Source organism: Oncorhynchus nerka, linkage group LG3, assembly GCF_034236695.1.
Source record: "Oncorhynchus nerka isolate Pitt River linkage group LG3, Oner_Uvic_2.0, whole genome shotgun sequence".
In the NCBI taxonomy this organism is placed as follows: domain Eukaryota; kingdom Metazoa; phylum Chordata; class Actinopteri; order Salmoniformes; family Salmonidae; genus Oncorhynchus; species Oncorhynchus nerka.
This window is the reverse complement of record NC_088398.1, coordinates 49,761,275-49,833,363: the sequence shown is the minus strand read 5'-3', so window position 1 is coordinate 49,833,363 and position 72,089 is coordinate 49,761,275. Positions and strand designations below refer to the sequence as shown.

At 41.9% G+C, this 72,089-nt stretch overlaps 1 protein-coding gene across 1 annotated transcript; it reads right to left on the bottom strand.

Annotated features, from left to right (window-relative positions):
- Nucleotides 1-34,588: 34,588 nt before the first annotated feature.
- LOC115110061 (rho-related GTP-binding protein RhoE-like) lies at nt 34,589-45,197 on the bottom strand. The gene is made up of 5 exons (XM_029635401.2): nt 44,726-45,197; nt 44,511-44,598; nt 36,514-36,623; nt 35,879-36,004; nt 34,589-35,735 (listed from the first exon to the last, which is right to left on the bottom strand). Exons 1-5 carry the CDS (start codon nt 44,828-44,830, stop codon nt 35,493-35,495), a joined length of 672 nt encoding a protein of 223 aa, XP_029491261.1. The 5' UTR covers nt 44,831-45,197; the 3' UTR covers nt 34,589-35,492.
- Nucleotides 45,198-72,089: the final 26,892 nt, after the last annotated feature.

The following is a 72,089-nucleotide window of genomic DNA, read 5'->3' as shown; positions in this document are numbered from 1 at the left end:
CACCGTCTTCTCACAATTCACTCGTTGTAGCTAAATTGGTTTCCCGCCCATTGGCCAATAGCTTGCTGCATCAAATAAAGAGTTGTATAGTAGTGTTTTTGTATGACAAACCAGGCCTTTTGTAAGGCAAGGAGTCGTCCGATTTAAGCCCAGTTCCGTCTCCTTTCTGGAGAGATAATACCACTGCACTTGCTGTCTGTATCCCATTACGAGGAGAAAGAAGATTGGGGAGGCTTGAAAAAAGTCAGAGCTGCTTAACTTTCACCACTGGTATTTTGTTCTGTCTGTAGACTTTGGTATTTTGCCTCAGAACTTCCCAGAAAGCTGGTGGTGCATAATTTGAATAATCTTCAGTCCTTCTCGCCATTATAATAAAATCATAATGACAGGTGCGAACGCTGGGCTATTACGGAATGAGCAATATGCTATTTGTGTGTGTGTGTGTGTGAGTGTGAGAGAGAGAGAGAGATCTGTGGATGACAAAAAATAGCCTCCCAGTCTAAGCCCCTGTAAGCCCCCCTCTTATCTTCTCTCCATCCCAGTCAGAGTGGCTGCACATTTTCACCCAATCTATCTAAACTTCCTCTCTCTGCCGCATGGAGAATACCCACCACAGTAACACATCAACAGACACCAGTCCTGTGACTGAGGTGACAGACAAGACAGAGTCAGACACTCTCAGACTGATGTCTGTTGATGTGTTTCTGTTGTGTATCTTCCTCGTCTGCAGAGCTGTTTTACCACATTCCGTGACCGTTGTCTATTGTCAGGGGGAATGCAACCTCTGTACTGAACTCTTCATTGATAACCAAAGGCAGGCCGCAGACAATGTAAAAACTGCTACTGATCGTTGCTAAAGGGCAGGTGATTGGAATAGATAGAAGCAGTTGCCTCATGTTTGACCTGCATTGCCACCCAGGTTGGTCAATGTGGTATGGATCTACCAGCAGGATCATTCATCAATGTCTTGAACAATGACAAGATCAGCCCGATGGGACTCAGCAGCACTTGCTTTATGAAATCCTAGACTACCACACAGTTGGTTAAAATAACTTATTGGCAATTAACAGTAATTTCTATACCACTTTAACAATAGGACATTTGGTCACTTCCAGACTACACAAACAGCATAATGGAGACAGCATTTAAGTTTTCGAGAGATAAGAGTACATTCATAATTTCAAGTGATACAACTCTACAAGAGGATGTAGTATGTATCTTATTGCAGCATAGCCATTTATAATGGCCAAACCTTTGTTACACCCTCTGATTCATTGGCTGTGTAAAAATGGCTTTGGCATTGGCAATTACCAGCAAACACAGAGGTCCCTGTTTCTCTTTGCTTGGGAATGGAGATGTAAGGTGTGATATCCTATGATGACACACATTCAACCGAGAACAAGTCTGTTTGTTCTATAGTTGCTGTGTTCTGCAGTGCATCCAATATGAATCTGAACCCAGGGTCACCTGCTATTTACACACACTGCAAATTAATGCTGCGGCTAGCGAATGAGCTGAGGGAAGGCACTTTAGATAAGATAACAACAAGAAAAGAGACAACGTTATTTTTGAGTTTTAATGGAGTTTTTTCTTATGTGTAGTTATTGTCTATGGCTTTATGGCCTATAGCCTTTGATGTATATTATTACAACGGTAATGTCCAGGTATGTGGTCCCTGGCCCCATAGTGACTTCCCAGACAAGCAGTCTTTCATGGCTAATGCATAGTCCAAACAAATAATGTTCTATTACAAGACCTCCCTGGACCTTGGGGCCTATGTTCTGGATGTGACCTGTAACAGCGGGCCTGTTGAAACGTTCTAATGTCTAGCCTGGCTCTCTCTGTGTGTGTGTGTGTGTGTTCGTTCAAACATGCGTGTGTGTGTGACCCTTAGCATCTGGGCCTGTTGAAACGTTCTAATGTCTAGCCTGGCTCTCTCTGTGTGTGTGTGTGTTCGTTCAAACATGCGTGTGTGTGTGACCCTTAGCATCTGGGCCTGTTGAAACGTTCTAATGTCTAGCCTGGCTCTCTCTGTGTGTGTGTGTGTTCGTTCAAACATGCGTGTGTGTGTGACCCTTAGCATCTGGGCCTGTTGAAACATTCTAAAGGCTACCCTCTTAGAAAAAGGGTCCTACATTGAACCAAAGGGGGTTCTACCTGGAACCAAAAAGGGTTCTACCTGGAACCAAAAAGGGTTCTACCTGGAACCAAAAAGCGTTCTTCAAAGGATTCTCCTATGGGGACAGCCGAAGAACCCTTTTTAGATTCTAGATAGAAAACAAGGGGCTAAGAGTGTAGCCTATAGGTCTCAGTGGGGGACTTCCCCTGTGTCCACGCAGCAGGAATGTCTTCAGTATACTGGAAATTGACATGTTTTGGTTTTTAACCAACCAAACCTTCATTTAGGACATGGGGACAGGGGCCTCCGCTCTTCTTTAACTGATGAGATGGACGCAATGGGGCATTTGAATTGTCTTTCTCTCTGGGGAAGCAGCTGGGTGATGTTTAGCAGCTGTGCTTTATATGCAGTGATTAATCTGGTCCGTTCCAGGCAAATGAAGGGCAAATGGTTTCGCCCCAGAGGTGATCTGTAGATTAATGTGTGGCCGTGTTGACTGCACCACGTGGACTCGTGTGCAGAATGTATACACAAGTGTGTATTCACATATACAGAACAGAGACACAGAGACACACACATCAAAGTCATGTTCAACAGTGTTAGTCTTTGTCCATGTCCAACAGTGAAATCAGACTTACAATTCAGTCTTTATTCGCCCACAAGCAAAATACTGTACAGGCTAAGTGAGACAACAGATGTCAGAACTCTTATTTATCTCTCATGGAATGGAATGTGGAGAGAGTAGGCTATAATCTTCATACGGTGAAGAATGGATCCTCCAGCTGATGATAAGACAATGTAAAGAGATATGGCAGAGTTTTCCAATAGCGCTCCTGTATTAGTACAGTAACAAAGACAACTGCAGCACAGCGATTCCCAAACTCAGTCCTGGGGACCCTCACTGCATTGTTTTGCTCTATACTATCTAGTTATGCTGCTACAACAGCGTTTGCCCTAGCACTAAACAGCTGATTCAACAATCAACTCATCAAGCGTTGATTATTTTAGTAAGCTGTATGGAGCTAGGGCAAAAAACAAAATGTGCACCCCTTGGGGTCTGCCCAGGACATAGTTTGGCAAACGCCGCTGTAGCAGAACTAGATAGTATAGTGTAAAACAATGCAGTGTTTTCAGAGTAGGTTGGATCGCCCTTAGGCATCCTTCTTAGCACTGCCTCCACCTGCTTAATGAACTGAGTCATGTTTTGAACACAAACACCTCCTATCAGCAGCTCTGTGAATATCAATGGGCTGTGTTTGAACAGCACAACTTAGGGACCACACTAGGCCTCTCTGTGACAATGGTCCCTGTCTTATCATAACGTTTGCCTGCCTTACAGCTGAGTCTCGTCACACCTGGGGATGTATGCCCTGAAGATCTCTAACTGGGTGTGGTTTTCTTTGGGCAGGGATGGTTTATCATGATTACATAGACAGACACCCATTCACACCTGTTCGCTTGATAGTTGCGTTGATTGAGGTGTCAACAGTGACACTCAAAAGTCAAACAGCTGCTTCTCTGACCCCGTATATTTAAATAACACTACTAAAAGTGGATCTAAATCGACATATCGCATGTCTCAAGTACATTTACTTCAATAACTATTCGATCATCCCATCTGAAATAAGCTTGTATGGACTAACACAATGTCTATTAGGGTCTCTAAATGTAGTACAGTATCTGGTATAGATAGCTCTCTGTTGGTGGTAACCTAGGAACATACAGTAACAGCTCACAGATCTAGCCGTTGGTTGTGGTGGAGCTCCCTGGAGCACATGCTGGAGGAATATGCATCCAAGAATAGCACCTTAACCCAGTTAGCCTGCAGGCCATCTGGAACGCATGTGGATCATGATGCATCCTCATTGGGTCACCGGCCTGGAGGGGGAAGCCCTCTAATAAGACCAACTCTATGGCATTATCTTTTTGATTTCTCTCTCACACAATATATCTGTCCTAATTGTGTGTCTCTCTCTCTCTGTTTCTCATCTACTTCTCTCATTCCAGTTATAGCAACACAGAGAGAGAAAGAGTAGTGAAAACAAAAAACAACATTTTAAATGTTAAGTACTCATTGGTCTGGAAATTTACATGAGCATCACAATGCCTACTCCACCCATGGTCTACCAAGGTTTCCCAGCACACAGCATTGAACTGTGGACAATATAGGAATAAGGTGGAGTCATGCTACACAGGCTCTGACATCCACCCCATGTGGCAGGGGCTACAGTCCATTACAGATTACAAAGGAAGACCCAGACATGATCTGTTCCAGACGAACTCAATGCATTTTATGCACGCTCGACAATAACAACACCATACTGTGCGTGAGTGCTGGGTGATCCAGAGGATTGGGTGATCTCGCTCTCCGAGGCCGACGTGAGTAAGGTCTTTAGTCAGGTCAACACTCGCAAGGTCGCGGGAACGGACGGTATTACAGGCCGTGTACTCAGAGCATGAGCAGATCATCTGGCAGGCATTTTCACTGTAATTTTCAACTCCTCCTTGTCCCAGTCGGTAATCCCCACATGTTTTAAGATGACCACCATCATTCCTGTTCCCAAGGAACATTCCTCTAAGGCTTCATGCCACAATGACTACCTCCCTTTAGCACTCACATCTGCAACCATGAAATGCCTTGAAAGGCTGGTTATGGCACACATCATCTCAGACACCCTAGACCCATTCCAATTTGCATACCACCCCAACAGATCCATAGATGATGCAATAGCAATTGCGATCCACACTGCCCTCACCCACCTAGATAAGATAAATACCTATGTGAGAATGCTTTATATTGACTACAGGTCAGCATTCAACACCATTGTCCCCTCCACTCTTGTCACCAAGCTTAGGACCCTGGAACTGAACACCTCCCTCTGCAACTATATCCTGGACTTCCTGAAGGGCCAACCCCAGGTGGTGAGGAAGGCAACATCCCCTCTGCCACGTTGACCCACAACACAGGGGCCCCACAGGGGTGTGTGCTTAGTCCCCTCCTGTACTCCCTGTTCACCCACGACTCTAACACCATCATCAACTTTGGTGACGAACCGACGGTGGTAGGCCTGATCACCGGCAATGATGAGACTGCCTACAGGGAGGAGGTCAGTGACCTGGCTGTGTGGTGCCGGGACAACAACCTCTCCCTCAACATCAATCAGACCAAGGAGCTGATCGTGGACTACAGAAAACGGGGTGGCGAGCACACCTCAGTCCACATCAAAAGGGCTGCAGTGGAGCAGTTTGAGAGCTTTGAGTTCCTCATGTCCAAATCACTAAGGACTTAAAATGGTCTACTCACACATCCACAGTCATGAAGAAGACGTGACAGAGCCTCTTACCTCTCAGGAAGTTGAAAAGGTTTGGCATGGGACCTAAAATCCTCAAAAAATTCTACAGCTGCAGCATTGGTATGGCAAACACCACCGCCTTCGATCACATGGCGCTACAGAGGATGCTAAACAGCTAACAGAATGGCTACACAGACTATCTGAGTTGACCATTTAAATATAAATTATATTTGTCCACTGTCTCTATGCACAGTCACAGGACTCTTCACACTCACACACACTGACACTCCAACACACACATTTATACTGACTCTACACACACAGGAGCACACTCATGTACAAGCCTGCCTGTCCAAACAATGTTTCTCCCCCCCTGGCTGGACCATCGACACCACCTTCACTCAAGCTACTCCTGTACTGAACGCCATCATCATCCAGCTGTGGAAGACCATCTCCCATGAACTGACAGCTCCCTGAATTTGTTTTTGTTTGTTTTTCTAAAGCGATTTTGAGATTCTGTTTGCAAAGCACTATATGAAATAAAGTGATTATTATTATAGGATAATGTGTTAATAGAACATGACGGGGGATACATACGATCCTTGCATGGTATAATCTGTCAAACGGTTCTATAGAACATGAACTCCTCAACCCAGGATTTTTTTTTAAAATTAGTCTGCAAGACATGAAAATAATGTTGTCATTCCCTTTACAAAATGAGAATCGCAGATCTGTAGTCTCTAGCTGTCTCGGTGTCCTGTCTTCCATCTTCTCTCTGGTAAATAGCCGTCTACTGTATGAATGACAGCTGCCTTTCAACTCCCCTGTTTCACTCAAAGGCCTTATGGGTACCAGCTGAGTCCCTGCCCTCCCAGTATGATCACAAGTCAATCCCTCCATTCTGCCCAAGGCCCTCTGCTACTGGAATCTCACTGGAGACCAGTAAATAATGGTGGATTTCCATTTGAAGTCGATGATATAAAGATCCAACACAGTCTTTGATCTGTGATCCCCTCGCCCCAGTCCAGCTAGAATCCTAGATTTATATTAATAAAGGCTTGGTGGGACATCCATCATATTGAAAATGTTGGTGGAGACATGCATCCCCGCTGTTGTCCAATATTGTGCATAGTGGCTGTTTAATGAAGTATAGATGCTTTGGGGAATCTTTCAGGGAGAAGGAATAGCGTATTGTCTTGGGGTGGGAATGGGATTAGGACCACATTCTTTTAGGACATGTGAATGGATTCTTTTAAAATGGCCATACAGAGCCCAGTGAATGGAGAAGAAATTCCAGGAAAGAATAATGAAAAAGAATCTCCCAATGAAACACCTGGATGTTCAAGATATTAAAGCACGCTAGAAATGATTAAAATGCATCAAGCAAAAACATTGTAAAGTGAATAAGGACTTTGCATTTCACATTATTGCATTGATGGTAACATATTAATGCCTACCTCTTCACCATTTTTTATCTTTATGTCCTGAATAAAAAAAAACACAAATATGAATGCAACTTGTAACAGATTTTATTGAGCCACAGTTAACATAAGGACATTCATTTGTCCCTAATCTATGGATTACACATGACTGGGAATACAGATATGCATCTGTTTGTCACAGATACCATAAAAACATAGGTAGTGGCACGAATTAGAAAACCAGTCAGCATCTGTTGTGAGCACCATTTGCCTCATGCAGCACGACACACCTCCTTCACATTGAGTTGATCAGGCTGTTGATTGTGTCCTGTGGAATGTTGTCCCACTCCTCTTCAATGGCTGTGCAAAGTTGTTGGATATTGGAGGGAACTGGAACACACTGTCGTACACGTCGATTCAGAACATCCCAAACCCGCTCAATGGGTGACATGTCTGTTTAGTATGCAGGCCATGGAAGAACTGGGCCACAACAAATTGCAATTTGTAGCACATCATACGTTTTGCAAATTGGTAACATATTGTACGAATTGCAATTCTTAACATATCATACTAAATGGATGATGGACATCCTCAAATTAATACATATCATGCTAATTGGAGAGTCCTGGATTTAACTTTACCACGTTACGTCTACCCCTGTATCCAGGTTCATCTCTCAGGATGCTCCACTGCAGGCTAAATTGGGCTGCAGGCTCCTCTGCCTCTGTCTGGGAAACTGGAGTTTAATCAGACTGCACCCGCAGAGATGCTACAAATCTAAACGCACAGACAGAAACATATACACACCCCTGTGTAAAAGGGGAACAATGTTTGCCGTATTAGAGGTGATATGTAAACAGAAATAAGGGATGTTTATGCCATATTTAAATGTGAAGGATTACATTTCCTTTCATCCCTTATGAGCAAACCCACTCACATATTCTGCATATTACCACCATGACACATTGTTATAAACATTTGAATGTGGAATCTTTTTTTGACAAATGGGGTGGTTGAACAGTTAACTCAATAGCAGGTAATCATTCTTAGAAAATGTCATTCTCCATTTCTCCATATCTGGTGGTTTGACGGGTCCTCACAGGATGTGAGTTAGAGGTCAGGCTCGTTTAAAGGCAATCTGCTTTGTATGAAGGTTGTAGTGGAAAGTGGGAATAGTACTGGAGAAACTCTCCTGACCCGGTCAAGTCCTTAGACAGGACAGCGCGGCATATCCCATATTCTCCAGGGCTAGGTGGGTCCTCTGGCCCTAGACTCACTCTGGCAGATAGAGGAGCTCTGGTCTGGAGCCCAGTCAAGTCATGTCATATAATGTCCTGCATTATGCAGACAAAGCAGTTATGTAAGGTAATGTAAGATATGGAGTGAGATAATGGAGTGAGATAATGAGTCCAGTGCAGCTGTGAGGGCCTGAAGGGTATTGTAAACCGTGAAGAACTCTGAGGAATACACACAGAATACACACAGATTCACTGAGTCAGCAGATACCACTAGTTGAGCTAGCCAAGTCTGTCCAGAGGTTAAAGAGAAGGCAAGAGAGATGTGTTTACACACAGCCACAAAGTATTCATGTTTTAGTGTATGACAGCAGTACTGCTGGCTTTTTTTAAATGTCATTTTCTTTGAAATGTTCACTCAAAGTACTTTACTTTTAATGAAGACTGTCAGGGAATCATAACAGACTCCTAATGGTTTCGCTAAAAAGAGTGAGGAGGGGGGAAAAGAGAGGAAAGAAAAGCAAAGAAACATTCAAAGAGGGGAAATTGGTTATTTCTATATTTCAAAACAAGCTGTGGACAGAAAGAGAACATTTTTCTTGGAGCAGCATCACTCAACTGAAAATAATATCTGTAATCGGTCTTTTTAGTGTGTTGAAAATTGCAGCCTGTATGAGTACTGTATGTGTGTTGATCTGGAAACAATCTTTTCAACTTTTAACTAAATGCAAATTATTACAGTAGTATTTCATTACTAAATTCTTAATTAGTGTAAAGGTCCCAATGGCTAAAATTAAAGATTCAACTTTTTACTCCTAGGAAAAATTACTTTTCTCGTTTTCATAAAAATTGAAATATAGAAGGTTTCCAAAGATCAAAGACAGCAGACACAAATCAGCATTTCCTGAGGCCAAAAGGTTACTAATATCCCCTGAGAGGTGGACATTAATATTTCAAGGTTCACAACGCTCTCACTACCTGATGCTCTGTAGTGTATGCTTCCTGTATTTTGCCTGGAAGACCAATGGCACACTCTAATTTCCCATGAGCCTTAGCAGCCCTCAGACAGACTCCTGTCTTGCTCTCGGCCAATCCTCTACACATGATCCAGAGGATGCCTCAGAGAGGTTCACAAAGATCACACACACACACACACACACACACGCACATGCACACATGCACACGCACATGCACACGCACACGCACACACACACACGCACACACACACACTGACGGAGGAACATGACTAATTGGCTTATAATGTAACTGCAGTTAATGTGTTCCCTCTTCCTTTGAATAATTAAAGGAATATGCAGATAAGAGCCAAACTGATTATGGAGATTTCTTCTTCTGGTCTGTTGGTCACAAATTAACCTTATTTAGATAATGGCACACTATACACACATGCTGATAACTTCATTGGGCATACATCAACTAACGCAGTCTGAGGAATGTGACATGGCTGCACATTTTTTGTAACCAGATAAGGCCCTAGGGAGCTAAAATTATTATGTTACTCAAGCAATGATATGAATCAAACCTTAGATTGAATTTGGGTTTAATTATGCTGACTATTGTCCATGTCAATACTTCCATTCTACACACGTTAGATTGAACATGGCCTCGCTAGAGATGTTGCTCATAAGACAGATTAACCTGTTTGTACCATGGAGGAAAGCCGTAATCGTCATTTGACAGAGTGGTGGTGAGCGATGTCATTACAGTAGTCCTGATGGAAAAAGCCCATTGTCTTGTCTTGCTTCCTAATGTAACAGCACAGAGGATGTTCTTATTGTTCTCTGTGGGACATGAATCAAACCATCGAAGCGCAGATCAGATGTCCCCAATGTCTCCCTGATAGTAGATAGTTGACGGAACAATAGGATACTTCATAACATGGGAAGCTATTCACGTCTAACCTTCAACCCCCACCCTGCAATTGACCCTCATAATTCTTGATTTTCTCTTTGTGTTGCCATTGAGTATCTGTTTCCTGGTACGACATATAGATGCTATGGTATTGGAATACATAGCTTGTATAAGCCAAATGTCTTGTCAAATACATTACAACATGCTATGCACAGGAATTAAATGCCTTTCGAAATGGTTGTTCATCCAACAATTAATTCAAACACATAGGCAATTTATTTGTCGTTTTATATAGTCAAAACACACAATCTCACTCTGAGTAATTGTTGTGATGGTGGAAGGGCGTTATGTTACAGTAACCTCGTATTGGATTTCACTATTGATGCCATAAAACATTTGACCTTATGGAAAATGTCATAGCTCTGCTCTGTAGAAATTCACAGTTGACTGACCCTATCTATTTACTCAGCCTGAATAGATCATGTAGGGGAATGTTGATTTCTCTACCATAATTGCCTCCTCCCCCTCTTAATAAACATTCAATTGGTACTTTTGTGGGTGGGCATGTGCTTGACATGTGCAGTTTGAACACCCCTTTCGGCCAAATGTGTTTTCTTGAATCAATGCACAACATGCCATGGTAACACTATAATTGCAATGCATATTTACTTTCGATAGCATCTGTGTGCTGTCATGTATTGAAAATCCATAATGCTGTGCACCTTTGTCTGAGAGTGGACAAGGGGTTATGGGATTAATGAATCAATAGTCTTTCTCTGGGGTTAATCCCTGATTTGATGAACCTATTATACAAGCTGTGTGTTTTAAATGTAGCTGTCGACCTCTAAAAGTGTCACTGACTCGTTTATATTTAAGCAGGCAATTTAGAATGGTAGTCTAGGGAAGAATCAAAAGCAAACATGTTACTGTAGGTCTCTGTTTAAGGATGGTGTTAGTCAATGTTTAGTCTGAAATCATACACCGGCTCCGACGCTCGTCGGATGTGGCTGGGCTTGCAAACTATTACAGACTACAAAGGGAAGCACAGCCGCGAGCTGCCCATTGACACGAGCCTACCAGGCGAGCTAAATCGCTTCTATGCTCTCTTCGAGGCAAGCAACACTGAGGCATGCATGAGAGATCAGCTGTTCCGGACGACTTTTTGATCACACTCTCCGTAGCCATTGTCAGTAAGACCTTTAAACAGGTCAACATACACAAGGCTGCGGGGCCAGAAGGATTACCAGGACGTGTGCTCCGGGCATGTGCTGACCAACTGGCAGGTGTCTTCACTGACATTTTCAACATGTCCCTGATTGAGTTTGTAATACCAACATGCTTCAAGCAGACCACCATAGTCCCTGTGCCCAAGAACACATTTACATTTACATTTAAGTCATTTAGCAGACGCTCTTATCCAGAGCGACTTACAAAGGAAACCTGCCTAAATGACTACAGACCTTAGCCATGAAGTGCTTTGAAAGGCTGGTAATGACTCACATCAACACCATTATCCCAGAAACGCTAGACCGACTCCAATTTGCATAGCGCCCAAACAGATCCACAGATGATGCAATCTCTATTGCACTCCACATTGCCCTTTCCCACCTGGACAAAAGGAACACCTATGTGAGAATGCTGTTCATTGACTACAGCTCAGCGTTCAACACTATAGTACCCTCAATGCTCATCATCAAGCTAAGGATCCTGGGACTAAACACCTCCCACTGCAACTTGATCCTGGACCTCCTGACAGGCCGCCCCCAGGTGGTGAGGGTAGGTAGCAACACATCTGCTACACTGATCCTCAACACTGGAGCTCCCCATGGGTGCGTGCTCAGTCCCCTCCTGTACTCCCTGTTCACCCACGACTGCATGGCCAGGCATGACTCCAACACCATCATTAAGTTTGCTGACGACACAACAATGGTAAGCCTGATCACCGACAACGACGAGACAGCATATAGGGAGGGGGTCAGAGACCTGGCCGGGTGGTGCCAGAATAACAACCTATCCCTCAACGTAACCAAGACTAAGGAGATGATTGTGGACTACAGGAAAAGGAGCACCGAGCACGTCCCCATTCTCATCGACGGGGCTGTAGTGGAGCAGGTTGAGAGCTTCAAATTCCTTGGTGTCCACATCAACAACAAACTAGATTGGTCCAAACACACCAAGACAGTCGTGAAGAGGGCACGACAAAGCCTATTCTCCCTCAGGAAACGAAGATGTGGCATGGGTCCTGAGATCCTCAAAAGGTTCTACAGCTGCAACATCGAGAGCATCCTGACCGGTTGTATCACTGCCTGGTACGGCAATTGCTCGGCCTCCGACCGCAAGGCACTTCAGAGGTTAGTACATCACTGGGGCAAAGCTGCCTGCCATCCAGGACCTCTACACCAGGCGGTGTCAGAGGAAGGCCCTAAAAATTGTCAAAGACCCCAGCCACCCCAGTCATAGACTGTTCTCTCTACTACCGCATGGCAAGCGATACCGGAGTGCCAAGTCTAGGGCAAAAAGGCTTCTCAACAGTTTTTACCCCCAAGCCATAAGACTCCTGAACAGGTAACCAAATGGTTACCTGGACTATTTGCATTGTGTGCCCCCACGCTGCTGCTACTCTCAGTTAATCTCATATACATAGTCACTTTAACTATACATTCATGTACATACTACCTAAATCGGCCCGACCAACCAGTGCTCCCGCACATTGGCTAACCGGTCTATCTGCATTGTCTCCCACCACCCACCAAACCCTCTTTTTACTCTTCTGCTACTCTCTGTTCATCATATATGCATAGTCACTTTAACGATACCTACATGTACATACTACCTCAATAAGCCTGACTAACCGGTGTCTGTATATAGCCTTGCTACTCTCTTTTCATTTGTCTTTTTACTGTTGTTTTATTTCTTTACTTACCTACCTACACACACACACACACACACACACACACACACACACACACACACACACACACACACACACACACACACACACACACACACACACACACACACACACACACACACATACCTTTATTTTTCCCGCTCCATTGGTTTGAGCCTGTAAGTAACCATTTCACTGTAAGGTCTACACCTGTTGTATTCGGCGCACGTGACAAATAAACTTTGATTTGATTTGATTGATTTGATTCTTATCAAAACTCTCATGGCTTGATTTTGATAGAGAGATCTAATTACATAATCTATGAAAATGTTGATGATAAGGATTTATTTTTAATACCTTTCACATCTGCAAAATAGGATCTGTTATCCACAAGTCTGTTAGATTCTCGATCTGAAGAGCCTTTCAACTATAAACCATCTCAAACATCTTGTTTCACAGAATTGTGCACTGCTTTTGATCAAGCGAGATTTCTAGATCTTGTCTGTTGGAGAGTAGGGGCGTCATGCACCCTAAACATCTGAGGGGCACAAAGTATGTGAGGATAGCTAGAGGGTGGTCTGTATTGTGGATTTTTCAAACCGCTGAAACAGCTTTTCCCTGCAGTCTAGAGCCATAACCATTATGCTTAATTCTATGTACAAATATGTATTTTTTTCTTCTTTTTTTTTTTTTACATATCTAAGCATAACAATTGACCTGTCCCACTGACTGGTGGTTATTTTTTATTTTTATAAACTAAATATGCTTCTCTGCTAAAATCTGCATAAAAGATTGAAAGGAATGGGATTCTTATTCAGGACATTTAATAATAAGAATAATTTATTACATTCCCATACCACTTTTTGTAGAATCTCAAAGCGCTTCAAGAGCAAATAAACTAACAAGCAATATATCATGACAGGTCAACCAATAGAGGCCCAAACTTTTGAAAGCTGCGTCCTCCGAAGATGGAGAGGGTCAGTTCGTGGCTTGAGAGAAGGGAACTGTTCAGAGGATGGTAGATGATGGTGATGGAGTCTGCTGATGATCTTCTAGAGTCTTAAATCCACTGGACTTCTCCTCTGCCTCTCTGTGTAGCAGCCACTTGGGTGATGCCTCAGCAGCTCGGGCCATCAGAAAGCCCATCACACAAAGTTCAGAATAGTAGCCAGTCGTCCTCTCTACGAGCCCTCTGACTCAGCACTGCTGTATCCTCCATCTGCCATTCCTCTCACGCTTCAGGCGACTTCTCAAATGATGTTTTGTAAAGATCTGGAATTGGCAGCCAGGTGAAACAAAAAAGATGGTACTGTGTCCAGATGCCAAAAACGGTTCATCTGTCAGTCAATCTTCAAATCCGTGGCTCAAAAACGTGAGAAGTATGCAATATAAAGTAAATGTTACCAAAAACCAAAAGAGCTGATTAAAAAACAGCAATTGAAAACACCTCAAATATTACCGAATATGTACACATTTGCAGGAGCTCTGTGCTTAGGCTGCTACTTTTTTATTTATTTATCTATGGAAGTCAATTAAGAACAAATTCTTATTTACAATGACGGCCTAGGAACAATGGGTTAACTGCCTTGTTCAAGATTTTTGCCTTGTTAGCTCAGGTATTTGATCTAGCAACCGTTCAGTTACTGGCCCAAAGCTCTAACCACTAGGCTGCCTGCCACCCCCTACTAGGGTGCCATGGAAACTATATAACTATTTAGTTATTGCTTGCTTTTCTAAAGTCTACCAACCTTGCCAGCAGGCATGCCAGCTAAGATAATTAGACAAGCTAGTTACTCTAACTTGATATCCTGAAATTGCTTTTTGGTAGCTAGTTATAAGGTTGGGAGATTGGGAATCTATCTGGGCTAGCTAAAGCCAACTTCATAAAATTGCTATGTGACTAGTAGTATTTATGTTTCATTTTTTAAACAGGACAAATTTGAGGGGGCATGTGCTCCTCTGCCCCCTATGGGCATGATGCCTCTGTGGAGAGGCATGGGGTGCTCAATGAAAAATTAATGGCTCTTGACTGACTTATGATTGTAGTGGGTATTATCATGGAGTGCAGCAGTAGCCTATAGCAAAGCTTTTCAAACAGACTGCTAATGACATGGGAATGGCAGGTTTTATTGTTTGAGAGGGGCGGGAGATCGTGACCAGAATTTCAACACCCTGTCTGTCAACACATATATTATCATGCACTGAGTGTACAAAACATTAAGAACACCTGCTCTTTCCGTGACATAGACTGACCAGGTGAATATAGGTGAAAGCTGTGATCCCTTCACTTTTTAAATCCACTTCAATCAGTGTAGATGATGGAGAGAAGGATGTTTAAGCCTAGAGACAATTCTTACATGGGTTGTGTATGTGTGCCAATCAGAGGGTGAATGGGCAAGACAAAATATTTAAGTGCCTTTGAACGGGTATGGTAGTAGGTGCCAGGCGCACCGGTTTGAGTGTGTCAAGAACTGCAACGCTGTTGGGTTTTTCATGCTCAACAATTTACCTTATGCTTCAGGAATTGTCCACCACCCAAAGGACATCCAGCCAACTTGACATAACTGTGGGAAGCATTGGAGTAAACATGGGTCAGCATCAATGTTCCCTATAATTAATTTCAGGTCTGCTGAGCACAAACTTGAATGTTGTGAAAATTCGGTGGTGACTGTACCCGCTATAAGCTACAGTTTTATCAGTGGCCATGTAGGCTACTGTGGCTATTTGATCATATTGTAGGCCTACGAGAGTGGCCTACCATCAAAAATAATGGAGAAAATGCATCTCATAACATTTTAACAGGGAAATATATGTTCTCTCATTCAGCCTACAGTAGAAGCAAATGTGGGGTGTTCAATGTAGACCTACATTTCATGAGACTTTTGAAAAACAAATGCAGGGCTTGACATTGACCTGTTTATCCACTTGTCCTTCAGACATGGACGTGACTGAACATGTTGTGTTTGATGCAAGAAGCCACTTTACAAAATAAAATGCATTATACCATTATTACAGAGAATCTGAAAAATTATTCTACCCTCTGCTTATTGTCTACTTAGATTATTCAAGCCTGTCTCAAAATACAGCATTGCCCCTTTAAGACAAAACAAAGCTCTCTACCTGACTTGTTTTTCAGAGATGTATAGACATGTACACATGTTGTGCTCTTGTAGGAAGCAATCACTCCCCTATTGCTGACTACAAATTATCTATAACTGGGCTAATAACTCACTAACTAGCAAAGGATATGAACAAAATGTGCACATGTGGCTGCATGCAGCTCTTGCTTTGATCTCAAAACAAGCACACATACTCAAGTCCACAGCTGTAAACACAGTCCAGTTCAAAGTAAATGGCGCAGATCCATATATGGCAATGATCTATTTGCATGTAGGCCTACTGCAGCTCTGATTGGTTATGCTGTGCTGGTCTGTGTAGAGTACGGGCTGAGTCATGCAATAGAATCCTGCTCTGATGCCTTCTGCCTTCAACAAAATATCTTGCATAGTTTGCTTTGTTTCGGTATGTTGCATTTAACATTTAAACGGGCTAATATTGGGTTGATTCCATTACAATTACCACAGTAAAGGGAAACATTGATAGTGCTAACTTACAGGGAAAACTCTAAAAAGTTGAGTGATGTTCAATCTTGTGCTTCTCTCCTTGGGCTGATATTTCTTCTGCGCTCTGCATTGCGGTCCTGGGGGCAGCTAGGCTACTGCTGTGCCTAGCTTAGAGGGAACATGGGATTGAGGCTGTAGAAAGGTTTTCCTAATGTTTTGTACACTCAGTGAATATAAACTTCATCCACACAGTTTAAAAATGATCAGATAAAGTTTGACATGATGATATTTGATTGTACTACATCAAATGAGTGAGTTATTAAAACGTACTTATCATGAAACATCATTCATTCATATGGCAACAATAGACACCATCCACTGATAAAATCCAAAAAGTAAAAAAATATATATTTCAGTCATTAGTACATAAAAACATACACAAACATACCCGTGTGTGGTTTATCCCAAGGTGCATTTCCATGTCACTGTGTTATTTATCTACACCTCCCAGGTCTCCTTTAGCCTGGTCCCAGACCTGTACTGTATGAGCTTTAGCCAACTCCCATAAATATTATTGTCATGTCATACAGCACCTACAGATCTGGGACCAGGCTGGAAGACTTCAGAGAACCTCAGAGCATTCAGTAAAAGCTGAATGTCTTTATGTTACAGAATGTGACAAGCAATTAGACAGAGCACCAACCAGGGAGAAATAGCCTGTTACTGTGCTGGAATTCTAATGCTGTCCAGTCAGAAAAATCGTATTTTCTCCAACAGATCATGTTTATATGACATATCTGGGTCTCCACTGTGGAAAAATGTCAGAATCGTCAACCCCACTACATTGCTACTGCAAATCTTTATTATAAAACCACCAAACATCAACTCGATTGATGTGCTTTGAGATGTTTTAAGTTTAGGCCTTTTTCACAGAGATTTAGTTATTGTGCTCATATTTTGATATACAAACAGTCAAAAGTTTAGTATTGACAAAAACAGTGAATAGGATCATTTAAAAAGGATAATTTAAAAAGATGTATCAGATTTTTCAGGTTCACAATATCCATATGTATTATTATTCATTTTTTTGCCTGTATAAATTAACTACACAATTTTTTTCATGCCAGTGAATCTCAATTTCCTCCTAGATCCTCCTAAGACATGTTGATGACGGCAAACAAACTAAGTGGCCATTGACTGTTTGCACTTAAAGATCAGGAACCAAGGGAGCCTACAATGGTTTCACTTAGTGACAGACAGGCAGCCCCATTTATTCTGCCAGGGTGAATGGTGATGGGATCTGGCTTGTCCTTTTGATCCCCCAAGCAAGCATCCCATTTCCCCTATAATAGGGTCAGTCATTATAGGCAAACAAAGGGTTTACCTCCAATTTGGGTGGCGAGTCAAATAAAGAGAGTTCATTATTTTATGTCAACAGAGATGGGAAAACAACCTGCCATGGTCAACTATTTCAGACAACCTATTTTATTTCAGTGTCTTGGCTCAATCTTTTAAACAAAGGAAATCAATATTTATGCATTCTGGCAAGGACTTTTGTGAGCTAACAAAGCCAATAATGGAGGATAGGGGGAGCAAGGTGGCAGGTTCTCTAGGCAATGGATTTAATTGTGTTGTCTCTAAATAGATGAGATAAAACACTTACTTACTTAAGAGATCCTTTATTCCCCCCTTTGCATTCCAGACTGAATCATACAGAATAAATACTCACTGTATCAAAATTACTGCAACCATTTTTGCTGAATTGGCAAAAGAAAATTCTAAATCCGACCTGTGACGGTTGGTGGTTGGACCCACATTGTCAACAATAGTTAGATACATTTTATCACTATCTAATTCACCAAAAGCATCCCAGACCTTAGAGGAATGTGTTCTGTTCACCGTAGATGGAGGTCATTGCATTTGCCTGACCAAGCAAACACACATTCAGGGCATGGATGGCACCCAGCATTCTTTATCATATGAAATGTCACTGGAGGGACTATTTAACTGGAATTTTCCTTGCTGTGTTCTAGATACAAATATTATTACAATATGTTACTTCAACTCTAGCGTGCAATTGAGTACTAACTGAAAAAAGTGCAGATATTATGCACAGAACATGCATATACAGGTCAATAATGTACACAAGTGTAAGAGGAAGTTACTCCAGGATCGGTGTAGCAGCTACCAGTAAAGCAACCGATAAACAACATACACTCTTAGAAAATAGGGTTCCAAAAGGGTTCTTCAGCTGTCCCCACAGGATAACCCGTTTTGGTTCCAGGTATAACCCTGTTTGGTTCCAGCAAGAACCCTTTTGGGTTCCATATAGAACCTCCTATAGAAAGGGCTCTACATGGAACAAAAAAGTATTCTTCAAATTATTCTCCTATGGGGACAGCCGAAGAACCCCTTTAGGTTCTACACAGCATTTTTTTTGTAAGAGTATAACACTGTAGCTTAACTTCTTCGAGATAGGGGGCGCTCTTTTAATTTTTGGATAAAAAACGTTCCCGTTTTAAACAAGATATTTTGTCACGAAAAGATGCTCGACTATGCATGTAATTGACAGCTTTGGAAAGAAAAAACTCTGACGTTTCCAAAACTGCAAAGATATTATCTGTGAGTGCCCCAGAACTAATGCTACAGGCGAAACCAAGATGAAGTTTCATAGAGGAAATGCCCCAGATTCTGAAGGCGCTGTGTTCCAATGTCTCCTTATATGGCTGTGAATGCGCCAGGAATGAGCCTGCCCTTTCTGTCATTTCCCCAAGGTGTCTGCAGCATTGTGACGTATTTGTAGGCATATCATTGGAAGATTGACCATAAGAGACTACATTTACCAGGTGTCCGCCCGGTGTCCTGCGTCGAAATTATTGCGTAATCTCCAGGTCCATGCGCGTTCCATTTCTTCAGAGGAGAAACTAAACTGCCACGAATGACTTATCATTGAATAGATATGTGAAAAACACCTTGAGGATTGATTCTAAACAACATTTGCCATGTTTCTGTCGATATTATGGAGTTAATTTGGAAAAAAGTTCGCGTTTTAATGACTTAATTTTCGGGGGTTTTCTTACCCAAACGCGATGAAGAAAACGGAGCGATTTGTCTACACAAATAATCTTTTTGTAAAAACTGAACATTTGCTATCTAACTGAGAGTCTCCTCATTGAAAACATCTGAAGTTCTTCAAAGGTAAATTATTTTATTTGAATGCTTTTCTTGTTTTTGTGAAAATGTTGCATGCTGAATGCTAGGCTAAATGCTATGCTAGGCTATCAATATTCTTACACAAATGCTTGTTTAGCTATGGTTCAAAAGCATATTTTGAAAATCTGAGATGACAGTGTTGTTAACAAAAGGCTAAGCTTGAGAGAAAATGTATTTATTTCATTTCATTTGCGATTTTCATGAATAGTTATTAATGTAACACTCCTCCGTACTGGTGTTAACTTGACACGACATTCGCTGAGAGCTATTATACAGTTCTTGAGGGTATTAGACAACTCGTATGGTATGTCCTGAAGCTGATTTCAGCTCTCACTGACAGTTAATATACACCCTCACTAGATTTACAGGTCAATAGAATACAGCACAATGTCCTGAAGTAGTTTTGGAATTGTTAGCTAGATTACTTGTTGGTTGTTACTGCATTGTCGGAACTAGAAGCACAAGCATTTCGATACACTCGCACTAACATCTGCTAACCATGTGTATGTGACAAATACATTTTGATTTGATTTGATTTGAACCCACACAAACACACTGTTTTATTTCAAGTTATGACAACTCATGTCTACCGGTTTTATACCGTCAGCAGAGCTGGTTTTCAGAAATGCCTCTTCGTTCAGGCAGTTATTATGGTCTTGTATGTCAGGTAGTTACTGTATGTTGTGAATTATTTTTTATTTTATTTCTTTATTTTAACAGGGGGTCAGCATTGATGTCACACCCTGACCATAGAGAGCCCTTGGTTCTCTATTGAGTGGTAAGTCAGGGCATGACTAGGGGGTGTTCTAGTTCAATATTTCTATGTTGGTGTTTTGTATGGTTCCCAATTAGAGGCTGCTGGTAATCGTTGCCTCTAATTGGGGATCATATTTAGGTAGCCATTTTCCCACCTGTGTTTGTGGGATATTATTTGTGTATGTGCTTGTAGCACCACTGAGGTTACGTTTCGTTGTTGGTTTATTGTTTTTTTTGAGAAGTTTCACTGCAAATAAAGAACTCAACACATGCTGCACCTTGGTCCCATCCTTATTACGAACATGACAATTGAGACCAGGGTCTCTTTTGCAAGGTAGCCTTGCACATACAAAACAAACACATTTCTCAGCAAATAGTTCCCCAATCAATATTTGAAATCCAATTGCAGTGTGCTATGGCTATCAAATGCATAGCAGCAAATGCATAACACCTGGGGGATCTATGTGTGTTTGCCCACTATTGACTTTCTCTCTTATTGATTATGACAGTCATTTCTGATTCATGCCACCTTTATGGTCAAGGCTTAGCTTGCTGGTCCCAAAATGCTGTAGCCAACTCTTTTATTGTTGCTACTTATCATGCTGCAGATGACAGCAAATGACCACAGAGAACAGTTCAAACAGGCTGAAGCACAAACAGACTGGACCACCAGGCTTGTCAAGGTTATCTGATGCCCAAATTTGTGATATAATTAAATGTGCCTTAATAATAACAAAATAATAACACAGAATGATAATGTGTACCAGTAAGTAATATGCTATTAATTTATCTGAATGTTGATAATAATCTGTGTTGTCTATTGATGTCTGATCTGAGTTTGATTGGTTATACCTAGGAATTCCTAAAAGAGTGCACGGCTCACAAGACATTCTGATCTACGAACTGAAACCTAAACAAGGAAAAGGACAGTCCAGAAACGTGCATTTCAACCTGCTCTTACCGTGTGACCACCTGCCTCTGGAAGTTTAAACACAGCAAAACTCCAAGCCAAAGAAAAGCGGAACAAACCAAAGTAACGGACAAATGAAAGAACTTTGAACAGGACAACGACGACAACGATGATAAAAACTACAGATATGAAATACCATCTTGGGCGTACCCAGAAAGAAGCAATAGTACTGCTGTAGAACCTGCAGAACACGCAGTTGACCTGAACAAGACACACATGTGGACCACCCAATGCCTCTGCCAGAAGAGATTGATGAAGTGGAACAATCAATGGACTTACCTGTGGATGAAGAAATTCCAGCTCCTTTGTCATAAGCTCAAAGTGACCGCAACAGTGAAGTAGAGCAAAAGTCTCAGTTGCGTAGGAGAGAACGCAGAACGCCAAAGTTCTTCATGTATGACAAGCTTGGAACTCCAACCTATTACAATACAGGACCAACAAACAATGTCCTGTAACAGTACCAGCCTGTGCACTATGCAAACTCCTGTTCAACCATACCATTACCAGCAGTATATCTATAGAATCTAAAAGAGATAAGTATTGGCTAATACAGAAATAGGCTGTTTAGCATGTAAAGCATATGAAAGTGCTCATGGACTTATATTAGGACCGAGTACAGAAACAAATATATGATATAGTTGAGTACTACTGTAACTCCTTTATAAAAAAAGTTCCTGTTGCTATGCGAGAGAGAGAGAGAGAGAGAAAAAAGTTCCTGCTGATATGTTAGGTTAAGAGCCATACAAGACATAAGAATGTCTAAAGAGGCATATATAAGGAAAAATACTTTTTAAAGAGCCATATACGGTCAAATACTTACAAAAGAGCCATACAAAGAATGTAAATTCAAAGAATGTCAAAAAACAGTTCCTGAATGTAATGCATTCATACAGAACTTAAGGTCAATGGTGTTGTTATTGAGACGATAGCTAATTTTGAAGGGGAGTGTGTGACAGAATTAAATGTGTCTTAATAAATAACGAAATAATAATACAGAATCATAATGTGTACCAGTAAGTAATATACTATTCATTTATCGGATTGCTATAATACGATCTGTGTACTCTAATGATGTCTGATCTGAGTTTGATTGGTTATACCTAGGAATTCCTAGGTATAACCTACTCACTACAAGTGACTTGAAGCTGAAGCTACTGTACGTCTCTGTGTGATGTATTCATATATTTCCCCTTTAAGGGGTATAACACACACAGGTGATTCACATTCTTCTCACACAATGACTTCCCTGTTGTTTTAGCTTCCAGTCAATATGGCTGCAGTGAGTGGCGGGTCGCCCATACCAGAAGGAGGAAAGCGCGCCAGAGGCTCTCTGTGTCCTATTCAATACACATTCTCAAGGTTATTGATTCATCTGCTGTAATGAACAATGTGCTATGCTTATTATGATGATTATGGTTTAACAGGGTTGATACTCACAATGATCATGGTCATGTTATTTCCACAGTGTTTTGAACACAATTAGCAACTGTCAGTCTTTGTTTTGTTAGTTTCTTCCCTTGACCTGGTAAAATGGTTATTTGTGTTGTGCTCACAGTTTCTCCCCTGTCACAAAGAGATGCCTCAATATTGATTGTATTTTTATGAGCTGAAGTTTCTTATAAGGATGCACTCCTTGTCTTACCTGCCGACGGCTGCAGGGAGATTCTGCTCCTCTGTGGTGTTGCTGTTCATTCCCTCAGAGTGGAGGAGGATTCCCTACTGAAGTATAATCACTAACAGTCTCTTCGGTTTATGACATCAAACCTGCTTATATGAAACAGGGGGAAGGGAGGCAACTTCAGTCAGGAATTTGTGGCAAAGTTTCAACACAGAAGAAGACCCTTAGCAATTTAATGTACAGATATTTTGTATAATGCCAATTCCATGGTAACGGAATTGAGCTGAGGCTGTTTTTCACTTCAAATGTATACAAAACAAAAACCATTGATTTCATAGTTTAACAAACCATATGCACAAGGACTACTTTTAACAATTTACACTGCACATTTGACAAAAACACATTTACTGGAAGTATTGTGCAGATGCAAAGTTTGGTAACAGAATTTCGGTAAAATCGTAAAAGTGTTTTATGTCAAAACAAATGGTCTAACATTGTCACATAGGTGTTCCTTTTGTCCAGGTGGGAAAGGACAGTGTGGAGTGCAATAGAGGTTGCGTCATCTGTGGATCTGTTAGGGCGGTATGCAAATTGGAATGGGTCTAGGATGATGGTGTTGATACAGACTTGAATGCAATGAGTCGACAGTCCATCATGGAGATTACCTTGGTGTTCTTGGGCACAGGGACTATGGTGGTCTGCTTGAAACAGGTATTACAGACTCGTCATGGAGAGGTTTAAAATGTAGGTGAAGACACTTGCCAGTTGGTCAGCGCTGGCTCTGAGTACACATCCTGGTAATCCGTCTTGCCCTGCGGCCTTGTGAATGTTGACCTGTTTAAAGGTCTTACTCACATCGGCTACAGAGAGCGTGATCACACAGTCATCCGGAACAGTTGGTGCTCTCATGAATACTTCAGTGTTGCTTGCCTCGAAGTGTGCATAGAAGTAATTTAGCTCGTCTGGTAGGTTCGTGTCACTGGGCAGCTCGCGGCTGTGCTTCCCTATGTAATCCTTAATAGTTTGCAAGCCCTGCCACATCCGACGAGCATCAATCTTAGACCTGTATTGACGCTTTGCCTGTTTGATGGTTCGTTGGAGGGCATAGCAGGATTTCTTATAAGCGTCCGGATTAGTGTCCCGCTCCTTGAAAGCAGCAGCTGTAGCCTTTAGCTCAGTGCAGATGTTGCCTGTAATTCATGGCTTCTGGTTGGGATATGTACGTACGTACAGTCACTGTGGAGATGAAGTCATCGATGCACTTATTGATGAAGCCGGTGACTGATGTGATATACTCCTCACTGCAATCGGATGAATCCCGGAACATTTGTACGCGTATCTGTGTGTGGAGTAAAGATAGTTTAGAGTTTTTTCCCCTCTGGGTGTACATGTGACATGCTGGTAAAAATGTGGTAAAATGGATTTAAGTTTTAAAGTCTCGGCGATTGGTAGCACCGCTTCTGGATGCGCATTTTCTTATTTGCTTATGGCCTTATACAGCTCTTTGAGTGTGGTCTTAGTGCCAGCATCGGTTTGTGGTGGTAAATAGACAGCTAAGAAAAAATATAGATGAAAACTGTCTTGGTAAATTGTGTGGTCAACAGCTTATCATGAGATTCTCTACCTCAGGCGAGCAAAACCTTGAGACTTCCTAAATATTAGAGATCGGGCACCAGCGGTTATTGACAATTAGACACAGACCACCACCCCTTGTCTTACCGGAGGCAACTGTTCTGTCTTGCCGATCCACGGAAAACCCAGCCAACAGTATATTATCCATGTCATCATTCAGCCACGACTCGGTGAAGCATAAGATATTACAGTTTTTAATGTCCTGTTGGTAGGATAATCTCAAATGGAGCTCATCCAGTTTATTCTGTAATGATTGTACGTTGGCCAAGAGGACGGATGGTAAAAGCTGGTAACACACTCGCCGACGAATTCTCACAAGGCACCCGGATCTGTGTCCCCTGTATCGGCGTCTCCTCTTCATGTGAATGACAGGGATTTGGGCCTGGTCTGGGAGCAGCAGCATATCCTTCGCATCTGACTCATTAAAGAAAAAATCGGTGTCCACTCCGAGGTGAGTAATCGTTGTTCTGAAAACCAGAAGCTCTTTTTGGTCATAAGAGATGGTGGCCGAAACATTATGTACAAAAGAAGTATTAAATATCTGCTTCGAATTAAGATTCTAAGATGTTTGCAGAAAGAATGGGGTGTTGGCTATAACATGGTATCTTGAGTTTGAAAACATCTCCTTTGGTTATTGCACTACAGTAAGTGGAGTGGATTTACACCCGGTAACAGAATTGTGATAACGGAATTTCATCATTGGTTCCTGATCTGTACTACACAGAAATGCATAATTATGGATATGAATCTTCATGGTGATGTATTCCTAAATAGGAATGCAAAGGTAGAAATATCCAATATCCTGCTTTGTATATTTGGGTATTATTCTACACACTATTTTAATGAGCTCTGCCACCAAACAAGACCAAATTTGGTTGGTCCGGACCAGACCAAATCTGAACCAATCATAGACATCTATGTTTCACAAGTTTGAACATCAAAGTACAGCACAGAAGAGCTCAGTAGAGTACAGAACAGTATCATATAGTTCTGTACAGTACAGTAGAGTACAGTACAGTAAAGTATAGTTCAGTACAGTACATTATACTGTACTCTATTCTAGTTTGCTCTACTGTGTACTGTACTGAACTATACTCCACTCTACTCTACTCTACTGTACAGTACAGGACTGTACTGTACAGTACTGAACTATACTCTACTTTTCTTTACTGTACTACAGGTATTTATTGTGCTCTACTGCACTGTAATATGCTGTACTGTGCTATCCAAACCTGTGAAACATAGACGTCTGTGATTGGTTCAGATTTGGTCCAATAATGTTGAAATCAAGGCTGGTGGACCGGACCAAAAAACAACTTATGTGGACGTTGATTTCAAGGCCAGCATGTACCAAATTTAAACTTTCAACGTCCATGGACGTCCGGTGTTGGTCGGTGCTCAGTGGGTGAGGATGGTGGTTACAGTAAATGGAAAGAGAGGGGGCTCATTGGTAGGTGTCAGCTAAGAGTCGGGAGAGGAGACATCAATGAGTGAGAGAGAAAAGAGAGAGAGTGGGAGAGAGAGGGAGAGGTTGTCCAGGCTTTTCACACCGGCTTTGACCACAAGACAACAGAAAGATAAAGAAAACAGTTATGAGCTGAACATAACAGAATGCCAATGGACAGGAGGACAGTCGCAGGTGACCCAACTGTGGTTTGTGGCTACTATGTTTTCCCATTGTAGCCCATTCAATTGCCAAAATTGCATTTCAGATTTTTCCCAGAAATTATGTTACCAATTTGGTAACAGAATTTCAAGTTTTAATCACTTAATAATTAATAAACAAAATTGATATCAGTAAAAACACAAACTAATTGATAGGTCTACCTTGTTACTTCTGTGAACTTTCATTTTCCTCCCTCCTCATGAGGGAGAGAAATGAGAAAATATCTTAAAAATATGTGGGTTTTTGGTGACTGAATTTCAAGGCACAAAACAATGTTTCTTAAAATGACATAAGGCAGAAATGTTTTTCCTAAGCTAAAATATAAGTGTTGACATTAGTTCACAGGGGGTCTTCAACATTCTTGTGTTTTGATGTATTGCTTACACATTTTAAGAGCTTCTCTGGTAGATGTTATCTAAGACCCCTTTTCCATCTGTTTGACATTAAATACGTTGCTTATTCCCAATTCGTAGGATAGTTTTGTTGTTGTTGAAAAATGTATATTACTGCCTTAATATAAAATCAAAAAAGAGACTCAGGTTTCATTTGACACCAAATTTGATGTGCTTCTACGAACTTCACATGTTGGTGCTCATGGGTCCTTTACATGGAAATGTCCATAGTGTTTTCTTTGACTCTTCTTCCTGCAGTTGCATCCGTAAGACAGCAGCAGTTTCACTCCTACAGTCTCTTTCTGAAGCTGCCTAAGGTACTGTAATGCCTGTGTATGCTTGTGTGTGTATGCTTGCGTGTGTGTATGTGTGCGCGCGCACGTGTGTGTGTGTGTGTGTGTGTGTGTGTGTGTGTGTGTGTGTGTGTGTGTGTGTGTGTGTGTGTGTGTGTGTGTGTGTGTGTGTGTGTGTGTGTGTGTGTGTGTGTGTGTGTGTGTGTGTGTGTGGAGACACTATTTTAATGAGCTCTGCCACCAAACAAGACCAAATTTGGTTGGTCCGGACCAGACCAAATCTGAACCAATCATAGACATCTATGTTTCACAAGTTTGAACATCAAAGTACAGCACAGAAGAGCTCAGTAGAGTACAGAACAGTATCATATAGTTCTGTACAGTACAGTAGAGTACAGTACAGTAAAGTATAGTTCAGTACAGTACATTATACTGTACTCTATTCTAGTTTGCTCTACTGTGTACTGTGTGTGTGTGTGTGTGTGGAGATAGCCTCTCTGCTGGTGCAGTCTGATTAAACTCCAGTTTCCCAGCCAGAGGAAGAGGAGCCTTCAGCCCTGCAGTGCAGGATCCTAGGAGATTTCACCAAAGCAGGGCAGTAAGGAAGAGAAAAGGTCCGGAGGGGTACAGTGAAGTGGAAATGTGTATTGGGTGGAATATCGCTGCATCCGTGCAAAATGCAGTTCAAATAAGATTATCTTTTCTCACATTACTGCTTTAATCATAGAATATATTATGGTTACTGCCAAGTGCCGGAGGCGGATGTTGTTGGGGAAAGCTGCTATAGTTACCAATTACTGAGAAGTGGCTGTGAAATTATGTACCCCCTGATCTGATTGACAGATTTATATGGCAACAGGAATTTGACACTAAGATGAGCTGGACTGTGTAAACTGCAAAAAGTAAAGTTTCTCATATAAATCAAATCCACTGTGATCTTTCACACCGTCAAACTTTTCCAAGCAGATTATTAAATATAATTCTGGCACCAGAAATATTTGCACCATACCAGGTAAAGAATTAGCTTGTTACATAACATTTTTCCACGTTGAAACAAACAAACAAGAAATGAATTTGAGAATTCAGGCTATATCCTATCCCAACAGCCATCTTGGTTGTGTCTTGAGAAATCTGGGTGTGTCTGTGGGGGATTATTTTCTCTTCAGCCCAAACGGAATATTTCCCCATTCACTCAGCCAAGCCTATTCAGAGGAGAGCTCTCTTTTGTCCGAATCCATTCATACATCTCCCTTGATGGAATTTGAGCAGAGCGCTAGGTCTGACCGTCCGTTCTTCCATTTCGCTGACATGGGCCAAATCTTTATGAGATGTGGTGTTGCTGTGTGAAACATCTGCTCACCAAATCTGAGTGCGTGGTAGGTGGGCTGTGAAGCCAGATGCGTTTATAAGGTTATGCGGTATAAGGTCATCATCACAAAACACTGGTGCAGCTTGTGAAGGACGCACCGTACCAGAACAAACGGCAAACCCAGGGTGTTACCAATGTATCTTCATCTAGTCATTATAACACACTATCGATACCTTTGTAGAGGGATCAATTTGTAAATACAATTGAATTAGGGGGTACAAATATCTGCAAACAAGCATTTTGTTTTTAAGAGGCTAATAAGCATTTTATCAGTAGGTCAAAATCGTGGTCTAGTGTTTTAATGAATCCTGCAATGGGGCGTGAAATTGCAAGCTGGCAGCCAATATATTTTTTTAATCACAAATACCTCTCGGTGATGATTCAGGTTCCATATTATTACTTTTCAAAGTAGGCCTACCATTTATAATAATAGGAAATAAGGAAGATTCATGAGCATTCATTTAAACTTTCACTTGCTTTTAACGGACATTTTTATGTGGTTTAATCTCTCCAAGGCTGAGAAATGAATTGAACAGATACAAACCATAGCCATAGGTTTTATATGGCAACTCTATCATGTCAAGCAACCAAATGTTCTTCAGTTTATGTTATGGCACAAGTTAAAAGTTGGAATTCTGAAAAAACTGTCAAATTAACTCATTTGAATAAAGCTTTTAAAGATAGGCTATTTCACAATACTACTACAAGTATTGGAGTGTTGAAATAAAGCTTGCAATTTAAATCGGTGTGAGACAATCTCTTGCTATTACCCTGAATCTAACTGCAATGAATACAAAAGTGAGCATAAATGTCTTTTCACCATAATCTCCATAGCATTAAGGGGGATACCTAGTCAGTTGCCCAACTGTGTCTTCCACATTTAACCCAACCTCTCTGAATCTGAGAGGTGTGAGGGGCTGGGCAGAACGACAGTTTTTTACCTTGTCAGCTCGGGGATTCAATCCAGCAACCTTCCCGTTACTGGCCCAACACTCTAACCACTAGTCTACCTGCTGGCCCAACACTCTAACCACTAGGCTACCTGCTGGCCCAACACTCTAACCACTAGGCTACCTGCTGGCCCAACACTCTAACCACTAGGCTACCTGCTGGCCCAACACTCTAACCACTAGGCTACCTGCTGGCCCAACACTCTAACCACTAGGCTACCTGCTGGCCCAACACTCTAACCACTAGGCTACCTGCAGCCCCATAGAATGGATCTTTACGCTCACAAAAGCCAAATGGGCCATTATATTTCAATGAAGCTGAAACGCTATACTCCATTAGGTATGCTGTAGCATAAAAATGGCCATCTCCTCCATATTACGCAGCACAGATTTCCCTAGGTCACCTTTCGTATCAGTGAATGGGGCACTATTAGGGAGGTGGTCACACAAAGTACCACCACACCAGACCAATCCTGCCAAAATGCAGCGGCTCTGTGATGATGGAAGAACCAGTCTTGCATGTTACATGCTGAGCAATATGTTCCTTTTGTCCTGGTTATTGTAAACTGCTGTTCTGACGAATAACAGCAATACATTGTTTGTAAAAAAAAAAATAGCTAAGCTAAGGATCTCCCCATAATGACATCTTAATATGTCACATCTCAGAAGTCACCTGGATTCATATCCTAATGTATCATTGTGGCAGCCACACTGAGTGTACAAAACATTAGGAACACCTGCTCTTTCCATGACATAGACTGACCAGGTGAATCCAGGTGAAAGTTATGATCCATTATTGATATCACCTGTTAAATCCACTTCAATCAGTGTAGATGAAGGGGAGAAGACAGGTTAAAGAAGGATTTTCAAGCCTTGAGACAATTGACACATGGATTGTGTATGGGCTCCATTCAGAAGGTGAAGGGGCAAGACAAATGATTTAATTGCCTTTGAACGACGTATGGTAGTAGGTGCCAGGCGCACCGGTTTGAGTATGTCAAGAACTGCAAAACTGCTGGGTTTTTCACGCTCATTTAGTTTCCAGTGTGCATCAAGAATGGTCCACCACCCAAAGGACATCCAGCCAATGTGGCACAACTGTGGGAAGCATTGGAGTCAACATGGGCCAGCATCTCTGTAGAACGCTTTCGACACCTTGTAGAGTCCATGCCACGATGAATTGAGACTGTTCTGAGGGCAAAAGGGTGTGCAACTCAATATTAGGAAGGTGTTCCTAATGTGTTGTACACTCTGTGTATATTGTATTGTTGGGGAAGATTGGCCCATATTTTGGCAGCTTCACCACAGGTCACATTTGATGTGATCAAGGTAATTGTTTCTCATTCATGTATATATTGTTTGTGTGTTTTCTCAGATTTCTCTTTGGAAGCAACAATAATATTATTCATAATTAACATACAAATATAGTCCAAACTACATGTTTGTTCTGGCATGGTGAGGGGTTTCTGAAGTAAAACTATTTTTTTTAAAAAGACCCAAATGTCAATGCAAAGCAGAAAAAAAGCGGAGACCAACTCTTAATGCCCCTAAAAGATGAATTATCCCTAAGAAGATGAGACAGTGTCTATGGAAACCTCCATCAAAAGAACTGTCATCAAAAGGGAATGGGTTGATAGGACAGAGAGACAGCTGAGCTGAGGGATAGTTATGGTTCACCCAGAGTGTGTCATCATGTGACCAGACCTCCCACAGCGTGTGAACAGAGGAGAGGAGAGCGTGAAAGCCTTCAGCAAAGTCACAGCTCTGATAACAAGGATGGCGTGACAGGCAGAAAGAGCAGGATGTCACTCCCAGTAGATGTCTCTCTTCACTAACTAAATGACAAATCCTATCTTGTAACGTATTTCACAGGAAAAAAACATGATCCAGAGAGTTCAACACTCTCTGGATCATGTTTGTCTACCGGAATTGACTGGGCTTCCATGGGCCTACATGTTCTTAACCCCTAGAACTCGATATCCGCGCCCCTATGTAAATCCAAGTACCATAAAAAAAAACTCCATAAAAATATGTCAATTTAAGCTAGAAATATCTGTTTTTTGGGGGATTTGATGCAACTCAATCCATCCATTTGCCAATGTCTCACTTCACAATGGTGTTCTCCGTTTTGGGACTCGTCTGAAGTCGACACAGCCGATCTGCAAACTTTTGTCTGTAGCGTCCGAACAGTTTGGGGTACACACTAATATGACCCCTCTGTGGAAGGGTGAGACTCTCACGAATACATATATTTGCAAAAGGATGCCAACAGGCCTCACAAGACTCGTCTGAAGGTCCCCCGGTACCATTTGAAAACATTTATGGAAGTATATAGTTGTTGTCGGAAGTTTACATACACTTAGGTTGGGGTCATTAAAACTAGTTTTCAACCACTCCACAAATTTCTTGTTAACACACTATAGTTTTGGCAAGTCGGTTAGGACATCTACTTTGTGCATGACACAAGTCATTTTTCCAACAATTGTTTACAGACATAATATTTCGGTTATAATTCACTGTATTACAACTCCAGTGGGTCAGAAGTGTACATACACTAAGTTGACTGTGCCTTTAAACAGCTTGGAAAATTCCAGAAAATTATGTCATGGCTTTAGAAGCTAGGCTAATTGATATAATTTGAGTCAATTGGAGTTGGACCTGTGGATGTATTTCAAGGCCTACTTTTAAACTCAGTGTCTCTTTGTTTGACATCATGGGAAAATCAAAAGAAATCAGCCAAGTCCTCCAAAAAAAATTGTAGACCTCCACAAATCTGGTTCATCCATAGGAGCAATTTCCAAATGCAATGAAGGTACCACGTTCATCTGTACAAACAATAGTATGCAAGTATAAACACCATGGGACCACTCAACCATCATACCGCTCAGGAAGGAGATGCGTTCTGTCTCCTAGAGATGAACGTACTTTGGTGTGAAAAGTGCAAATCAATCCCAGAACAACAGCAAAGGACCTTGTGAAGATGCTGGAGGAAGCAGGTACAGAAGTATCTATATCCACAGTAAAACGTGTCCGATATCGACATAACCTGAAAGGCCGCTCAGCAAGGAAGAAGCCACTGCTCCAAAACCGCCATAAAAAAGCCAGACTACGGTTTGCAATTGCACATGGGGACAAAGATCGTACTTTTTGGAGAAATTTCCTCTGGTCTGATGAAACTGTTTGGCCATAATGACCATGGTTATGTTTGGAGGAAAAAGGTGGAGGCTTGCAAGCCGAAGAACACCATCCCAACCGTGAAGCACGGGGGTGGCAGCATCATGTTGTGAGGGTGCTTTGCTGCAGGAGGGACTGGTGCACTTCACAAAATAGATGGCATCTTGAGGAAAGAAAATTATGTGGATATATTGAAGCAACATCTCAAGACATTAGTCAGGAAGTTAAAGCATGGTCGCAAATGGGTCTTCCAAATGGACAATGACCCCAAGCATACTTCCAAAGTTGTGGCAAAATGGCTTAAGGACAACAAAGTCAAGGTATTGGAGTGGCCATCACAAAGCCCTGACCTCAACACTATAGACAATTTGTGGGCATAACTGAAAAAGCATGTGTGAGCAAGAAGGCCTACAAACCTGACCCAGTTACACCAGCTCTGTCAGGAGGAATGGGCCAAAATTCACCCAACTTATTGTGGGAAGCTTGTGGAAGGCTACCCGACACGTTTGATCCAAGTTAAACAATTTAAAGGCAATGCTACCAAATACTAATTGAGTGTATGTAAACTTCTGACCCACTGGGAATGTAATGAAAGAAATATAAGCTGAAATAAATCATTCTCTCTACTATTATTCTGACATTTCACATTCTTAAAATAAAGTGGTGATCCTAACTGACCTAAAACAGGGAATATTTACTAGGATTAAATGTCAGGAATTGTGAAAAACTGAGTTTAAATGTATTTGGCTAAGGTGTATGTAAACTTCCGACTTCAACTGTATATGCCGACTGTTTGAGTGACAACAATACATGTACATTTTTATATAATAACAAATATTTCCTGATCTGTCTTATATCTCTCAGATATAGGACAGACACTTCAGAACAAACTTCTTTTAGATTTTCAGGGGGGGAACTATCTGTTCCATGTAGTGAATCTGTTATTCAATGCGTTTGTATGGGCTAATAGCAGTAAGGCCAAATACACACTACCGTTCAAAAGGGGTCACTTAAAAATGTCCCTGTTTTTGAAAGAAAAGCACATTTCTTTGTCCGTTAAAATAACATCAAATTAATCAGAAATACAGTGTAGACATTATTAATGTTGTAAATGACTATTGTAGCTTGAAACGGCAAATCTTTTATGGAATATCTACATAGGTGTACGGAGTGCCATTATCAGCAACCATCACTCCTGTGTTCCAATGGCACGTTATGTTAGCTAATCCAAGTTTATAATTTTAAAAGGCTAATTGATCATTAGAAAACCTTTTTACAATAATGTTAGCACAGCTGAAAACTCTTGTTCTGATTAAAGAAGCAAAAAAACTGGCCTTCTTTAGACTAGTTGAGTATCTGGAGCATCAGCATTTGTGGATTCAATTACAGGCTCAAAATGGCCAGAAACTTTTTTCTGAAACTCATCAGTCTATTCTTTTTCTGAGAAATGAAGGCTATTCCATGCAAGAAATTGCCAAGAAACTGAAGATCTCGTAAAACACTGTGTACTACTCCCTTCACAGAACAACTCAAACTGGCTCTAGCCAGAATAGAAAGGGGAGTGGGAGGCCCCGGTGCACAACTGAGCAAGAGGTCATTACATTAGAGTGTCTAGTTTGAGAAACAGATGCCTCACAATTCCTCAACTGGCAGCTTCATTAAATAGTACCCCCAAAACGTCAACAGTGAAGAGGTGACTCCGGATGCTGGCCTTTTAGGCAGAGTTGCAAAGAAAAGCCATATCTCAGACTGGCCAATAAAAATAAAAGATTAAGATGGGCAATAGAACACAGACACTGGACAGAGGAACTCTGCCTTGAAGGCCAGCATCCCGGAGTCGCCTCTTCACAGGTTTTTCATTCAAATGCAGGAAATCCCTCTACACTCCATGGCAAAATGTGTAGAATTGCAGGAAATAACATTTAAAGCTGTAATATGTAACTTTTTGGGCGACCCAACCAAATTCACATAGAAATGTGAGTTACAGATCAAGAGAGGGGCACTAAAACATTAGGCAAGGTGGGGGGGGGGGGGGCTCCCAACCAAATTTCACTTATTGCCCCTATAATCTTGCACAGTAGTAGTTCTCATAAGCCTAAATAGGAGAATTTAGTTTGAATATGTCTACTTCCCATAAGTCAATAAAAGCTGCATTGAGGCATCAATGATGGGCTTATACATTTATAAGCATCAAATCTAACCTTTACTACATTTGCATGACTACAGTACATTTAAACATAGGAAATTGACAGTTCTGAAATGAATTATTTTGTCATTGTTTTAGAATAAATCTCAGAGTAACTTAGAATGAACAGATTTAGAAAACAAATGATGAGAAAGGAAGGAGTAGCCTAAAGGGTGACACACGACACATGACATTCAGGAGCCTTCAACAGCATGGAGTGGAGAATGGGTAACAGTATCCTGGTTATCATCTGTGCTTCTCAGAACATTACACACAAACTTATCTCATATCGTTCACTGTCTCTCCCCCAAACTATTTTGCTTGCTTTTAAGAACATAAGATCCGAAACACTGCTACCTAGAACACTTCTGAAAATGAAGCTTTTCAATCATCGGGATTCTACAACCCTGCCTGCACTCTCCACCAATGGTATTCCAGTTCAAACTGAGAATTTAAGTACAGCTCTTTTGTGTCATTTCAGTGGAATTCCCCAGAGAGTTCATGAACAAAGTCCAAGATACATTTTCTCAGATTCTGTGGCATCAAGTCACTAACACCAGTCAGTTCTTAGTTCTGACTGATAAATCCCAGTTAACTCCAGGTGAATATATCCAGTTCGTGTAAGTACATTGACTACTTGGTGTTATGCCTCATTTTACTTGTAAAAAGGCAGGGTACAACCACAGATAACGTACATGACATACCACAGCATAGTTGCTGCCGCTACCTAAACGCCATCTCTCATTCAGTTGGCAATAGCTGTGGAGATCGATAGTCTTCTAATAGTGCACAAAGCCCTTCATAGTTATCCAAAGATTATATGCTCATTATAATGTCCTTCAACATTGTCCTTCAATCCAAGATTCCAATCACAGCCCATGCAGTCACATAACAGCACAGGTCTTGGCTTTGGTCTTCTGGAAGTCTGACACCACTGTGGGCAGGTCAGGTCTGCTGTGTGAGATCCTCTTGGTGCTCCTGGAGGGCTTGTTGCATTTGACGTTCTTGTTGCTCTTGTTGACGCAGGCCAACGTAGCCACGTGGAAGATGTCTCTGACGCTGTTCTCAGACTGCAGGGATGAACACTCGATATAGGGAGCACTGATCTGCTTGGCCATGTTGGAGCCCTGATTTGGAGAGAGAAAGAGAGAATAACACAAAGATATCAGTCTGGAGAGCTGTCTAGTACGAATTGTTCTCAGCACTTTTAACACATGATTATGTTTAAGCTCATGATTTTAAATAAAATGTAGAAAGACACGACACCCACCTGATCATAGGACACTGGCGTATGTCCACTGTTAGATTTGGTAAAGAGGTCTGTGCGGAGGTCTGACTTGCATCCCACCAGCAGCATCTTGGTGTTGGGACAGAATTCCTGAATCTCTCCTTTCCACTATATGGGTGAAAGAAAAGGGAGAGATCAACATTAGTCTAGAATTGGAACCCTATGGAGGGGGATTAAAGAGAGAAAAAGCCTGGTGATTATGCTCTCTCCAGAGGAAGGATCACTCCCCCTCTCACTGGACCACACTCCTCTCAGCTGGCACAATACTGAGCCTAAGTGACATCCCAGGTCAAAGGGCACTGAGTCACACAATGGCCATGTCTTGGAGACCACATGTGAACAAGGCCTGTTAGACTACTTCTGAGCCTCACGTGAGTTTGTTTTCACAATCGTCCCCCGCTCTCATTGGTGCTGCCCTAGTATTAGACCCCTCTCTCATTGATACAAGCTTAGTTTTCAGCAGAATAGGGATTTTCAAAGGCCACTTCCCCCAGAAACACAAATGGAGGCCTTTTCAGAAAGGGTCATGGGTCAAGGGGACTGAGTGAAAATGCCATTGGGACAGGCCACTATAGCTTCACGGACAAGAGTAGGCTATATCACCACATAACACTCACCTTCTTCAGTACACTGTCCAGGGTGTCTGGTCTGCTGATGTCAAAACAGATGAGGACTGCATCAGCATCAGGGTAGGAGAGAGGCCTCACATTGTCATAGTATGCAGAGCCTGCAAAAAAACATCACCATGTTGTTGTCAAGTGAAAGTGGATCTTTGTGGTAAGTGAGTCACAGTTCTTCCTCAAATCCCTGCAACTTACTGTAAGTTAACAGACATTTCCCATTCCACAGATGCATTGACTCAAACAATGACAAGGTTATTTGCAGAGCAGGGTCAGATTGCAGTGGTTTCCATTCCAAACAGGATAAGTGAAAATTATTTTATAATATAAACTTGTGACATACTTAGTGTACACTAAACATCTTAAACATAACTCTATGGCAGTGATCATTTTGGCACTCTTTGTTTTAGATTTAGTCTAGTCTTAGTCACATTTTTGTCTTTTGAATAATGATTTTGTCTAGTTATTGTGAAAATGACGAAAATAGTGGGCCCTTTTAGTTAACTACATGTTCTCTTACTTTAGTCACATTACATTTGTATTGCCTCATTAACCTATAGTAAACATGTATCACTGACTTCCATGTGCACAAACATACATTGCCTTGTCTTACCAACATAGTTTTCTGCATAACATCACATTCTCTTCCCAACAGCAGAAACATGACAAACATATGTAAAAAATAATAAATGACTAATTCCATGTAAATTCCATAATCAGCCTAGATGGATATTGTATATCACATACAAGACAAACCTACAACACACAAGCAGAGAGAGAGAGAGAGAGAGAGAAACACAATCCACAAATGATTGGCAAAGCAGTATGGGTTGAACCTCCATCACTCAGTCACGTCATTGCCATTGTTATCAACGTTCCACAGACGCAGCAGCCACATTGATGTCCAAAAGTACAACGGGGGCTAATGACTTTGACTGTTTCGCCGAGTGATGTAGTCGAGTCACTACACCTCAAGTCCACTACACCGAATTAAGTCCACGGTGCTCGAGTCCAAGTCACCAATAGTCGAGTCACGAGTCCCTTTGGCTGGAGTCCGAGTCCCAGTGCTCGAGTCCTGGTCCAAGTCCTCAAGTCTGAGTCACTGTGTCCACTTTAACTCAAAATAAAGTTAGATATAGCATAATGGCAAGACGAATTTAGTCAATCAATTGTTTTCTATCCCTTTTCCTTTCTTTCCAAATGTTTGCATATGTTTGCATATAGGTACCTGTAATGTTACCAGGGCCACGTTCAGTTGGAAAAACGTTATCGGACGTTGCAGAAAGAAATCCCTGAATAGAGCCGACGTTATTCCTTATTCAACATGTCAGAGAGGTATGTTTGTTCTACACTGAACAAACATATAAACTCAACGTGCAACAATTTTAAAGATTTGACTGAGTTACAGTTAATATAAGGAAATCAGTCAGTTGAAATAAATTAATTAGGCCCTACTCTATGGATTTCACATGACTGAAAATACAGATATGCATCTTTTGGTCACAGATACCTTTAAAAAAAAATAGGGGAATGGATCAGAGAACCAGTCAGTATCTGGTGTAACATGTCTGGTGAGTATGCAGGCCATAGAAGTTCTGGGACATTTTCAGCTTCCAGGAATTGTATACAGATCCTTGCGACATGGGGCTGTGCATTATCATGCTGAAATGTGAGGTGATGGCGGTGAATGAATGGCACGACATGGCACGACATGGGCCTCAGGATCAAAAATGCAATTGTGTTCGTTGTACGTAGATAAATGCCTGCCCATACCATAACCCCACTGCCACCATGGGGCACTCTGTTCAAAACGTTGACATCAGCAAACCGCTCGGCACACACAATGCCATACATGCTGTCTGCCATCTGCTCACTGAAATCGGTTACGACGCCAAACTGCAGTCAGGTCAAGACTCTGGTGAGGACGACGAGCACGCAGATGAGCTTCCCTGAGACGGTTTCTGACAGTTTATGCAGAAATTCTCAGTTTGTGCAAACCCAGTTTCATCGGATCCCGCAGGTGAAGAACCCAAATGTGGAGGTCCTGGGCTGGCATGGTTACACATAGTCTGCGGTAGAGGCCAGTTGGACGTACTGCCAAATTTTCTAAAACTACTTTTGGAGGCGGCTTATGGTAGAGAAATTAACATTCAATTCTCTGGCAACAGCTCTGGTGGACATTCCTGCAGTCAGCATTCCAATTGCACTCTCCCTCAAAACTTGAGACATCTGTGGCATTGTGTTGTGTGACAAAACTGCACATTTTAGAGTGGCCTTTTATTGTCCCCAACACAAGGTGCCTGTGGAATATTCATGCTGTTATATCAGTTTCTTGATATGCCACACCTGTCAAGTGGATGGATTATCTTGGCAAGGGAGAAATACTCACTAACACGGATGTAAACAAATTTGTGCACAACTTTTGCCAGAAATAAGCTTTTTGTGAGCATGAAACATTTCTGGGATTGTTTATTTCAGCTCATGAAACATGGGACTAACACTTTACACATTGAGTTTATATTTTTGTTTAGTATCCATAACCTGTTTCTATCTGAACGTTCTAAAATGTTTCGTCCTGCTGAACAAGGTGTGGCCTAAACAAATGGTTAATGGTCCGGTCTGCAAGTAGTCTAGTTTTAGACCGGCCCTCAATATGCTTTATAAAAGTAAAATATGGCCCGCCTATGCAAAATATAAAGAAAAAAACGTAGCGCCGTTATTATGGGTCATGTCTTTTGAACAGTAGCCAAAGGTGTCAGAGTCTATCTAGAGGATAGCGAAAGGAGTCAGGCGCAGGACACAGGTAAGAGTAAAACCACTGTATTTACTCCATCCGAGAACGGAACAAAAATCCTGTTATAAAACAAACACAAAACAAGATACGAACTCCAACACACGAAAGACAATCACGCACAAAACAGAAAGGGAAACCAGAGGGTTAAATAAGGAACATAATCACGAGATGGGAACCAGGTGTGTAACACAGACAAAACAAAAGGAAAGCCGGTGACGTCGACCGCCGAACACCGCCCAAACAAGGAGAGGGAACAACTTCGGTGGAAGTCGTGACAAAAGGGCTAGATTCAAGATGTTTTCTCTATAGAAAAGAGGGAGACTTGGCTACAATGGCTGCAGAACCTGTATATGAAATGCAGTGGGAGGGTTGAGCGAGACTACAAATTCCAAGTCAGACTACTTTTCTATAGCCTACTCAACAGAGAGAAAAACACAGCGAGACTGTTGTTTTACTATTAAACTCAATGCTGCTATTGTTATTAATTTGGAAAATCAGCTTGTGTCAAAGGGTAGCTAACTAGAAGGCTGGAGTCGCCTGCGCAATATGTATAATCGGAGGCGGAGACGGAGGGGACCCTGTCTGCACACATTCATCACCTGCTCCCCCGCAGGTCACCAGCTGACGTAGGCTGTGTTTGTCAGGTGTGACGAGTCCTTCCCACTGCTGAACAGAACTGTGCTGTGCATCTGTGCTGCTAATATTAATTGTGCTTAACACTGAAACACTCTCAATCTCTCCAAAAACTCTTGTCCAGTCCACTTAGTAGTCCAATTTTAGTCACAGAGATAATTTAGTTATAGTTTTTTCTTGGGTATATTTAGTCAGCTATAGTCTCGTTAATTGGCACTGAAAAAATAGGTTTTTGACTAATATTTTAGTCACTATTTTTGTTGACGACATTAACACTGCTGTACGGTGACCTCAGTGTTTTCTTTGGTAGTAGTGGGTGTACTATGGAATACAGAGAAGCCTTGGGGCCGTTATGTGGTGGACTGGGTCACGTTGCATCCAGGTAAAGAAACCAAACCAACACCAATGTCAGGAAACTCCCCTCTCCCCATTGTCCCTCTGTGAGAAATGGGGAGGATTTTCTAGTTTCCCAAGGTACAGTGGTCTACAGTGGGAGGGGTCTTCCCTCACCCACGTTAAATACTGTTTAAATACTGTCTTTAATCCCTACTGTCTAGGGAGGAAACCGTCATATCTCACACATACTTCAAACAGCATATGTGCTTTCCAGAATCCTTGGGATGTCCCTACCCCATTCAGGTTGAAATGTAAAATGGTTATGGTTAGGGTTATGGTTAGGTAAGGGTTATGGTTATGCTTATGTTAGCATAGGGATTAAGGTTAGGGTTTAGGGTAGGGATGTTGCAAGGATTCCGGATATCATAGACCTTTCAAACAGTCTCCATTGTAGGAAACAGTTCCTCATTCTGAAGAGATATTTGTGTCATTCTCTATAAGCTCCATGCCAAAGGGACTTTACTTTAGAATACAAAGCAGTGTAGAATAACTTGGTTCTTGAATTGTGCCATTGAATTCTAAAGAATGTAGCGGCAATTATGCTATTTCACATCATGACAAGAAATCATAACAATCCCTCAAAACCGGATCCACTACTTCTGAAGCTGGCTTTACAATGAACGACCCCACCCAAACCAGAAATATGTTTTGATTCACAAATGGAATCCAGATGATCTCAATGTGGACAAGTATAAGGACTAAAACACCAATGACACCATCACCATCTGTCTTTTTTTAAGTTGAACTTTTAATTGACCTAAACACAATTATACCCAGTTTGAATTCTCAGGAGTAAACTTCTATACATTTGGATATTTGAGTAGAATGCCTATGAAGCATACGCTGTGGTCTGTCACAGACTACCACTTCCCTGAATGATTTTCACAAACAAATCCACACCAGCAGATGTAAACAATTATGAAATATTTTCATGTATTGCGAAGCAGATCCTGTAGGTTTAACAAACAGTCACAAGAGCCCTATTTTCATAGCCTATACTTCAAGTCTTATAAACGGCTCGACCAGGATGCGTGAGAGATGTGGAATGTCTACCTTCTGGTATGAATGATTTTCTATGGAAACATTAAAATAGCGTTGTAGGATTGAGCTGATGGAAATGGGGGATTTACAGTTACACAGTAACCTACTACACAGACTGTTAGAAATGGGCATTTCAGAGCTGGAGGAAAGTATACAAAGAGATACTGTTGTATCTGTCACTGTGAGACAAATAATGAACAGTGTAACAATGGCAATCAACGTAACGAAGACACCTCTCGTCATTCAACATACGGCTTATCTATCAGTGAGGTGGGTTAGGGGGGATATACTTTAGTACCTATCTAATAGAACACTGCCTTCGGAAAGTATTCAGACCCCTTGACTTTTTCCACATTTTGTTAAGTTACAGCCTTACTCCAAAACGGATAAAACATTTTCCTCAGCAATCTATACACAACACCCCATAATGACAAACCGAAAACAGAAATTCCTTATTTACATAAGTATTCAGACCCTTTGCTATGAGACTCGAAATTGAGCTCAGGTGCATCCTGTTTCCATTGATCATCCTTGAGATGTTTCTACAACTTGATTGGAGTCCACCTGTGGTAAATTCAATTGATTGGACATGATTTGGAAAGGCACACACCTGTCTACATAAGGTCCCACAGTTGACAGCGCATTGTCAGAGTAAAAACCAAGCCATGAGGTTGAAGGAATTGTCTGCAGAGCTCCGAGACAGGATTGTGTCAAGGCACAGATCTGGGGAAGATTACCAAAAAATGTCTGCAGCATTGAAGGTCCCCAAGAACACAGTGGCCTCCATCATTCTTAAATGGAAGAAGTTTGGAACCTCCAGGACTGTTCCTAGAACTGGCCGCCCGGCCAAACTGAGCAATCGGGGGAGAAGGGCCTCGGTCAGGGAGGTGACCAAGAACCCGATGGTCACTCTGAAAAAAGCTCCAGAGTTCCTCTGTGGAGATGGGAGAACCTTCAAGAAGGATAACCATCTCTGATGCACTCCACCAATCAGGTTTTTATAGTACAGTGGCCAGACGGAAGCCACTCCTCAGTAAAAGGCACAGTTTCGTCAAGGTGCCCGCACGTCGGCCTCTCATATGCCGTCTTTTCCTTTTCCAAGTCTCTGGGATTAGGGCCTGGTCTGGGGTGAGCAGTATGTCCTGCCCCGGCGACTCATTGAAATAGAAATCTTCATCCAAATAGAGGTTAGTGATCCCTGTTCTGATGTATTTTCGGTCATAGGAAACGATGGCGGCAACATTATGTACAAAATAAGTTAAGATCAGTGCACAAAAACACAAAATAGCCAGGAGCCAGTAAAATGTCAGCTATCCATTGCAGCGCCATATACAGTACTTGTGGTACTCCAATTTCCACATGAGACTCATTTGTGATAACAATAAACAACATTATCATATAGCTCAAAGCGTGCCACGCTATCCACAAGGTTATCAAAACAATTCCAACAAATCAACATTATCACACCATCATGTTGTGACTAGAGAGGGGGCTGCCGGTTCAGTGGAAGTCCTTAGAGGTGTGTCAGCCCTGGTGTATGTGGTGAGGTCTGGTTTGTGTGTGTGTAATGCAACCTTCCCTGGTGTATCCAAGGTGGTCTCCAACAGGAACAATAGATGAGTGTGTCAGTCAGCCCTGGTGTGTGTGGTGAGCTCAGCTTTTCTTGAAGCTGTGGTGTAATCACTGAGTCGTGTCCTGGACAAACCCAAGGGATGCGCCACAATCAGCTGGAAGTCACAGAGCAGATGAGAGGCATCCCAGAACAGTCTCTCACTCTCCCCTTTTACACCACACTGCACAGAGGCAGCCCAAAACACTCCCTCATCCCACCGCTACCCCCTCTCTAGACCCCCCTCTCCACCCTACAGAGGCAGCTTAAAGCACTCCCTCATCCCACCGCTACCCCCTCTCTAGACCCCCTCTCCACCCTACAGAGGCAGCTTAAAGCACTCCCTCATCCCACCGCTACCCCCTCTCTAGACCCCCTCTTCACCCTTCGACCCCTCTCCACCCTACAGAGGCAGCCCAAAGCACTCCCTCATCCCACCGCTACCCCTCTCTAGACCCCCTCTCCACCCTACAGAGGCAGCTTAAAGCACTCCCTCATCCCACCGCTACCCCCTCTCTAGACCCCGCTCTTCACCCTTTGACCCCTCTCCACCCTACAGAGGCAGCCCAAAGCACTCCCTCATCCCACCGCTACCCCCTCTCTAGACCCCCTCTCCACCCTAAAGAGGCAGCCCAAAACACTCCCTCATCCCACCGCTACCCCCTCCCTAGACCCCCCTCTCCACCCTACAGAGGCAGCCCAAAGCACTACCTCACCCTTTACTAACCACTCTCCACCCCACTGGAGCCACACAATCACCCAGCCAGACTGGAGGGCTTTGAGGCTGTAGTATAGAAGGTAATTACCTCCAGACCTGGGGCTGGAAGGAGATCCCACAGGGACCTCTATATGGGATTCCTGTTGTGTGTCAGGCTGTGAGGGGGAGCGGCTTTATTAAACAAGTAATGCAAGATCTCGGATTGAAAATCTGTGTATGTTGGCCAGAGGAAAATAAGTGTCTTGTTTTGTTACCGCCCTTTAGCTTCAGCTTTTCTCCTAATAGACAGCTGAAAGAATATATCACAAATCTACCCATATAGTAGCATACAAAACAGGCGCCAATGCAAGGTTTGCCATTACCTCGGAGTGCAGATGACAAAAATAAATGTCAGAAAGTAGCCTAATAGATGGTGATTTCCCAAGACTGATGTACAATTTTATACAGTCAACATCCGTGTCTGAGTTCCCACATTATCAGTCTTACATGTTCAAGGGTGTGAGGGTGGGTGGTTTCAGATGTAGGCTACAGAATGCTGGTGGTGTACACACGGTTTCCATAACTGTTATCTGACTCCCTATCTAACCCTCTCCCTCACATTCCAGAAAGGCAGCATCGGACTGTTCCCCTCAGAGTGAATGACAGTTACTGTAAAGCATATAATGTGGCCAGTACTGCATATCAGGATTTCATGCTTGTCTTCTGATGTCGAAAACTCGATTTTTCATGGTATTTAGTAGCTACAGCAGGAATGACAGTGACGCACGTTTTCAGAACGCGAATAATGCGCAAAGGGTCCTTACCTGAAGTGTCCCACAGACGGAGTTCAACTCTCTGCGTATCGATTTCAAAACTGGCCGTGTAGTTCTCAAACACCGTGGGAATGTAGCCCTACAAATGAAAGACAATATCCATTGTCAACATCAATGCAGTTTAGACATGTTAAAAAGTTGCGAGCTGATTGATAACGCGCAATTATCATGCCAATAAATAGAAAAATATGTCATATAAAACTCACCTCTGGAAAGGAATCTTTTGCAAACACATTTAGTAGAGCGGTTTTTCCACATTCACTATCCCCAACGACCACTATTTTGCATTTTATGCTTGGATTTAAATCCATTTTGGAACGGTGTGGGATATGGCTCGCCTTCTTTCCATAAAATATAAAGAAGAATGAAGTCGGGATCAATAGAAAATCCGAAGGTTGTATGATTCCCAAAATGTATGAGCGGACTGCATCAGTCAGCTGCGCAGAAGAATCTATTCTGAAATGAGAACGTCTCGACGGCACAGTAATTTAAAAATTGTCAAAATAGAAAACCTTTAAATAATTAACATGATCCCGTAGGAGAGTGAAATACTGCGAATTCCAAGGGTCGTAGCCAGTCCGGTATACGAGAGCTCCAGACCAGTTATGAGACGCAACGGTCCACAGACAGTGTAAGTTTGAAGGAGTTTGAGGAGAGTCATTCCTATTTCAAGTCAGGGAGGGCGTTGCGCAAGTAAGCTATTTAGCCCATTATGCATCAGACCAAGTCTCTCATGTATTTCAGATGAGAAGCTAACGCAGCTGCAGTGGTGGGAAAAGTACGCAAATGTCATACTTGAGTAAAAGTAAAGATACCTTAATAGGAAATGACGATATATACTAAAGTATCAAAAGTAAATGTAATTGCTAAAATATACTTAAGTATCAAAAGTAAAAGTATAAATTATTTAAAATTACTTATATTAAGCAAACCAGACGGAAACATTTGGGTGTTTTTTATTTAAGGATAGCCAGAGGCACACTCCAAGACATAATTTACAAACGAAGCATTTGTGTTTAGTGAGTCTGCCAGATCAGAGGCAGTAGAGATGACCATGAATGTTCTCTTTAAAAAGCAGGTGTGAATTTGAGCATTTTCCTGTCATGCTAAGCTAAAAAAAAATGTAATGGGTACTTTTGGGTGTCAGGGAATAGGTATGGAGTAAAAAGTACATTATTGTCTTTAGGGATGTAGTAAAGTAAGAGTAAAAGTTGTCAAAAGTATAAATAGTGAAGTGAAGTACCCAAAAACGACTTAAGTAGTAATTGAAAGTATTTTTACTTAAGTACTTTGCACCATTTATGAGAAATAATATTAAAGGACCTATTGTAATTGCAATGTTTTTTTGTGTGTTTTTTTTAACAGTAAATCAAAGGATAATCTAAAATGTTAAAAAATAATATAATTTTGGGATCCTTTGGAACTTATAATGTATTCCTGTTAGTTTTATTTGTGTTCATTGGACTTTGAATGAGCTGTCTGGATTAGCCTCAATACTTTTATTTCTTATCTTTTTATGTTTATAACCCCTTTAAAGGGGTTGAAGGGTTGCACTTTCTTTCACTGACTGTAGTACTGAAGCCACTGTGACGTTTGCCTGCAATGCATATCAATAACCTTGAGAGTGATGAATACAGCTGAAGTTGTGCATGCCTGCTGAGAGAGGAGCGCCTCCCTCACTATGCTCCCATATTGTCCTGAAGCAAACACAACAGGAGACTCAGCAGACTCATCTTAATCCCGACCTGAAAGGAATTATAATCAGCGCTGGGGTATCTGTGGTAGCAGGTATTAAAGATGATGTCTCTCCTTGAAGAAGTGCAACATGTAGGGCAAGTACACTAGAGTACACTGTGTACAGTAGCTACATAATGCTATGTTATGAGTCCTTTATGATAATACAGTATCTCGAAATAACAAATATCACTCAATAACATTATTCAGGTGTGGTGATGGAGTGTTGCTGTATTAGCGAATGTATTAGCGAAGGGCCCGATGCTGTAATAGTTTCTTTCTATGGCGGTCTTCACTGTAAAGAAACATGGTCTTGCATAGTAATGGGGTGACTTCAAACACAGTCAGCTAGATAAGAGTGAGTTAAACTGTTTCTTTCTCTGAGGAAAGCTATGACTCAAGCTTCTTTCACACTCTGATTGCTTTTCTGTCAGGCTACATAGTAGGCCTTGCCAAAAAATCAGAACCTTTCAATTACAGATTCTTGCAGTTTCTTCCTCCCCGAGAGCCTCCATTGTGGTCGGAACACATTCTGTGGAACACACAGGGATTCTGACACAGAATAGTCTTTGTTGTCATCTGTAACCTAGCTAGAAGGTGGCCGTTTGAGACAGCATCTCGGGGCCTACCAAGATAGAGGACACCATTGTAGTTTATGGAAACAATGGGTAATTCTCTCTCACTCTAATAACACAGATTCAGTGCAGTTTTAATGAGTCAAGCATTTACATATTGTTAGTCACATGGTACACTATATTTATAAAAGTTTGTGGACACCCCATCAAAATAATGTGTGTGCGTGTGTGTGTGTGCATATATTTGTGTGTGTGTGTCTGTGTGTGCGCGTGTAAGCATATGTAGTGTATGTGAATCTGTATGGGTTTTGTGTGAGAGTGCAAATGTAGTGTGTGCGTCAGTGTGTATATATAGTCTTGTGCATAGAATCAGTGCAAGATCGGCTAACCATTAATCAACTATTTAGCAGTCTTACGGCTATTTAGCAGTCTTATGGCTTGAGGATAGACGCTGTCTCTGAGCCTGTTGGTCTGATAGCTGATGCTCCGGGAACGTTTTCCAGATGGTAGCAGAGTGAACAGTCTATGGATTGGGTGGCTGGAGTCTTTGGCAACATGACTGTAGTGTAGTATTTACTGTACTGTTTTTGCGCATATTACTGTTGTATACTATAGTATTTACTGTAGTATTTTGCTGACATTACTGTAGTATTTACTGTAGTGTTTTTGTTTTATTATCTTTGACATACTGGGCATAGCGGGTCTTTCTCCTTGAGGAAACGTACTGCACAAATATAAAAATAGCACATTTTCCATAACCTGTAGGTAGGTAGGACCAGACTCTGAATGGATACTGAAAGATCCTATAGTAAGCACTACATAATCAAGGGATACTACAGTGTATAATATAGTATTCCACAGTATACTACAAAATGCTATAGTAAGCAATACACGATCGAGAGATACTACATTGTGGAGTTTAGTATTCTACAGTACACTCATAGAAACAATACTATCTGGGACCTAAAAGGGTTCTTCAGCTGTCCCTGTAGGATAAACCTTTTTGGTTCCAGGCAGAACCCTTTTGGTTCCATGTAGAACCCTTTACACAGAGGGTTCTACATGGAACCCAAAATAGTTCTACCCGGAACCAAAAAGGGTTCTCCTATGGGAACAGCCGAAGAAGCCTTTTCGAGTGTATACTGCAATATTCTAAAGTAAGCACTACATAATCAATGGATACTACAGTGTGTAGTATAGTATTCTACAGTATACACTGTAGAATATATATATATATTCTACAGTAAGCACTACACGGTCAAGGGATAATATTCTACAGTATACTGCAAGATTCTATAGTAAGCACTACACGGTCAAGGGATACAAAAAAATTCTACTATACAAGTACTACACATGATCTCGGGCTACTAGAGTGTGGATTATAGTATTCTATAGTATACTACAGTTTACTGCAGAATTCTATAGTAACTGTAAAAAAAATGACGTGGGCTATGGTACAATTTTGTACAAATTTTGCTTTGAAGTTGATAAACCAGTGGATTCTGTGTTTTATTAAGGGATGCAGTGTGACTTTGTTAAGTTTCATAAAGGTTTTGTTCCCAGCTGGAGTGAGTTATTCCCAACATCTTTCTGTTTTCCATTTTCAATTGAAAGTGTGACAATGGGAGAGGCTGCTCACTCACAGATAAATGTTTTATTTAAAAAAAAATTAACTAGGCAAGACAGTTAAGAACCCATTCCTATTTACAATAATGGCATACACCGGCCAAACCCGGACAGCGCTGGGCCAGTTGGGTGCCACCCTATGGGACTCCCAATCACGGCCGTTTGTGATACAGCCTGGAATCAAACCCGGGTGTCTGTAATGACATCTCTAGCACTGAGATGCAGTGCCTTAGACCACTGCACCACTCAGGAGCCCAACAGATACACATGGCTTTGATAACACTGGCACCAGGAATTATTCCCAACCTGTATTAAAGCCGACCTGCTACCAATGTCAGCCACCTAAATTTGCAATAATATAGCCGCAAAGGCAGAAAAATATCAAAGGAAAAGTCGTTTGTGAGCACGTGCCTCCTTTGTGGGCAGACCTTTCTTCACATTAAAAAACTGCTGTCAGTTTGGATTTTGCAGGTGAGCAGCATCGGGTATCTGCTTAGTTGATTTCCCAGCAATCACTTCCTCAGACGAGTGAGATCCTTTCTTTGTCTTTGCCCCAAATGGCACTATATTCTCTATGTAGTGCACTACTTCCAACCAGAGCCCAATGGGCCTTGGTCAAAAGTAATGCACTATACAGGGAATAGGGTGCCATTGAGGACAAATACTTTTTTTGTCTTGGTTCTCTGTTTGATGCCAGGACCAGGCTAGGAAGCAGCTCAATATGGGGGACCCACCTTCAACAGGCACCTAGCTGACTCCATACAAAGCAGCCTGTGCTGACACCCCCCAGACAAAGAGAAAAATATGATTTCCTGTTTAACCTGTGTGCAAACAGAGATGCTGGATGCTGACTACAGCTTGTACTTCCACCGAAATGGCCCTGGGAAGGTTGCTCTGATACAGACAATCACAGTTCGGTTTGTACAATGTCATGTTTATTTTCCTCAACAGGCATCGTTGATTGGGGGTAAATACAGACTTCGTAATGAAGGTTTGGCTCCACTGACTTGAAATGTTTGGCTTAAAATGAAAAGTCACAGCCAGCTAAGGGATCCTACCTAGTATATATGATAATTGTGTATTCATTTGAATTAAATAACGATGGATTTTTTCCCAAAGTTTTGCAAGCTCTTCATGCCATATTGTTGAAGAAAGAAAATGTCAGAACCAGACTCAGAAGTTATTCTTTACACGACAGTGTTCTTGCGCTTGTATAACACCCAACTCACAGTCATCTATTCTACTGACAGAGAGTGTTGGGTGTTAGAGTGTTGAAGAGACATCAGTGGAAGCTGATATAGTGTATTTTCTCGCTTACATTTGACTTGTGAAACACCTCAAGAACACAATCTCACTGGACTGTGGTTTCATAAGTTTTTACAGTTGTTGTAGAGCATTTAATTTAAGAATGTCAGACTAATAAGAATGTTACACCACACATTTTCCATTTACATTTGAGTAATTTAGCAGACGCTCTCATCCAGAGTGACTTACAGTAGCGATTTTGTTGTTGTTGTTGTTGACACTCAAACTGCTCAGTCCACATGAGTTCACCCAGCTACAGAACCATGAAAACAACATTTCAGAAACCTAATGGGCAACGTGTTCTTATGGTCATGCATTCTAATTGGTGAATTAAACATTACCTTGTGTTTGGATGCAATGACTCTGTTGTGAGAAAAGGAGAACAACGCTCTGGCTTTCCTTTTTTCTCTATCATTCAAAGAGAGAAGGTGGGCCTCCCGAGTGCACAGCGGTCTAAGGCACTGCATCGCAGTGTTTGAGGCGTCACTACAGACCCGGGTTTGATCCAAGGCTGTGTCACAGCCGGCCCTGACTGGGAGACCCATGAGGCGGTGCACAATTGGTCCAGCGTCGTCTGGGTTAGGGGAGGGTTTGGCCGGCCGGGGATTTCCTTGTCCCATTGTGCTCTAGTGACTCCTTGTGGTGGGCCTGGCGCCTGCAAGCTGACTCCGGTTGCCAGCTGGATGGTGTTTCCTCCGACACATTGGTGCAGCTGGCTTCTGTGTTAAGTGAGCAGTGTGTCAAGAAGCAATGAGGCTTGGCAGGGTTGTGTTTCTGAGGATGCATGGCTCTCGACATCCGCCTCTCCTGAGTCCGTAGGGGAGTTGCAGTGTCGGGACAAGTCTGTAACTACCAATTGGGGAGAAAAAAGGGGTAAGAGTAAAAAAAATCTATAGAGAAATGGAACCACTGCAAATGTAGGTAATTACAATGTACCAACATCCTGACCTGATAGTCAGAGCATTTCATTTTCACAGTATGACATTCAATGATCTTTACCTTGTTCTAAAGACTACCACACAGTTATACAGTTAAACCACCACTGTCACCCCTCACCACCACAGTGGCACGCTATGTCAGCTGACCAGCCTAGCTGCCGGCCAACCCAAGCAAGGCTGTGCTGGGCTGTTAAATAAAAATGGGCTGAAAAAGAAAAATGACATTTCTGTGGGCACCAATTCTAGGATTCCCACCATGCTGTCAGGCTGCATCTCCGTCACTCAGCCCCAGTTAAGGTTGTGAAGTCACAGTATACTGTAGAGGTGCTGGGGGGCGGGCACAGCGAGACTTTACAGGCGTAACTTCTGTCACCTCGTGTGCCCCAAGCCTGTGCTCCTGTGGTGGATTCACAGCCAGAGAGTATTCTGGTGGAAGGGGAATGAACACTGAATGCTTAAAATCATCGGGAGGTGGACCTCCTTTGATTGATAGTCTGAATTTGTGGGGGGTTTTGTGGCATTTGAATGTTGTTTCATGTTATCACAAGTGCACGTGTTGTTGTCTATGTTCACACCGTTAATCCTCACATCCTTAATATTTTCCCTTTTTCTCCTGTTTCTTTTTGGTTCAGGTATTGCAATCTTATCTAACTCGAATGAACTATTTTGGATTCCCTTTTGTGAGCAATTTACCTTGAAACTCATTAATATTCAGTATTTCCAGCTCAGTTCACTTGGTTATTAGGCTAATGCTCATGTTGTACTGGTTGTACACTGATGGACTACTTTACCATGATTAGCATTCATAACGAAATACTAAGCAATAATAATTGTATATTTCCCCCTTCTGTAACCATTGTACTTTGTGCCACAAAAGTAGCAAACCTGGAACTGGAAGGTGAAATAGCAAAGCAACAGTTTCAATAACAACATGTAAGCACAAATCTAAATGTGTGAACAGATATAACAAAAGTGAACAGGTACATTATTTGATGATGCCAGCTTGCATTTACTGTACAAATCTCTGAGGTGATGAATTTCTGTGTTACTCCATGACTCCCTATGGACCTAGCGTGATGTTGATGTTGTGCCATGTAATGTGGCAGGTCCTGAGACACCGTCACTGATGGGAGAGTCATGCAGACATGGGGATCTGCAAGTGTTGTGTGTCTTGACAAGTACCCGTGTGCTCATGTTATCTCGCACCTCAGCTGTGGGTCACTATCCAGTGAATAAGCCGACCTACACCGTTACCTTCCTAACACCAATCTGTACCCAACACTGCTAAGTGTCTGTAAAAATGTTTCTGTGGTACTGGTGACATTTGTATTTAAGTCAGAAGAAACGTCTGAGGTTTTACCAGCTGCTTTTACAGTAGCATTAAAAAAAACATAGCTGCATGCATACACAGCCAATAAAATATTATACATACAAGCATGGGCTAATTAACACGTTATTTTAAAAATCAACTATATATACATTTTGTGGTGGCTGCTTATCACTGGCCACATAGCCATTTCGTTCTCCATATACCACGTTTCGCAGTCTTCTCGTGAATTGTTTATTTCCAGTACCCCTAATCATTTTTGCTTCTTTCAGGAAGCAGAGACGACTTGTTTAGTTGAAATACGGCTTCCCCATTCTAAGGAGAGTAAAGAATACACTCCGAGGAGTCGTTTCTTCGTCCACTTATTACCCAGGGTTTCAGGTTAAACAGCAGACCTGCTCCTCTAATTCCCCAAACAGCAATTACCTATCGAACGACAACCATGTTTCTATTTCTGGAAAGCTTTACAGCTCTATTCATCCCTTACTCATTTATGGGATAATGAGGTGATGATTCAGCCAATTCCGTTCAACCACAGCAGCACATCTGGAGTCACTTCCATTCACTTGCATCTAGTTCTGTGGAATAAAGTCACACAGTATTTCTTTGTTTAAAAAAAAATTGAATGAGGAAAAGATCCTTCATAATGATCACATAAGAAGGATCGTTCTTCAATTCAGTAAATGTTTTGATGCTGACAGAAAAATCAATTAGTTCACTATATCAAAACATTACAGCACCAAACCCCAGTCAATGCATAACCTCCAGTGGCAACCTGTGACCTTGTCAGTCTTTGAGGAGACAGGAGAGAACACAGCCAGGTTCATAGTCAGCAGTGCTGCTCCTTCAGCCTTGATCCTGTACCACAGAGGCCATGAAAGAGAATCTCTAAGCAACACTCTTAGTTCTCTTGCTCTCTCATTCTCTGTCACACTCATAGACATGAATTCTTGATTGGGATATTTCACTTTTTCCACTGATTTCTAATTCTGAAGGGGGAAAAAACATTGTCAGAGCTCGTGGTACCGCAGACATTGGCTCCAGTCCTGCCACGTCAAAGCCTTGATTCAGCCTCAGGTCACTCAGAGGGAAAATAATGTCATAAATCAACAGGGAGAGAAATCCTCAAAACAAAATGGTTGACAGAAACTCACTCTAGGGTTGCCTCCATGGCAACCAATCACGATCCCTCCCATTGCTGTGGGTAATCAAACATGAACGTTACTACTGATAGGGAGCTGGAACTACCCTGTCATTAGTAAAATCCTGGGTTGTTCCCCTTTTAATTTGATTTTAGATGACAACAGAGTGTTCTGTGTGGGGCACACAACACATTTCAGACATGTCATATCCTCAGACGTACCAGAGGAAACATACCAGAAAGTGGTCTAACATACCCCACTCTCAGTCCAGCTGATTGCCAGCTGTAAGTGTATAATAGTTAGCATCAGATAGGCCCGTTGTGATGGACCCCTTTCGTATCCTGCCAAGAATAACCTGGAAGTATGGTCAATTACAACACAGCGGTCAGCCTTTTGGACTGCTGGGCGAACCCAGATGAATGCTACAGTACCACTACACTCAATTTGTAGCAACATTACCGAGACAAAGCACCATCTCTCTCTCCACATTGATACAAAGTTGGCTAGCCTATCTAGACAGGCCAAATATAAATGTTCAATCATGGGACAATGTAATAATGCTGTAGAGTAGGCCTCCAGTAAATCAATGCCAAGGCTAACAGAGTTATCACAGGCCTTCCAGACTAGCTTTATCACCACCATGGGTCCTTCCCAAATGGCACCCTGTTCGCTATATAGTGCACTACTTTTGACCAGCGCCCTGTACCCTATATAGTGCACTACTTTTCAGTCGGAAGCATAGGGACCTGGTCAAATGTAGTGTACTATATAGGGAACAGGGTGCCAGGAACAGGGTGTCATTTGTGAGTCAACCTGAATGTCAGCACATTCCCATCAAGCTGAGGCTGCTGTTCTATCAAACACAGGGGCCAGGCTATCGGATGTGGTTAAAATGAAATTACTCTGGTGATGATTGTCTATTGAATGGGAGCATACATTTAGAGATGTAAAGATAAATCGGTAGGCTAGGCTACCTCGGCCTTCTCAATGTCTTTCTATTCCTGAAATAATACTCTATGTTTCTGAGACGAATGAAGCTTAGCAAGGGACTAACATAGAGACCTTGAACTGGTTTGTCCAGAAATCTTACATGAAGTCTAGATGAATACACAATACATGAATTAAACACTCAGCTGATGCAGTAAATTACAACACATAATTAGGTTAGACATAGACATGCAGCATCTATAAAACCTTCACACAAATGTTCCTTTAATTAAACTGCTGTCACAGTGACAGAGATTGGCCTGAATAAATATGCATTAGAAACAGAGCTTTACAGCAGAAGAGATGGCAAGTGACAGGAAATGAGAAAAGATGGCAACAAAACCCGTCTGTTATGTCTACAAGCAGATGTTTTATCACCAGCTGGGCCAAGTGAAGTAATATTCCTCTATTCATCTCATCCCCCACTTGTCTCTATCTATCCACAGACAAATCACAGATCAGTTATGATATGCTGAGAGTCAGGGAATGACAGTCATCGTATATCAGCAACACTTTGAAGTTACACTAAAACACCATTCAGAAATGCTGTTATGTCGTACAAACACTACAGATCCAGTGGAGCATGTAAACACAAATCATACTGACTGTGATTTTCAGAAGTGTTTGTGTCCCTGTCCGCCCGTCATTGTAAATGATATTGCAGGTGTGTGTGGAGCCTTGAGAAATGGTGGTTGAGCATCTCTAAGGATGCAAAATGTCTGTCTGAAGTGTACATGAACGTTCTTTTGTTTTCAAACACGGTTAGTGATACGGTATCAAAGAGGGTGCCTGGTACATTAACACACTTCCATTTTTCTCCTCCTCTCTGGCTCTCTACTGTGAGCTTTCTGTTGTTGTCATCTGTTCAATAACATCTGAAACTTTCATCAGGAAGATAGTGAGGTAAGACCGACAATAGTTACTCTACAGGACATGTACTCTCGTGACAGCCTTGCTGTGGTGAGAAACGTTTGACTAATTTGAGGTGACCAGTCTCACTGTTTCTACATTTGCTGTGTGAATAAGAAGATATTGAATGTTCCTTTGTTGCTTAAGTATCACCTTGCCACGGTCTCTTCTTGCCTCCAGAGAGAGAGAGAATGAAAGAAAGAGAGAGAATGAATGAATGAAAGAAAGAGAGAATGAAAGAGAGAGAGAGCGCTTAAACAAGTTAGTTAATGTGGGTTCCATGCATGTAGTTGTTTGTTTTGGGTCTTAGACCATTCCCAGTGCCCGTGAGGTTTCTTTGATCATTTATTTTACAGTAAGCTGACTTGGAACCAGTTAGCCAGCCAGATAAGTCATCAAGGAAGTGTTAAAGTTGTTGCTCTCATTGCAGTTCTTTCATGCGGTTGGCCAACTTTAGCAGCCACACACACAAAAAAAGGCTTGTTCTAATGGTCGGCAGCTCACAGTCTTGGGAAACCAAAGCGAAACTTTGGAGTCTAGACTGCTCAGAGACGCTTTCAACTTTATTATGAGCTCACAGTGGAGACTGCAGTAGCTTTGACATAACTTGTTCCAGGGAAAATGTACAGGATTTAAATCATTTTTAGAGAAAACCAGGCAGTGCAACGCGCCGTGAAAAAAATCAATTCCATCAATCCCTGTGAAACAAGTCAGAACTGATCTCGTATGCTGCAGCTGATAAATGTATAGAATTTCAGCACTTTAAAGTGATGTTCCCTTTGGTGAGTTAAATCAAACGCACTTGCATATAGAATGGAATTTGCAGGAGTGCTGTGAAGATTAAGCCTGTGATAACAGTTGAGTGAAACATATGGTTAGCCATCAGCAGAATCACAAACTAGAAAGAACTAAAAAAAATCATGTTCTTTCAATTTTAATTGAATGCTAGACTAGAGTAAAGCTGTACCCAGATAGCACACATACAGTGCATTCAGAAGGTATTCAGGCCGCTTGACTTTTTCCACATTTTGTTACATTACAGCCTTATTCTAAAATGGATTAACTTGTTTTTATTTTATCATCCATCTACACACAATGCCCCATTATGACAAAGCAAAAACAGTTTTCTTAAATTTTTTGCACAATTAAACAAAATAAAAAACAGAAATATCACACTTACATAAGTATTCAGACCCTTAACTCAGTACTTTGTTGAAGTACCTTTGGCAGCGATTACAGCCTTGGGTATGACGCTACAAGCTTGGCACACCGGTATTTGGGGAATTTATCCCATTCTTCTCTGCAGATCCTCTCAAGCTCTGTCAGGTTGGTTAGGGAGTGTCGCTGCACAGCTTTTTTCAGGTCTCTCCAGAGATGTTTGATCGGGTTCAAGTTCAGGCTCTGGCTGGGCCACTCAAGGACATTCAGAGACTTGTCCCGAAGTCTCTCCTGCATTGTCTTGGCTGTGTGCTTAGGGTCTTTGTCCTGTTGGAAGGTGAACCTTTGCCCCCAGTCTGAGGTCCTGAGTGCTCTGGAGCAGGTTTTCATCAAGGATCTCTCTGTACTTTGCTCCGTTCATCTTTCCTTCGATCCTGACTGATCCCTGCCGCTGAAAAACATCCCCACAGCACGATGCTGCTACCACCATGCTTCACCATAGGGAAGGTGCCAGGCTTCCTCCAGATGTGATGCTTGGCATTTAGGCCAAAGTGTTCAATCTTGGTTTCATCAGACCAGAGAATCTTGTTTCTCATGGTCTGAGAGCCTTTTGGCAAACTCCAAGTGGGCTGTCATGTGCCTTCTGTCTGGCCACTCCACCATAAAGGACTGATTGCGGGAGTGCTACAGAGATGATTGTTCTTCTGGAAGGTTCTCCCATCTCCACAGAGGAACTCTGGAGCTCTGTCAGAGTGACCATCGGGTTCTTGGTCACCTCCCTGACGAAGGCCCTTCTCCCCTGATTGCTCAGTTTGGCCGGGCGACCAGCTCTAGGAAAAGTCTTGGTGGTTCCAAACTTCAATTTAAGAATGATGGAGGCCACTGTGTTCTTGGGGCACTTCAATGCTGCAGACATTGTTTGGTAACCTTCCCCAGATCTGTGCCTCGACACAATCCTGTCTCGGACCTCTACAGACAATTCCTTCGACCTCATGGCTTGATTTTTGCTCTGACATGCATTATCAACTGTGGGACCTTACATATACAGTGGGGCAAAAAAGTATTTAGTCAGCCACCAATTGTGCAAGTTCTCCCACTTAAAAAGATGAGAGAGGCCTGTAATTTTCATCATAGGTACACTTCAACTATGACAGACAAAACGAGGGGAAAAAAATCCAGGAAATCACATTGTAGGATTTTTAATGAATTTATTTGCAAATTATGGTGGAAAATAAGTATTTGGTCACCTACAAACAAGCAAGATTTCTGGCTCTCACAGACCTGTGACTTCGTCTTTAAGAGGCTCCTCTGTCCTCCACTCATTACCTGTATTAATGGCACCTTTTTGAACTTGTTATCAGTATAAAAGACACCTGTCCACAACCTCAAACAGTCACACTCCAAACTCCACTATGGCCAAGACCAAAGAGCTGTCAAAGGACACCAGAAACAAAATTGTAGACATGCACCAGGCTGAGAAGACTGAATCTGCAATAGGTAAGCAGCTTGGTTTGAAGAAATCAACTGTAGGAGCAATTATTAGGAAATGGAAGACATACAAGACCACTGATAATCTCCCCTGATCTGGGGCTCCACGCAAGATCTCACCCCGTGGGGTCAAAATGATCACAAGAACGGTGAGCAAAAATCCCAGAACCACACGGAGGGACCTAGTGAATGACCTGCAGAGAGCTGGGACCAAAGTAACAAAGCCTACCATCAGTAACACACTTCGCCCCCAGGGACTCAAATCCTGCAGTGCCAGACATGTCCCCCTGCTTAAGCCAGTACATGTCCAGGCCCGTCTGAAGTTTGCTAGAGAGCATTTGGATGATCCAGAAGAAGATTGGGAGAATGTCATATGGTCAGATGAAACCAAAATATAACTTTTTGGTAAAAACTCAACTCGTCGTGTTTGGAGGACAAAGAATGCTGAGTTGCATCCAAAGAACACCATACCTACTGTGAAGCATGGGGGTGGAAACATCATGCTTTGGGGCTGTTTTTCTGCAAAGGGACCAGGTCGACTGATCCGTGTAAAGGAAAGAATGAATGGGGCCATGTATTGTGAGATTTTGAGTGAAAACCTCCTTCCATCAGCAAGGGCATTGAAGATGAAACGTGGCTGGGTCTTTCAGCATGACAATGATCCCAAACACACCGCCCGGGCAACGAAGGAGTGGCTTCGTAAGAAGCATTTCAAGGTCCTGGAGTGGCCTAGCCAGTCTCCAGATCTCAACCCCATAGAAAATCATTGGAGGGAGTTGGAAGTCCGTGTTGCCCAGCAACAGCCCCAAAACATAACTGCTCTAGAGGAGATCTGCATGGAGGAATGGGCCAAAATACCAGCAACAGTGTGTGAAAACCTTGTGAAGACTTACAGAAAACGTTTGACCTCTGTCATTGCCAACAAAGGGTATATAACAAAGTATTGAGATAAACTTTTGTTATTGACCAAATACTTATTTTCCACCATAATTTGCAAATAAATTCATTAAAAATCCTACAATGTGATTTTCTGGATTTTTTTTCTTCTCATTTTGTCTGTCATAGTTGAAGTGTAGCTATGATGAAAATTACAGGCCTCTCTCATCTTTTTAAGTGGGAGAACTTGCACAATTGGTGGCTGACTAAATACTTTTTTGCCCCACTGGACTCCAATCAAGTTGTGGAAACATCTCAAGGATGATCAATGGAAACTCGATGCACCTGAGCTCGATTTCACGTATCATAGCAGAGGGTCTGAATACTTATGTAAATAAGGCATTTCTGTTTTTTGTTTTTAATAGATCTGCAAACATTTTTTTTTTTAAGTACGCTTCGTCATTATTGTGTTTTGTGTGATGAGGATTTGTATTTATGTAATCCATTTTAGAATAAGGCTGTAACTTAACAAAATGTGGAAAAAGTCAAAGGGTCTGAATGCTTTCCAAATGCACTGTACATTGTGTCGATGTCAGCCCTATCTTTACATGATACATCAGGCTGATTTAGTATGGAGAATGTTTGTACATTGGCAAGATGTCGCCGAGATGTCGGCATTAGATCCCATTCGCCCTTCAGTCGCTGTTTGGACGATGCATGTCAAAGCTGCATGCTGCCTAGTCGCTCTAGAGACAAAATAAAATGTTTATGGCCAATCAGTTTCATGGTTTTGAAAGCCTAAACATTTATTTAGATCATTTAAATTGGCATGGGACAAGTACTGGTTTCAGAAAATGCGATTTTATTCATTTATTTAAGCCTATAGGCTTTAAACATATTTTCTGATCAAAATTATTGCCAACCAATTTTTTTTTTTACCAGGTAAGTTGACTGAGAACACGTTCTCATTTACAGCAACGACCTGGGGAATAGTTACAGGGGAGAGGAGGGGGATGAATGAGCCAATTGTAAGCTGGGGATGATTAGGTGACCATGATGGTATGAGGGACAGCTTGGGAATTTAGTCAGGACACCGGGGTTAACACCCCTACTATTACGATAAGTGCCATGGGATCTTTAATGAGCTCAGAGAGTCAGGACACCCTTTTTGATCCGAAAGACCGCACCCTACACAGAGCAGTGTCCCCAATCACTGCCCTGGGGCATTGGAATATGTTTTAGACCAGAGGAAAGAGTGCCTCCTACTGGCCCTCCAACACCACTTCCCACAGCATCTGGTCTCCCATCCAGGGACCAACCAGGACCAACCCTGCTTAGCTTCAAAAGCAAGCCAGTGATGCAGGGTGGTAATGCTGCTGGCTAAACCAAGCTGAAAATGTTTGACGATCCATTGGTAGGCCATGCCTAAAATATGTGAAACATGCCCCTGCGGGTGAGGAATGATTATGCATCGAGAGAAGGCAACTATTCAAGCGTTGTGACACTCGTCCCAATGTCGATGTCTACACCATCTAAGGCCGACTGTGATGCTGAGCGGCCATGTGACAACGCAGCGCGCATGCATTTCGACCTCCCACACTCACAGCCAACCTCCCGCCGACGTTCTAAATGGAACACGGTATGTGTGCTGTCTGGGTATACATGTAGGCCCAGCTTTATTTCATTTGAAATCTTTTCATTGGGATTCAATGCATCTTTTTCTGCCGCTGACATTAATTTTCCCTAAAGAGGAATGAAGTCATAGACAATTAGTCTGCAGCTTTTTATACTCACAGGGGTGTTCAGCAGCGGTAGACCTTGAGCTCTGTGAAAGTGACCTCCCTACGGTGACACTCCTTACCCATTCCTCTCCACACCTCCCGCCCTCCGGCCCTCTCTTCTCTTCCTCCCTCTCTCTCTATATCGGTGTGTGAAATGCCACAGACTCCCTCAGGGTTGCTTTACACACGCAACCACATCTACGCACACATACACAGACACACACTCCCCAACACACAAACACTCAACACCAACTACACAGAGTAACACACAGAACAGAGGTCATCTGCCACCAAATTCAAGCAAGAGCCCCAAACCCCCATTGACTCTTCCTCCTCAACCCCCCTATACCCCGGGTGGATGTGAGTCTGGGCTAAGACATGCTCCGGGCTCCAGGGAGCAGAGCAGCTCTGACTCGACCCTCGCTGCTGACCTCTCCTTCTGTGTTATTCACCAGCTCCCAGAGAGAACCGGAGAGGAGAGCAAACATCATTAATCCTGAGACACCCACCATGTCTGTGCAGGATCTTTAGAAGATCTCTCTTCTCTCTCTGTCCAAGAGAGAATTAGTTGGAGGAGAGGGGGGCAAACTTGTTTGCGTTTAATGGCTGCGGAGAAGGACTGCTTTGAATACTCGTGGCGCATTCTATAGATTGTGTTAGCAGGGCAGTACTGTGAGTCAAACTTTCTATACTGTACGTTCTGTAACTCCATCCATTGGTGGTGTTTTATTATTTGCTGCCTCAAAAACATGGCTGACATTGTTTCCGACAAGGGGTGAAATAGCATGTTACAAAACAGGAACAAAGAATCAGATCTGTTGCTAACAAAGGAATGTCCTTGATGATGTTGTCAACATGTCATCATCAATTCCAGCAGATAAAAAGGCGGTTTCCTTTGTTATGATCATGCCAACGTGGGATAGCTGAGTTCAGTAGTACTTCCATGATAACAGAAACTGCCTTTATACTCCTTCGCCAGGGTATATGCTCACCCAATGAATACATTTACATTAATGAATGCTGCCATACCTCTATAGAGATGAAAGATATAGGGCACCTTTCTGAAATGCCAACTGCTGTCATGCTAAATGTCATCCAATTGTTGTGGAGTCATTTCCCAGTGATAATATTTGCCTAGAGAGTCACGGTTAGCAGCTATGGTTGGTGCATATTTGCATTTATATTACATACAGGTTGACTTGGCAGGCTAAATCAGACCATCTTTTTACTTCATAGATCTGGTTTGTCAACCTATTCACCTGACTCAACCCTGCTGTATTTGACAGCATCAGCAGTTGGATGATAAAGTTATTTGGATTAGATTCAAATAAATAAGACATTGAAGAGACTGAAGAGAATGCTAACGTTAAGTAAAACATGCAAATGTGCTTGTTGTACACATTTATGGTCACACAGAGCATCTTGTGGTTAAAGTGCAGACAGACCATCAAGCCAATTAAGTGATTATGAAAACTCCCCCGTGTTGGCAACATGCCAAGTGCCTACACAACTGTTTGTCTCGTCTCCACCTTATTTCAAGCCCAGACATGCTTTTTCAACACACCATACCCGAGACTATGCCAAGAGAAACTTAGTCAAACAATGTTATTTTCACATACTTTCATACTTTTGAATGTGACTCATTCTCCATTCTATTGGAGTTTGTACTACACTGAGGAAAGTTTTGTTGTTGCATTTTTTTTTACTCTAAGTTAACTCTTGCTCACACAGGAATGAGGAAGGTGGGTGGTTAAATTACAGTTTGACAGAAATTTAAAATAATGTTTGGTTACTTTATAAAAGTGTTTGTTTCAACAGGGTCCCTGTTCCCAAGCTTTTGTGAATAATGACTACCAGTATTTCTCCACAGCAGAGACCCAGATATGTCAAGTACTGTCAATGTGAGCCATTGACCAAAAGTTAATTTTCTCGTAGCAGAATTCTCTCTCATTTCTCCCTGGGTGATTCTAAGGGACTTGTCACATTGTGTAGGCATGAAGGATGTTTTCCCCTGGAGTCTGGTGCCTCTGTGGTGCCAGGACAGGGAGGTTTCCTAGGAGGGGCTGGATGCTGATAATGTCACAGCGACACAGGAGTGTATCAAGGGTGTCGAGGGACACGAGGTGAAGTCATCTAAAAGTGTCTGACACACTGGGATGCCTGACACCTCCCAGTTCTATGTTGGTTGAAAAATACGAATGAAAGAACGAATAAACAAATGATTTAAAAATCATCTGATCCACCTCTATAATGGATGAACCAAGCAAGTAGGCCTTATTCTTAGATGTGTATCCTTTTGCCCCAGTTGCTCCAGACAGATACTGCTGCAGTGTTTAAGCCTGGGCTGGGAGAATACAGTGGTGTTGTTTGTGAATCTAATAATATATTTTGGACTGCCCTTGAAGTTTTGTTCTGTTTTTCTGCCAACGTACAGGCAATAAGACCAGAACCAGAAGAGGTTGTGTGTGTGTGTGTGTGTGTGTGTGTGTGTGTGTGTGTGTGTGTGTGTGTGTGTGTGTGTGTGTGTGTGTGTGTGTGTGTGTGTGTGTGTGTGTGTGTGTGTGTGTGTGTGTGTGTGTGTGTGTGTGTGTGTGTGTGTGTGTGTGTGTTTTTCCTCTCCGACAGCTTGCAAGTCTTATAACTGAGTAAACAAGGTTTTCAATGTAATTTTTTTTTCACTCTTCTTATCACCTCAAACAGGTTTGAATAGGACATAGTGTACTGTCTGAACATGTGACATGAGAGGAAAACAAGGGAGGTATATGTGGTATGGATATGGTATGGATATATGTGTGGTAAGACATGGAAAACTAATCGACGCAATCTTAGGTCAATCTTTTCACGGTCAATTTCAGAATTACTCAGAATGTATTCAAAAGTGTGCCAAAGTCTTTCAGATTTTAATCTAAAACACCTGACTGAGTAGCAAATAAGACAAGACCTGTGAGAAGGCAAAATAGAATGCAAAAATACCCATGATTTTGCTACTGAAATCTGTGAGCCATAGACCTACTTTAGCAGCTTGGAAAATAAGAAAACATTTCCTGTCTTGTGTTGTGGTTTTCCTTCATACATATTTTGGGATTAACATTGATGAATAAGTGTATATTTTTCCAGTCCAGTAATATTCTTGGAACGTTTCAAGGACCAGTTTTTTGAGCTGTGTTCAAGTGCTTTGAGGCAGCAGGGATTTAAGGAAAAGTTTCTCAGTGTTACCGAGTTGAAATGTAAACAATGCCTCGGGACAAGAAACACAGCAGGTGGATTTTTACCGACGTGCACTGACTCCCACCCCAGGTCTTATTGTGAGCCTGCTAATTGACAGTTGCAAACAGTTCTCTTCTCATTTATTCACACACTATCCAGTGTGAACTAACCTAAGCCTTTGTAGTCTTTTCAAGTAAGACTTTCCTTTTGTTCAACACATGGTTGACCTATTAACAACGCATTTGTTTCGTTTTTTTAAAGAACAGGTGACAAGATCGCCAGAGAAAATGGGTCATTGCGTACTGATATGAAGGCAAAACAAATCTTTATAGATGCTATCGCAGCCCAACACCAATGTCACACATTTATCCGATTTTTTTATAGAGCACACCACACGTGCTGAACCCTTTGCCAATGTGCGCCACGGGGGTCCAGTGCTGCTCTAGGAATAACCTTTTTTTTTACAGCAGCAACATCATTTAATCCATGTGAGTCCTTTCCCCCTGAAGCAGCTGTCTTATCTGGAGATGAAAGACCAGTATCAGTGTAGACACTGCAGTGCTATCAAACGCATCAGACAGACACCACAAACAATAATTATGCGCTTTGCTGAAGTCAAATGTCCATTCCTTGTTTATGTGGAGGCAGGAACTCACTTTGGAAGCTCAGAAAGCAGGTAATGCCCACCGAGTGTGTCATCAGGCTAACCAGTTCAATGAGTGAAACACACCCTCAGGTGTTGATGCACCTGCGGTCAACACTGTCTGTCGTGACACACACTAACACACACAACACAGTTTTCATATACTTGGAAACAAACGTACCTCAAAGCTCTTGGGGCTGTCCTGGCAAACAGTACATATCACCATCCAAGCAGTGCATTCGGAAAGTATTCAGACCCAGGAAAGGGCTGAAAATAACCCTGCTTAGCCTTAGAAATAAGGTGCATGAAATCAATAACTTGTTAACATCAGATAATATTAATGTTTTAGCCATTTCTGAGACTAACTTAGATAATTCATTTGTTGAAAGAGCAGTAGCAATACAAATATATAACATCTATAGAAAAGACAGAAATGCTTATGGGGGAGGTGTTGCTGTATATATTCAGAGCCATATCCCTGTAATGCTTAGAGAATATCTTATGTCAAGTGTTGTGGTTGCAGGTTCACTTGGCACATCTAAAGCCTTTTCTTTTGGGGTGTTGCTATAGGCCACCAAATGCGAACAATCAGTATCTAAATAATATGTGAGAAATGCTTAATAGTGTATGTGATGTAAACGGAGAGTTCTACTTTCTTGGGGGCCTGAATATTGACTGGTTTTCATCAAGCTGTCTGCCCAAGAGGAAGTTTCTTACTGTAAACAGTGCCTGTAATCTGGTTCTGGTTATTAATCAACCTACCAGGGTGTTTACAAACACTACAGGAACAAATTTACAGAAACATTTAAATAAAGGTTAAATCCAAAATACATTTTTTTTAAACAAGATCATCCACATTTTTACTAATACTGTAGAACTTTGTTCCTAAGCTGTATCCGTACCCATTGGATGCAGTGATCACAATATAGTGGCTATATCCAGGAAAGCCAAAGTTCCAACAGCTGGGCCTAAAGTAGTGTATAAGAGATCATACAAAAGATTTTTGCTGTGACTCTTATGTGGATGATTTTAAAAAGATTTATCGGTCTGATGTGATTAATGAGGAGCATCCAGATGCTGCACTTGATGAATTTATGAAATGGCTTCTTCCAGTTATTGATAAACATGCACCTGTCAAGAAACGGACTGTTAGAACTGTTAAGGCTCCATGGATTGATGAGGAATGTAAAAACTGCATGGTTGAAAGAGATGGGGGCAAAAGGAGTCTGGCTGTACATCTGACTGGATTACTTACTGCAAATTGAGAAATGATGTGACTAAACTCAACAAAAAGAAGAAGAAACTGTTATGAAGCCAAGATCAATGATATAAAGAATGATGGAAAAAGACTTTGGAGTACTTCAAATGGAATTATGGGCAGAAAGACTAATTCAACTCCATCTTTCATCGAATCAGGTGGCTTATTCATCGCAAAACTATTTGATGTTGCCAATTATTTTAATGATTACTTCATTGGCAAAGTGGGTAAACTTAGGCAGGAAATTACAACAACGAACAGTGAGCCATCGTATTCAGGCATAAAAAAACTAATAATGAAAGAAAAGCATTGCACGTTTGAATTCTGTAAAGTTAGTGTGGGAGAGGTGGAAAAATTGTTGTTCAAATTATTGACAAACCTCCTAGCATTGACAACTTAGATGGAAAGCTACTGAGGATGGTAGCTGACTATATAGCCACTCCTATCTGTCATATCTTTAATCTGAGCCTAGAGGAAAGTCTTTGTCCTCAGGCCTGGAGGGAAGCCAATTAATTTTGATACCCAAGAGTGGTAAAGCGACCTTTATTGGTTCTAACAGCAGACCTATAAGCTTGCTGTCAGCGCTTAGCAAACTGTTGTAAAAAAATGGTGTTTGGCCAAATTCAATGCTGTTTCTCTGTAAATAAATTAACAACAGACTTTCAGAATGCTTATAGAGAAGGGCAGTCAACATGTACTGCACTGATACAAATGACTGATGGTTGGTTGAAAGAAATTGATAATAAGATGGGATTGTGGGAGCTGTACTGTTAGATTTCAGTGCATCCTTTGATATCATTGACCATAACCTGTTGTTGAAAAAATGTATGTGTAATGGCTTTTCAACCTCTGCCATATCGTGGATTCAGAGCTATCTATCTAATAGAACTAAAAGGGTTTTCTTTAATGGAAGCTTCTTTAATGTCAAACATATCAAGTGTGATGTACCATAGGGCAGCTCTCTAGGCCCTCTACTCTTTTCTATTTTCACCAATGACCTGCCACTGGCATTAAACAAAGCATGATGATTCAACCATATACGCATCAGCAACCACAGCTAATGAAGACACTGAAACCCTTAAAGTTGCAGTCTGTTTTGGAATGGGTGGCCAGTAATAAACTGATCCTGAACATCTCTAAAACTAAGAACAATTCATCCCTTAAGTTCTAGACCTCAGCTGAATCTGCTAATGAATGGTGGGGCTGTTGAATAAGTTGAGGAGGCTAAATGACTTGGTGTTACCTTAGATTGTAAATGGTCATGGTCAAAACATATAGATTCAATGGTTGTAAACATTGGGAGAGGTCTGTCTGTAATAAAGAGATGGTCTGCTTTTTTTACACCACATTCCAAAAAGCAAGTTCTGCAGGCTCTAGTTTTGTCTAATCTTGATTATTGTCCAGTCGTGTGGTCCAGTGTTGCAAGGGAAAAAATGGTTAAGCTGCAGCTGGCCGAGAAAAGAGCGGCACGTCGTGTTCTTCACTGAAATCAGAAGGCTGATTTAAATACTATGCATGCCAGTCTTTCTTGGCTAAGAGTTGAGTAGAGACTGATTGCATCACTTCTTTTTTTATAAGAAACATGAATGTGTTGAAAATCCCAAATTGTTTGCATAGTCAACGTACACACAGCTCTGACACACACACTTACCCCACCAGACATGCCACCAGGGGTCTTTTCACAGTCCTCAAATCCAGAACAAATTCAAGAAAGCGTACAGTATTATACAGAGCCATTATTGCATGGAACTCCATTTCATCTCATATTGCTCAAATAAATGGCAAACCTGGTTTAAAAAAAATAGATAAAGCAACACCTCACGGCACAACGCCGCTCCCCTATTTGACCAATATAGGTTGTGTGTATGCATTGATATGTAGGCTACGTGTGTAGTTCTGTCCTTGAGCTGTTCTTGTCTATTAATGTTCTGTATTATGTCATGTTTCATGTTTTGTGTGGATCACAGGAAGAGTAGCTGCTGCTTTTGCAACAGCTAATGGGGATCCTAATAAAATACCAAATACCCTTTCACTTTTTCCAAACTTTGTTACGTTACAGCCGTATTCTACAATGGATTAAATCAAATGTTTTGCTCGTTAATTTACACACTATACCCAATAATGACAAAGTAAAAACAGGTTGACATTTCTTTTGCAAGTATAATACAATTTTAAAACAGAAATACCTTATTTGCGTAAGTTATGAGACTCGATATTGAGCTCAGGTGCATCCTGTTTCCATTGACCATCCTTGAGATGTTTCTACAACTTGATTGGAGTCCATCTGTGGTTAACCTTGGTCAGGGAGGTGACCAAGTTCGCAATAATCACTCTGACAGAGCTCCAGAGGTCCTCTTTAGAGATGAGAGAAACTTCCAGAAGGGCAACCATCTCTGCAGCACTCCACCAATCAAAAAGGCCACTCCTCAGTAAAAGGCACATTACAGCCCATTTGGAGGACTCTCAGACCATGAGAAACAGATTCTCTGGTCTGATGAAACCAAGATTGAACACTTTGGCCTGAATGCCAAACGTCTGAAACCTGACACCATCCCTACGTTGATCCATGGTGGTGACAGCATCATGCTGTGGGGATGCTTTCAGAGCTAGGGACTGGGAGAATAGTCAGGATCGAGGGAAAGATGAATGGAGCAAAGTACAGAGAGATCCTTAATGAAAACCTGCTCCATAGCGCTCAGGACCTCAGACTGGGGCGAAGGTTCACCTTCCAACAGGACAACGACCCTAAGCACACAGCAAAGACAACACAGGGGTGGCTTCGGGACAAGTCTCTGAATGTCCTTGAGTGGCCCAGCCAGAGCCCGAGCTTGAAACCGATCTAACATCTCTGGAGATACCTGAAAACAGCTGTGCAGCGACGCTCCCCATCAAACCTTACAGAACTTGAGAGGATCTGCAGAGATGAATGGGAGAAACTCCCCAAATACAGTTGTGCCAAGCTTGTAGCATCATACCCAAGAAGACCCAAGGCTGCAATCACTGCCAAAGGTGCTTCAACAAAGAACTAGCAAAGTGTCTGAATACTTATGTGAATATAATTTTTCAGTTTTTTGTGTGCAAAAATGTAGAAAAACATGTTTTTGCTTGGTCATTATTGAGTGTTGTGTGTAGATTGATGATAATTATCTTTTTTTTATCCATTTAAATGTGGAAAAAGTCAAGGGGTCTGAATACATTCTGAATGCACTGTACCTACAGTAAGTTTTCCCTCTCTTAGGTTTTGACGTTTTGAGAGAGGAATGCTTCTCTGGCAGGTCTAAAAAGAAGCTTGCATAACCAACAGTCATTCACAGTCAACTTTAAAGATGCTAAGTGCTACGTTGGCTTCAGAGATCCACAGGTCCTTCAGAACCTCTATTATATTTCCAGAGTGGATGGGGGAAGGAGGGAAGGAATTGGCTTGAAGTAATATTTATATCAAAGAGCTCATTAACAGAAAGCATAATTCCAGGAAACCCATAAGACACATAATGCCATATTTAAAACCAATGTGGGGTAAGTGACTGAGTCTCAACCATGCAAGGTTATTTATATCCCCTTAAAGTCAGATGAGTTGAATCCTCTCTGTCTAAGAGTAAGAAGTGGTTTCCTCTCTCTGGAGCTGCTGATTTGTCAGGATCTGGCACGTCCTATGAGGTCATGGGGACCAAATATTAAAGGAAGTAAGAAAGGAAGTGGAGCTTCATCACTTCCTGTCATTACCCTGGTCATACGTGCGATGAGACACAGTCTGTCCGTTGTCGCTCGCTAGAAGGGATGTCCTCCCTGTCCGGGACCACCTCTACTCTCTGATTAAACTGTAATCTAGCAATTCCTCTGTGTATAGCATGAAGCCAGAAAACATACCTTAATTTAAACAACGTTTCCATAATAACCCTCAGCAGTACCAAAATAGCCTGGAAGGAAATGACAACCAATTTTGTCCACCCATAAGCCACACACAGTATAAAGGTACTTACATAAGAAGGCATGGGAACTAATGGAGAGTGTTACGGGTTGCTGTGATGTGATGACCCGTCACACAGACATACCCTCGCTCTCTCCCTAACCTTAGTACCCTCTGTTTGGAACCGCTCAGCATGGGAGTGATGCTTCACAATAACAGAGTGAGCAGAGTGAGCGTGCTCCACAGCGACTGCTGTGACTTTGACCCTGGGAGGTCATTATTTCCAACACATCTGAATAACTGAGGATACCCGGGCTAGGCCGCTGCGAGAAACTCTGCTCTGAAGGCGTGGAGTAGAATTAGAATAGTTCTTTATGACCCATTCTTTAACGTGAGATTTGGGGGTCATTGTGTTTTATTTGGAATTGGTTGAAGTCACAGGCCTAAATGGATGTGGCTCTTCTGTTGCTGTGACTAAAATAGTATGCTGTGTAGTGTTCTCTATTATTGTTAGAGGTGCTGTCAGTGTTAGTTTGAGGTCAGTTACAGACTACTCTCATTATATCATCCCCCTGGCATCTTGGTGCTGTGTGTGATGCTATGATGGCTTCATTTTAAGGGGAACATTGGGTTTGCAACTCTGATAGCCTTGTCAACCACTTTAGACTATAGCTTTTTGGATCTCTTTCATCTGTGTTTGGACATTTCCATAGTTACATCACAGAATAAGTACTGTAAGTCTCAGTGTCAGACCCAATGTATCTGTAGAGGGGACACCCCCCCCTCCCACTCCCAAAAATGATATGGTTATAACTTGGAATATTATCCAAAGTGATCCACTTAAACATTGTTTTCCTCCAAAAAGTTGGATTTGAATTCCAAGTCAATTATGTTTTTGTGGCATAAAGAAAAATTTGACTGTGTATGTTAATTTTTTTTATTAGGCCCATGTAGACTGTTTAAACAAGCTGACTCTCATTTGGAGCCATACGCAAAGTTATGAAATCCTCTTATTATTCATTCATGTTGCTATTATAATGAATAGGTTATTTGGACTAAATAAGAAACCAAACCTCGCTGGATTGCTGGCTTGCGAGTTCATTTTAATGGTACATCCATCATATCTTCCAAAAACACATTTTAGTCACACTCTTTAATCCATCTTAGTGCAAATTCCTGAAAATGTCAAGTGCAGCAACTTAATAAAAAAATGCAAGAATAGGCAGCAAATGCAAAAATATCACTGAACACACCCGAGGGAGAATCTCAATTGCATACTCCTCGTGTCCTTTCTCCTCGCCTCATCAAAACCCATAGGTTATTGAGAAGGAGGCGAGGAGAGAGGATGTGAGGAGTATGCAATTGAGATTCTCCTCCAATCGCCTCTTCACTGTATGAAAGGTTGGTGTACAGTATCCTGGCCCGGAACAATACAGTACAGTGCTACATTTACCTCAGAAAGAACAAAGAAGGACACGATGAGGTGACATGATGTTAAAGGTTATTCAAATGTAGGCTTAACAGATCAAAGGTGAAAAAGACAAAAAACATCTCCATTTGTATGGTTTGCAATACAATTCTCTCAATTCTGAATCAGAAAAGAGCAGGGGTTTTTTTTCCCCCCACAAGTTGCATTGTCAACTGGGGTGGAAAACATTCTCCTGACTGGCTTCTTGAGTGTAATTCATCATGATTTTCCCTGCCTGAAACAGACCTGTTGGCATCATAGAGTACTACTATTCTTTGAAGAGCATCTTCAACCACAAGCAAGCACATCTCCAACATCACTACTACATCACAAGATGGCTGCCAACAATATGTCAGAGTGCTGAAAAAAAGAGCACTGGGAACTCATCCCCGGGGTATTGTCATTGCCAGAGTCTTTGTGTACAACAGCCAGCTAGCATGCTCCATTAGTAGTTGTATTGTCTCTGTCCCTGGATTTTGTTGTCGGGGCTGTTGTCACAGATGAGAGCCCCTGTAGCTATGGTACATATGAGTCTTGTTGACATGAAGTCTTGAGGCCATTGATTGACTTGATGAACACTGTCTTGGTAATGGGATTCAGAGCCTCTGGGCAGGCTTCAATGTTCTGTTCTGAGTGTTTTTACCAGTCACGTCAAGCTTTAAGTGGATATAAGAGCATTTATTGGTCAAATGGTACATTACCTTAAGCACATATTGTGTGCTTAAAGGTGTAAGGCCTTTGTCTCAGGTCTTCTACTATTATTAGAGAATCTGAGACAAAGGTCTTACAACAGAAGAACATTTAATTGTGAAGACTAAAGCCACTCAGATGGCATGTAATACGTGTTTTATTCCCATACTGTAACAATCTGGTTGCCACTTCTGTATTCCATTTCCGTACAGTCTTTGCCAGACATGACTGATGTCGTTGTTTAAGGGGTGTGGTGGACTGACTATCTGCTTGTTTGGTGGCTCTCACACCATTCAGTGGTTTCTACTGTTGACTTTGTGGGTAGGGCTCATGGGTAAACATGTCTACATTGAAAACACAACCAGATGCTCCACCACTGAATGACATACAACCTATTCATGTAGGAGTTCGCTTCTTGACTCACGCAAGGAGGAGAACATAATGGAAGTGTAAATAGTCTCCGCTGACCTCAGGTTTTTTTGAATGTCAGTAAAGATCAGTTGTGAAATGGTAAATATGCTTTTCTGATTACACTCATTTGGTGTTGTTTC

Coding starts and splice junctions, on each gene's coding strand:
- LOC115110061 (XM_029635401.2), bottom strand. CDS start 44,830: ATGGATTTAAATCCAAGCATAAAATGCAAAATAGTGGTCGTTGGGGAT. Junction 36,624..44,510: donor CCGTCTGTGGGACACTTCAG/GTAAGGACCCTT, acceptor GTTTTTTTGCAG/GCTCTGCATACTATGACAAT. Junction 35,736..35,878: donor CGCCAGTGTCCTATGATCAG/GTGGGTGTCGTG, acceptor TCTCCAAATCAG/GGCTCCAACATGGCCAAGCA.